This window comes from Molothrus aeneus, chromosome 12 (assembly GCF_037042795.1).
Source record: "Molothrus aeneus isolate 106 chromosome 12, BPBGC_Maene_1.0, whole genome shotgun sequence".
NCBI lineage: Eukaryota > Metazoa > Chordata > Aves > Passeriformes > Icteridae > Molothrus > Molothrus aeneus.
This window is the reverse complement of record NC_089657.1, coordinates 1,309,969-1,379,106: the sequence shown is the minus strand read 5'-3', so window position 1 is coordinate 1,379,106 and position 69,138 is coordinate 1,309,969. Positions and strand designations below refer to the sequence as shown.

General features: G+C 50.6%; 2 protein-coding genes across 2 annotated transcripts; both read left to right on the top strand.

Annotated features, from left to right (window-relative positions):
* The first annotated feature begins 17,163 nt into the window (after nucleotides 1–17,163).
* Nucleotides 17,164–34,464, top strand: ARL8B (ADP ribosylation factor like GTPase 8B). The gene is made up of 7 exons (XM_066557829.1): nucleotides 17,164–17,345; nucleotides 26,114–26,194; nucleotides 26,775–26,848; nucleotides 27,273–27,366; nucleotides 27,971–28,038; nucleotides 28,269–28,339; nucleotides 29,717–34,464. The coding sequence occupies exons 1-7, from the start codon at nucleotides 17,223–17,225 to the stop codon at nucleotides 29,764–29,766; spliced, it is 561 nt and encodes a 186-aa protein (XP_066413926.1). The 5' UTR covers nucleotides 17,164–17,222; the 3' UTR covers nucleotides 29,767–34,464.
* Nucleotides 34,465–36,388: 1,924 nt separating this feature from the next.
* Nucleotides 36,389–50,527, top strand: EDEM1 (ER degradation enhancing alpha-mannosidase like protein 1). Its single transcript, XM_066558280.1, has 12 exons — nucleotides 36,389–36,768; nucleotides 37,562–37,634; nucleotides 39,083–39,186; nucleotides 39,964–40,135; nucleotides 41,204–41,387; nucleotides 41,843–42,017; nucleotides 43,717–43,837; nucleotides 44,187–44,357; nucleotides 44,944–45,017; nucleotides 45,707–45,803; nucleotides 46,745–46,927; nucleotides 47,820–50,527. Exons 1-12 carry the CDS (start codon nucleotides 36,389–36,391, stop codon nucleotides 47,907–47,909), a joined length of 1,824 nt encoding a protein of 607 aa, XP_066414377.1. The 3' UTR covers nucleotides 47,910–50,527.
* Nucleotides 50,528–69,138: the final 18,611 nt, after the last annotated feature.

The following is a 69,138-nucleotide window of genomic DNA, read 5'->3' as shown; positions in this document are numbered from 1 at the left end:
TTTTTCTTACTGGTTTTGAGAACTGGCGAGCAGAACCCCTGTCTGGATCCTCATGTCGCCCTCCCATTGCACCAGCTGTTGAGATGCACTATGCTTGATTGCAGATTGTGTTCTAACGTTTATTTTGTTGTTGGTTTTTTGGGTTTTTTTGGTATACATTGTTGCCTTTATTTGTAAAATCCTGTTATAAATATATATATTATATAAATATATTAAAAGTTAAAATGTTTCAGATGTCTATTATTTGTATAACTACTTGAGCATAAAGAAGTGAGAAATATGAATGTATTCTTGTTTCTGGGTTGTCTTTTTTTTTTTGAAGAGAAGAATATTCCGTTTTTCTCTCGGGAGAGGTACAGTGTTTATATTTTGGAGCCGCCTTCAAGGTGGGATATTGTACATATTTTTATCTTGAGTAAATGTTAAGTAGCTGTTTAAAAATGCTTAATAAAATAATTCTTTTCCTGTGGAAGATAAGGGTTTGCCTCCTTTGCTTTGAAATGTTTGAGCAGGGTCATTCCACATGGTCTGGTCCTGCAGGGGATGGCACAGGGGGGAGCAGGAGTTTGGGGTGCAGGGGGGATGAGGGATTTCAGGGTGCAGGGAGGAGTGGGGATTTCGGGGTGCAGGGGGGAGCAGGGCTCTCCTTGCTCTCCCCCAGCTCCTCTGCTGTCAGTGCCTGCAGGAGCTCAGGGTCCCATTACCCGTGTCACCAGGGATATTTATTTATTTTAACTCCCTTGGCACCTTCAGGGATTTTTTTCCTTCCGGACTCGAGGGAGGTGCCAGCAGAGCCTGGCTGGCTTTCCTGCTCTCTCCTGATGTCACGTTGTGCTCCCTGTGTCTGGCATTTGGCTCCTGGGCTCTGTGGGGAGGAGGCAGCCCCTCACCCCAGAGGATGGAGTGTCTCCCCAGGCTTTGCCCAGTTCCTGGAGGATAATGGACTTGCTGCAAACTGCTTTTACTTCAGCACCCTCAGCTGTGTCTGAGGTGCCCAAGCACCGCCAGGGATGGTGCCCAGCAGGTCCCTGGGGCTGAGGGCTGCGAGGGTCAGGTCCTGCCTGTGCTGGAGTGATCCCTGCCACCCCCACCTGTCCCAGGTGTCCCTGATTTGGGAATTCAGCTGGCACTGTGGGTGGTGGAGCCGCCTGCTGCCTCTACTCTCATGAGCCAGAGCGCAGGGTCCTCATCCCACCACGGCTCCCTCCCAGCAGTGATGCTGGCTTCTGGTCTCCAGAGGAAATGACAAAAGCCCCAAACCTCCCCCAAAGGCAAAAGAGAGGTGAACCAAAGGGATGGGTGGGAGGACTCTGTTTCCCAGTGGTGCTGCCTGTGTGTGGATGGGGCACGGGCAGTTCTGAGGGGGGATTTGGGATTTTCACTGTGCAGATGAATCACAAAATGTGGGGAGTGGTTTAAGTGTCCAACTGGGCCAGCTCTGCTCAGGTCTGGGCTGAGCATCTCCAGGACCCCACAGGGAGGGGCTGATGCTTCTGTTAGACTGTAGTTAGAACTAAAGAAACCTTAGCTTAAGTAATGCTAGAAAAAGGCGCTGCTTGGTTTAATGTATTTGGGGTCTACACATGTCTCAGCGTTCATTTGCTTTAATTAGGGCTAAATATTGATCTTACTGAGGCTGACTGTGACAACCCCATTTGGGGACAGCATTTGGTGCTCAGTGCAGAGGTGTCTCCAGCCTCAGGACCCCCTGGATTTCTGCCTCCTTTCCATGGCTCTCACTCCCCTTTGGTCCTCATATTCTGCCCCCCTTGTCCTGTGGTGGGACAACTTGCAGGATTTCCAGATCCTCAGTCTCAGAGGAAAAAAAAATGCAGGAAAAGTGGAAGAGAGAACATTTACTCAGGAAGCAAAAGATTATTATGGGCTGGGAATTTTCTCTGCCGCCCTGGCCTGGTGCCAGCAGGACAGTGAGTTCTGTGGGGCAGGGGCTGCACCCGTGGTGGCACCGGCTGGGGACCCAGCAGCCAGAGCTGCATCCCCGGGCTCTCCATCCCAGCCCGGGAGGATGGATGGATGGATGGATGGATGGATGGATGGATGGATGGATGGATGGATGGATGGATGGATGGATGGATGGATGGATGGAGGGGCGACCCCCGGCACGGCGCCAGCCCGGGACAGCCCGTGCCGCCCGCCCCGCCGGGGTGTGCTGAGTTCCCGGGCTTGTTTTCATGGTCTCACCCAGCTCTGACCTGCCTCAAATGTTGACACAATGTCACGTTTCCGACTGCAGTCTTTCATGTGCAGCCGGAGGCTAAATACGGCTGCTGGTTCCTGGAAAAAGACGTGCCTGGCACCCTTTCAGCAGAAACCCGATCCCCATGCAGGCTTGGCACAACAGCTGAATAACACAGCAATAACTCTTTCAGCAGCATTTCAACCCATAAATAGGGCTTCCCGAGCGACTCCTTGAAGTCAGACGAGGAGGATACAATGATTTTGGGCAAAAAATTAAAAATAAATGAAGTTAGTGTGCGTGAAGAGCAGGTGGGAGGGGGCAGCGGGGTCAGGCAGATCAGAGGGTGCCGTGGAGGTGCTGAGTGAGGTTTGCTGAGTGAGAGCGCAGGATTGCCTCAAAAGGAAAGAAATGCTCCTGAATTTTTTAATGTCTCGGTCCTGTTTCATACCAGCCCCGTGGAGGCACAGGGAGAGCCTTCCTGAGAGCCAGGGCCTTTCCTAACCCCGGTGAGGACACACAGACACATAATTTTAGCTTTTCACCACCTGTTTGGAAAGCTCCCGTAGCCGGGCGCAGTGGGACTGGACGGTTTTTACAGGCATGTACCCCGGGAGCTGCTTATTTGCATTATGCATGGACCAGGGCCTAAAATAATCTGCAGTGACGCACTTTTTTTTTTTTTGCTGTGATTTTCACCCCCCCCCCCCCATCCTTTTCCAGGACTCCGTTTTTCTGAACGTGCCGTGACTTTTGAGGACCACGCGTGGCTGCCCTGCCCCGGGGCTGCCGGGCCCTGATTCAGCCTTCGGGCTGAGCCGGGGGGAGCTGCCCCGGGCCTGACACACACAGGGAGAGAAGAGAAGAGAAGAGAAGAGAGAAGTGCCCTTGTGCTCCGCCTCGGCTTTCATCTGCAGAGCGTGTAGCTGCAAGTGCGGCGTGTTTACAAATGCAGGCATTGCAAGATCCCTTGAACTGTGTCCTAGTACAAAAGAGGCTTTGAAACGAGAAACACGTTGTCATGGCATGTTCCAGGCCAGCAGCACCAGACTGAACCAGATAATTGCTGTTTCTGCTTCAGCGTGGAAAAAGCAGCAGGTCTTGAGCAAGTCCTTTTTTTCCCCTTAGACATTTCGTGTGATGCTCGGGATGGGAGGAGAGGGCTGGGAATGCCCGGGCAGCGGGGGCAGAGGCGGGATGAGCTCCCCAGGGCTGCCGGCAGAATGACTCTGCTGGGCTCAGCCCTTGTAACCGTAGCCCGCGGGGCTGGTGACACCGACCCTGGCTATGTGACACGGGCTGTCCGTGTTTTGTAACCCTGGCGTGCTGCCGGGGCCGGGAGAGGTGGCTCCCGCTGCTCCCTCGTGTTCCAGACCTTTCCCACTGCCCTTCTGCGGGCAGTTCGTGGCACTCGAGAACGCTGCCGGTGCCAGGGAGAGCTGCTAATTGCAGTGGGTGCTGCTGGCCCTGGGCAAGGCACCTCTGGGAGCGCTGGGCACGGCTCAGGGGTGCCTGTGCCCTGGTGCCCTCACTCCTGGCTGTAAGAAATGGAGGGGAATATTTCTACCTATTTTGGAATAATTTATTTCTTAGACGTGTCCTTCTCCCAGGTGTGTTTCTGCCCCAGGCGCATCACCCAGTGGAGGCAGTTATTGCCATCCCAGCCAGGGCCTTTGGAAATGGCCAAACAGGAAAGCTCTGCACGGGAAGGGTTTTTCACCACATGTGCCTTGTTAAAACTGCAAATGGAGCAGGCTGGGTAATACCACACAGCTGATGGAAACAGGAATGCCTGGAAATAAAAGGCAGCTCCCCCAGCCCCTCTTGTTGTCCTTGGGCTGCTGGGAGCTGTCTGGGCTCTGTCCTGGGCTGGTTGTCCCTGGCATCCAATCCTTGCATCCACACAGAGGCAGGCCTGGCTAAGCAGGTGGGTGTTTGCCCTGGGGTGGACCCTCAGCCCTGCCCATGTCCGTGGGTAGCACTCTGTGGGGTGACAGTGCTGATGGGACAGGGCTGGCTTGCCATTACAGCCCTGGCCTTGCCCCCAGTGCTGCTCTTTCCTCCTCTCTGACCTCTGCTCTTTATTCCAGTACCCAGGAGGGGCTCCCACGTTGTTGTTTTCTGAGCACCAGCTCAGCCCAAGGATGATGGCCGTGGTCTGTGGCTGCCAGAGCTGTTGCACCAGAGGAATAATTAGTTTCTCTCTGGAGCACAGCTTTATCCTTCCTTCAGCCCCTGGTGCTGCTGAAGTGCAGCAGCTCTCCCTCCTCTCCATGCTGTGGCGGAGAGAGAAAAGGCCAAGCTCTACCCTGCTTTGAAAGGACTGATGAATATGCAAACTCTCAGGGCTGAAATATTGCTTATCCACGTCACGGGGTGTGCACGGAGCTCTGCTTGTGCTGTTGCTGAGGATGTGGACACCACCAGAGTGCAGCTGAGCAGCTTAGGGAAGATTTAACTCCTATTTCTATTCTCGACACCGAATCATTAGTAAGGTTATGGCCATGTTGGGGGCCTTTCCCAGTGCCCTCCTCCTGCTGTGGCAGGGCCTGGGGACCTGCTGCTGGGTTTGGCTGCAGCTATTGATCAGGGTAAAGCTCCAGCCCCAATGGGAGCAGTCACTGATGATTATCTTGTGGTATTAGTGCATGTATTGTGAAATTGGTGTGATCTGAGATGAAATGTGACCTATGGGCATAGGCAACATGTTCTAATGTATTCAGAAATGCCAGGGCTGACGAGCTGTTGCTGCTGGTACCACACTGATTAAACCCCAGCTCGCTCTGCTCCCATTGAAATCAGTGGGAGGTCTGTCACTGCCTTCCGTGAGTGCTGGACTGCATCCAGGCTGCACTTCATGGGATGCATTATTCCACAGGATTAGAGAGGCACAGGCAGTGGGATTCCTCTCTCTCACTGATCTCTGTGCTCAGATGTTTGCCTTGGAGCTGGCTGGGACATTGAGCACCCGGCCTGGCTTTGGTGTCAGCCCAAGGAGGAGATGAGTGGTGTTTGCTCCAGGTCTGCCAGGGCTGGGCTGCTGCTCTGGGAAAGGTGAGGGGCTGGGCAGCCCCCTGTGATCCAGAACTCCTGCTGGTGTGGGGATGAAGGAGGCAGGGTTCTCATTGCCTGTGCCAAGTGTTTGACCCAGCAGTCCTGGTTCAGGAATGAAAAGCCCAGTCCCACCAGAAGGGCCCTGGCTCTGCACACTGGTCAGAACGTGGCTGGGGAGGGGTTTTCTCAAGTTCTTCATTTCAGACAAACGCTTGACCTCAAAGAGGTGCCAGTTGCTCCGGGGCTGGATTCCCCCGTGGCATGGGAGGTGCTGGGGCACCTCTCACAGCCCATTCCAGCCCTGCCACACTGGCCCTGGGCTGAGCCTTGGGTGGAGGATGACTCAGGGCCCCGAGGAGGGAGGGGGTGGCACTGACCCCCCCAGTGCTGCTGGGGAACTGAAGCAATCTGTTTATCATGGAAAAACTGCTCTTTGCAGCAATTCAAATGGAAACTTCCCAGAATGAGTGTTGCAGAGCTTTCCCCTTGAATCACCAGGCCTCCCAAGGGCCGCTTTCTAAGACGATGCCCTCGGGAGAGCTGTCACCGTCCCTGCTCCCTGCCGTGCGAGCGTGGAGCTCCCTCAAACAGCACAGCCGCTCTCGATCCCTCCTCGGGCCCCTTCCATGGGAGCAGTGCCCTTCCCCAGGCGGGACACGCGTGGGACCCCCGGCCCGCGGGTGTGCCCGGAGCTGCTGCTCAGCTGGTGCTGGGGGGCTCTGCGGTGGTGCCACCCCCAGCCCGGTGGAGGCTCCCAGGGCAGCACCCGCTGCCATCCTGCTGGGCCATTTGCCCGTTTCCCTGCCCTCTGGCTGCCCATCACCTTTTCCGTGGCTGAAATGAGTGTCCAAATGTCACGGGGAATTCAGGCGCTGCCGGGTGAATAAGGAGTGAGTGAGTGAGTGAGTGAGTGAGTGAGTGAGTGAGTGATGCCTGACTCGGTCCCCTCCCGAGGCTGCCTCCCCCCCTGTGCCAGCCCGGTGCTGGGGGGCACGGTGCCCGTGTGGTGCCCCCCGTGCTGCGCCCGCAGCTCGGGCTGCCCGGGGATGCTGCGGGCACGGCACAGCCACAGCTGTGTGTGAGCCCTGAGCTGGCAGCCTGGCAGATCCGGCCGAGATAGCCCCGGGATGTGTCGCAAGGGCTGGGAGGGCACCGAGGCAGGCAAGGGGCAGGGAGGGACGGCAGGTTCGGGCACCCTGGTGATCCCACTGCCACCCGCGGGGCGAAGCTGCTGATTTTTATACATTTATTCCTGTCGGCCCCGTGGTGCTTGTCCCCATAGTAACAGAGCAGGCTGGCACTGCAGCGCTCGGTGACATCCCTGTCCCCAGGGAGAAGCCAAGGACCTGCGTGGTCCATGTCCCCAACTCCTCGGCGACGTGCAGGAGCCGGGGACAGCTTTCCTGAGCCTGTCAGGCTTTCACCGGTCCCTGCAGCCCCGGGAAAGCAAAGAACTGTTGGCAAGAAGGGCAGAAAGGGCAGGTGTGGGACGGGGCAGGACCGTGCTGGGCTGGGGGCCGGCTTGGTGGCGGGTCCCCGTGCCCCGGGGCCGGCTTGGTGGCGGGTCCCCGTCCCCAGGGCCGGTTTGGTGGCGGGTCCCCGTCCCCAGGGCCGGTTTGGTGGCGGGTCCCCGTCCCCAGGGCCGGTTTGGTGGCGGGTCCCCGTGCCCCGGGGCCGGTTTGGTGGCGGGTCCCTGTCCCCCGGGGCTGGCAGCAGCGGCCGGGATGTGCCGCACGTGTGAGAAGCACGGCCCGGCTGGGGCAGGAACCACAGAGGGGTTTTCCGGGCTCCAGCGAGCACCTGGGCACTTGAGGTCAGGAGGCATCTGCAGCGCCAGCTTTTTGAACCCAGCAGCGAGGCAAAGGTGTTTTGAAGGAGACCGGCAAGACAGAGATCTCTGCTCAGATGCTGGAGCCGCTCGGAGGATGAGTCAAAGGATTCCTGAAACAATTAGAGCTGCGAGGTGCAGCAGCAACAGCACATCCACCGTCAGCAGCCCTGCCAGGCGCCCTCGGCCAGCTGTTCGTGCTTTCCCTTTAATAAGGCACATTAGGCAATTTCCCATTTAAAAATGTTTATGGGAATATATAAATATTCGCTTATACAGAGCTCGCCTGGCCCTTTGTGCGCAGAGCGGTGGCGAGAGTGACTGGAATTGTTATAAACCCATCCAGACAGCTTGAGATGGAGCCTTCAGCATGGGGAGAGGATGTCTCAGAGCCCCCTGGGCACTGAGTCCTGCAGTGCCAGCATGGGACACCCTGCTCCGTGGCACACAGTGTCCCCCTGGGCGGGACAGACCGCCCCAGGCTGTGTCACGTCCCCTGTGCCCAGCCACAGGCAGCGTGGGCAGGGTTTTCCCTCTGTGATTTCCCGATGGCCACAGGAAGAGCTCGCACAGACCCGATCTGGATTTAATCAAAGGAATTTTTTTTTTTTCATTTGCTGTCTTATGTGCTGACCACCAAACCACATCCTTCGAGCCTGAGCCCAGCACAGTGAAACAAAAACTAGGCCAGGGCTTTTTGCTATGGTTTTTTTTTCTTTTTCTTTTTCTTTTTTTTTTTTCCCCTTAATGCATCAGTTGGGTGCAAAGCTGGCACACACCTCTCCTGCAGCCCCTCTGCTCCCACACAGCCCCTTCCCAGGGCAGCCTGGCATTTCCACCCCCCCCTGAGCCAGGCACTTGCAGCTCCATGTGAAACCTGGGAACTATCCCGATGATGTGAACTGAGCACAGTGGCAGTGGGAAGCAAATACAGAGGAATAATGAGTAATGACGTGCTGGCAGACCACGTTGGGACCTAATAAGGCACAAGGTGGGGACTGTCCTTGGCTCTCTTGGTTGGTGTAGCTTGCCTTTGGGGTCGGAGCGAGCCAGAGGGGCCCCTGGTGCTGGTGGGAGCAGTGGCTGTGGTGTGAGTGTCCCTGGCAGCATCCCACAGCATCCAGGGGCGAGGTGCCTGCGCAGGGAAGTTCTCACGTTCACAGAACAGAGAGCAGCTTTATTGTTGTATTTTGCAAACCAAAACCAGCCGGGAGTTTCTGAAGCGTCTGCCATCCCCGCAGAGAGCTGTTTAGTCATGCCTGGTGTGTGTGCATGTGAGACAGCGAGGGGAGGGAGGCTCGAGGACTTTGCAAAGATTAAAGATTTATGCTGACCCTTGAATCTGATCCAAGGCTACTAATCTGCCCTGATCCTATCATCTGCTCAGGGTGGATCTATTTCACTTTCCTTTATGGTACTCCTGACTCATTCCACTCCCACTCCAGGCCAGTCCAGTGGGAATGGGAAGCGCTACCACATATTTGTTTGGGTTTGCATTTAAAGCTCTGGACCTGTAGTGGGTGCAGCTCATAAAGGAAACCAGTGTGGATAAGATATGGGTGAGCTGAATGCTTGGAAACCACTCCCAAACGCAAGCTGAAGTGGTTTGAAATCAAGGTGGAGTGATGTACTGAAGGCACAATACTTGGCAGCTACGCCCAGCGTGTGAGAAAGGCATTTAAATCCAAGGTGGTGAGGTAGGCAGGGCACCCCGTGTGCTTCCAACAGGACAGCCCGTGCCTTGCAGGGTGTGCAGGGCCAGGGAGCTGGTGCCCACCCCTGCCTGCCCCCTGCCCTCTCTGCCTCCGTGCTGGGCCTGCAGCAAGCTGTGCCAGGGTTCTGCTCTGCCCTGGCACAGCTCCACCTGGGAAAGGCCTGCTCGTGCCCCATCACCCTGCACTGAAATGGCTGCTGGGGCTTTGGTGTAAGGAGCAAGGTGTGGAGGAGAATACAGACCCGATTGTTTGGAGGGCAGAATAAATCTCCTCTTCCTTCACAATAAAAAATAGCGTGGCAGAAAGAGAAATAGGAGCTTTCCACCCCTCAGCTCTTCTCTGCTGTAGCCACACGTGTCTGGAGGGAGGCTGGGGATGCCACAGCAGCCTGGCCTGCGTGCCAGCCGGGCTGGGGTGGGTGACAGCAGCGGGCAGCCCCGGCAGACGGGCAAACAGCATCAGTCATAGGGCCTGGCCGCGGCTGGACCGGCCAGCAGGTGGAGTGTGGTGTATCCTATTTCAGATCCCCTGGGACATCCTGTTCTCCTGATAACTGATGATATGTAAATATAGCAAATGCAAAGCCAGGCACTTTCCTAGGGAGCCCGGCCCAGGCTGCTTATAGAACAGGGCTGAGCCCCAGCGGCGCTCGGGAACGCCCCTCTGCAACTGCCACATGGGCATCAGGCTTTATTTTTAGTTTAAAACCAAGTTCCTGTTTGTAAGGCCAGAAGGGTTACAGGAAGAAAAATTATGAAGTGGGATCATTTACTGCTATTTTCTTTTCACGTGTCCTTCCTTCCTTCCTCCCTCCTGAGAAATGGGATGTAGCACATCGCTATTCCAGGCTGTGATGTTCGCCGGTTCCTGCTCGCTCCGAAGAGGCCCGTTTAGCCTTGTGTGACAAAAGGCTCCGTCCTCCCCGCCCCGCCAATTACCCCCGGTTTCTGCTGCTGCACGGAGCTCTTATCTCATGGTGCTGACTCGCACCTCCTTTCTCTCTGGGCAGAGTTTGGGCCGGTCCTGGCGGGCAGGTGACAGACAGGGCATGGGGATCCCTCCTGGCTCATCAATCCCTTCCTCCCCGCGCCGCTGAGCAGCCCCAGCAGCCACGGGACTGAGGGAAACAATGGGAAGTATTTGGTCAGGTCAGCCAAAGGAGCCTCTTTAATGAGCAGAGCCGAGCACTAATTAGTCTGTGAGCAGCCCCCTGGCCCATGGCTGTCCCCTGCAGGCAGGGTCACCGTGCGAGGGGAGCCGCAGGGATGAGCTTGGCAGGTGCCCACGTGTGTTTCTCCTTCCCTGCCCTGTTAGGGAAAGGTAATCCCGAGCTGACAGGAGGGAGACTGCGAGCTGCTGACGGGAATTCCCAGCTGAGAGGTTTTGAGAGCGGTGGGAGCTTCGGCGTATGGATTAGGTTGCTTATATACACTGCAGTGCGAAGGAAAGGGGCGGTTTTGCTAATTCCCTTGCACTTTGGTTTAATAAAGCAGGATTTGTCTGGTGGGAAAGCATAACAGTGGGATTTGAGCTGTGTGAGTCTCATGACTGGTGCTCGCCTGGCTGGGTGGGAAGCAGGGAAGCATCGATTGCATTCTGTCTCTCCTGTGTTCTGGTGTTTTTAAACACGATTTGAGTGCCCACAGCTTCGGATGAGAGCTTTATTTGGGATGGGGTTTATTTAAAAAAGCCATATGCAGATACTTGCACTAAATTCTGTTTTCCAGGAGTGTGGTGCCCTTGGGAGAACCAGGACTGCTCAGTTTGTCAATGCCTTGTGACAAAGATTCACCTAAAGTGAGGAAGGGTAAAGAGGGGGTGGCCAGGACACAGGGGGAGAAGGGGCAAGTTAATATCTGGTACAGCCTCTGTAAGCAAACAAGATCCTTCTGCTTCTGGTTTTAATGGGAAAGGCCTCAATGGAAATTTAAAATCTGGATCTGCATCAAATCCTCAAAGTTCAGGCAGTTTAGAGCGAGGACTTCAGTCCATTCCATTGCTCATCAGAGCTGTCTGCAAAATTCACATCCCGATATTTTTTTCCAATCGTAAATTCTGCCAAAGATGCGTGCTTGGATGCGAGATATTTTTCTTCTTTTTCATCCCTTTTGCTAATTTAATTCCCAGATCTAAATCAAGTTTTCCATGTCAGACTTCCAGGAGCTGGGATGCCCTGTTAGCAGCGGGGGAGCTGTGCTGTGCCCTGTGTGGTGTGCTGGGGCCTGGAGAGCTTCACCTGCCTGCAGGTGACCAAGGGAAGGGAGGCCTCGGGGTCAGGCTGCTGCATTGCCAGAGCCCAAGTTTTGGAATGTGCTAGGGAGCAAAGGATTACAGTGCTCCTGCCCTTCTCCCTGTTATTATTAAGAGGATAAAACCCAAGCCATTTCTGGGATATGCACAAATATGCTCCCCATGAGGGCCCTGAGCAACCAGGCAGATTTTCTGAGCAGCCTTGAAGCAGCAAGGCACAGCAGCCACATGCTGGGCTCTCCCTTATTCTTATTCTTTTCTGTTTTCTTGGGTGTACAATAAGAGCTAATCAAAGTGATGCTCTCCAGCAGGCTTTTGTGTATGGCATTACAGCAAAATCCTAAATTCCCCTTCCTGCTCATGCATACAAAGCAGGAAGAACGAGGATGGCTGCAGTCTATTTTCAGATGATTTAGCCAAGGAGAAAATAACTGGATGGCTGGGAGAGGAGCATTTGATAGGAAATAACCTTGAAGCACAGCTCTGACATGATGGTGTGGGGTGCTCAGCTCCTGCAATGGCCCTGCTCCATGAAATGCCAGCAGGGAAGGTGACTTCCAGAGATGACAAAGGACAATATAGACAAGCAGAGCACCCAAAATCCAATGCAAGGGAGACTGCAGAGTGGGCTGGGTGCTCCCTTCTGCTCCTGGTTTCAGCACTGACACACATGAAGGTCCCCTGCTCAGCTCAGGACTCTCACCAGGTGCTGAGGCAGCAGGTCATTGTTTGGCTGGAGTAAATGAGTGCAGCTCAGCTGGCTGGGCTCGTGGGAGCCTCTTTGTACCTGTAGATTGTTCCTTCTTCCCTCACTAAAAGCAAAGGCACCAGCTGGGATTTGCCCCTCACAGCATCTGACACAGGTTGGATGCTCCTTCAGCACAAGGTGAGAGTGTGGTGACACCTGTGACACCTCTGGGGACAGCTCCCCTGAGATGTTCCTGCCAGCCGGGCTGGGGCTCACACGGGATTGGCTTTGCTGCTCCTGCTGTCCATCCCTTGGGAACTGCTGATAACATCCCTCACTTTGGATTTATCCCGAAAAATAGAGAGGAAGATTTGCTGGACCCTGTGGTGCCCATGTGCCAGGAGAGGGCTGGGTGTGGGTGCTGGCACTGCCAGGCCAGGGGCTGTGCTGAGCAGGGAGCCCAGCCAGGGGAGGGTGAGGCTGAGGATGAAGGTGAGGACACAGCTAAACCCTTCAGGGAAGGAGCATGGCTTTGCTGAGGCTGCATCCCCCTCTGCTGGAAAATCCAAGCAAAGGCAGCAGAGCCGCTGGCCAAGGAGAAAACCTGAGAAGAAAGGGGGAAATTAATGCGCAAGGAACACAAGTGGGGCCCGATGGGACATCGCAGCCTCCAGTCTGGGCTCTGCTGGGGTTCATCCCGTGCCTCTCACAGTGAGAGGGCTCCTTCTGGGGACAAGCTGTGCAGAAACTGGGACGCATCACCTTTGTGCCAGGCACAATCCCATTTCCCAGGGTGGGAAGGGATAAGTGAGGCAGGGGCAGCACCCAGAGCCGTGGCTCAGGCTGGTCCTGGTGGTGTGGCAGAGTCTCACAGCAGGCAGAGAATCCTGACTGGAATAAACGGGATGGCACAGGCAGGCTCAGTGCCATGCTGCTGGGTTCAGAGCTGCTCCATAGCCTGGGTGGTGCCCAGGGTGTGCCCAGGGGCCATGGCTGATGGGCATGAGCTGCACAACACCTGGTGGGACTGCAATACACAGGGCAGCCCGGACTGTGGGCACTGGGGCTTGTGGGGAGAGGGGCTGCAGCACTGTTTGGATATTGCCTGGCAGCTGGGAGGGAGCTCTACCCCAAAGCAGAGGCTGCAGAAATGCCTCCCTTGGCCTGGCACCATGCACATGGTCCCTGGTGGGCAGCTCTTGGCTCAGTCTAACCAAGGAGTCCCTGCTGTGGCCTTCCCAAGGTGCTGCTCCCCCTGAATCTGCTCATACAGGTGTCTGTGCAGAGCTGGAGCCCAGGGCTCTGTGCCCACCTTTCAGGGCCTCACTTGGAGGCTGTTTGTGCTTAGGCTGGAAGAATAGGTTTGTTTCCTTGTAGGTTTAAAATCTAAATCACAGAAAGGGTGAAATGTGGTGACTGGGCTGGCCAAGGCCCTGACTGTGCACTAAATCTGCAAGCGTGGGCCTGGCTTTTGTGCAGGGGGCTCTGCAAGTGCCAAGGTCACTGCTAATAAATCTGACTGGAGGACCAGGAGAATTTTATTTAACTTACTGCTAACAGCAGGCTCCTTTTTAACTATCTTTTTTTTTTTTTTTCCCTCTGCTTCCTTCTGCTGATTCATGCTCCTGCTCCTTCAGCACTGGGAGATGCCAGCATTCCTAAAGGTCATCACTTGCATGCAGCAGCTCCTGCTGGGGAATGTTTGCCAGCACCTACGAAACCGAAATGCTGAAGTGAGTGCCATCATTTATATTTTCCCTGGCAGTGACAGACACTTGCACAGCTTGCCAGCCACCAAGCTGCCACGTTTCCAGCCTTGGGGACTGCTGCAAGGTGAAGGAGGTGTGTGGAGAGCGGTGCCTCCCGATGAAGCTGACAGCAGGGCACCTTGGGATGAGGATGCTCACCTGGGCTCACCTGCAGGCAGTCCTAGAGACACCTCGGTGTCCGAGCGTGCACCCCCTGAGTTACACCCCGGCCCTCCTGCAGGGCTGCGATCCCGTGGCTCTGGGAAATGAGATCCTGCTGCTCACGTCAGGCCTCGCGCAGGAGTCACGCTGCTGCCCTGGCTGCCCGGGGAAGCAGGGCTGGGCTGCCCTCCCTGCCACCTCCCTCCCCTCTCCTCCCCACCTGGTGCTTTCCTGGGCTGCAGAAAGAGGCAGGATTTTATGGCATGCTGGCAGCGTGCAAACACCTCTGAGGAAATAAGTTATGGTTTAATTTTCATGGTGCGTCTCACTCTTCGTGGCAAAGGAATGCTTCTGGTTTAGCTCAAGCAGTAACAGCACAACTGACACGTTTATTTTTTCAGGGAAGAAGTGAGGAAGACACAGAGAAATCCTACCTTTGCTTCCTCAGGTTATTTAATGACTGTTTATGCTGTGGCAGTACCAAAAATGCTGTATAAAATGACAGGAGGACACTTACAGGCTGTGGCAGGTGGAGGAACCAGCTATTTAATGTCCATCTCTTCAGAGGTGACCACTAATCTTACCCTTTCCTTTAAGAGCCTGTAACATAAGAAGACACATATCTTGTATCTGCTATCATCTGCCTCCGTTTCTTTTGATATTATTTTCAGTGAGCCTTGAAAGAGCAGAGCTGGAGAGAGCCCCCAGCTGCCTGCTGGCACTGCACAGTGAGGCTCCCATTTGTCCTCAGAGCCCTCAGATTCCCCAGATCCAAAAGCTTCTCCCTCCCTCCAAAAGGGAGGATCCTGACCTAGGAGGCACCCACAGTCTCTAAGACATTTTATAACAGTTTTATATTATTACACTTCACATAATTTATATTATTAAATTAAAATATTATCTATTTTATAATAAATTATATTATCTATATTATTCATAGAGTATAAATTTATATTAATTTTAACTTTATTAATTCATAAATTAGTATATGAACTATATCATTATCAATTTATTAATTACTATATTAATAGTTCATATTTAAATAATATATGATTTATATTATTATAGAACAGTAGATAATTCATATATAAATATATATGTATAAATATATAATCATATAATATATTATATATAATTATTATATAATTATATATTATTTATTATACTTAATATATAATTATTATATATTAAATATTTATGTAATATTTAATATATTTTATATATACAATATAAATATGTAAATTATTAAAAATTGCATAATTTTATATTATAACGTTTTATAACCCAGCTGGATCCCTGAGAGAAAATCAGCACCCAAAGGAGCAGAGGGCACTACCAGGGCATGTGTTTGCCTCCTTAGAGCATGGACTGACTGTGAGGGAGCAGGAGAGCAGAAGCTCAGAGCAATATTGTCACTGTGTTTTGGCTGCAGCTCCTCGCTGGGCAGCAGGGGAGGTGCCACACAGCAGGATCTGTAACTCATCAAATCAATTAGCTCCTTTGTCTGTGGGAGGAGGCGTCAGCCAGAGACAAATTAAAGGAACGGGCAGTGAGATATTCTGCTCTGAGAGGAGCTGTCCTATTTTCTCATACTAATGACAGGCTCCGAAATCTGTGCACAACTTAGCTCGTTATTAGAACTAATTGGTGGCAGTCATTCCATCCTCTCTGATAGGGCTAACCATGGCGATGAAATTTTCTGAGTTAATGAACCAGAGAATGCATTAAGAACTTTCAGAGTGCAGTTCATATCTCAGCTAAATTGGAAGGAGTATGTTAGTTGGCTTTTTTTTATGGATACAAAGGAAAGCCGTGTTTTGGGGTGGAAAAGCACAGGCACAAATGCCTCCCCTGCCGCTGGGGAGCTGGGAATTCCTCATTTCAGTGTGGCAGAGCTCTGACATTTGAGGCAGTGCCTTCCCCAGCCCTGTGAGCCCGAGGAGGGATGGAAATGGGATTTATTCTCTGCGTGCAGCACTCGCTGCTCCTCCTGTGCAAGGCCCTGTGAGCAGACACCAGTTAGTACCATCCTGTAGGTTCCTTGTGATTTTTTTTCTGCTACCTCTCCATTTGTTTCTGCCTGGCCTCACAGTGCACAAGCCACTGTGTAACTCCCCAGGGAGCTGGAGCCACAACATTTGTGAATTTGGGCTTACTTTGACTGCGAATTGAAATAACCCCAGTTACAGTGACAAGAACCCTGGTGAATCACCCAAAAAGTCCATGCAATGCATGCTACTCCTTCAGCTCCACTCGGAAGTGCTTCCTGGCTGGAAACTAAAGTGACCTCAACTAAGTTATAAATGCACCTAATGGAGTGGTTTGGTCAGTGTTACCTATTTATCTGCTACTTATAGTTTATTTGGCTCAAGCAGAAAATCAGTTTAACAAAGTCCATGCAAAAAACTTCTGGAGAACATGTGGTTTATGTGAGGTTAACAGGGAATAATGAGGTGAAGTGGCTTGTCCCTTTGGTTTTGGAAGTTCTGTGGGCACAAAAAGGTTTTGTATTTCACTTGGTTAAAACATACTTGGGCTAACTGGGAATATTGCAGTTGAAGATTTTTTAATCCTAATTCCTCTGCAAACTGGGATTGGATTTGTGGGTGGCCATGAGGGGCCCTCACAGCACCGCAGGGATGGCACATGAGGGGTGAGGGTTGACACAGGACAAGAGGACACAGACAGAATCTGTGCTAGGGGACGCTCAGGTTAGACATCAAGAGGAATTTCTTCATGGAAAGGGTGGTCAGGTGTTGGAAGGGGCTGCCCAGGGTGGTGGTGGAGTCCTCATCCCTGGAGGTGTCCGAGGAATGAGTGGATGTGGTGACAAGGTGGTGTTGGACTTGATGACTGTGGGGGTCTTCCCCAACCTAATGGAGCCTTTGATGCAGAGGGCAGGGCAGAGCCTGCTCCATGGTGGGGTCAGGGGTGTCACCACTGCCTGCCCCACTCCATGGCGGGCTCGGGGTGACACAGGCCTCCTCACCACACCCAACATGGCTGCTCAGGTGTGACACACCTCTCTTCACCACACCCAACATGGCGGCTCAGGTGTGACACACCTCTCTTCACCACACCCAACATGGCGGCTCAGGTGTGACACACCCTCCTCACCACACCCAACATGGCTGCTCAGGTGTGACACACCTCTCTTCACCACACCCAACATGGCGGCTCAGGTGTGACACACCTCTCTTCACCACACCCAACATGGCAGCTCAGGTGTGACACACCCTCCTCACCACACCCAATATGGCGGCCCCGTCCCGCCCCGCCCTCTCCCGCCTCGGGTCCTCCGGCCGCCAGGGGGCGCTGCGGGGCGGGGCGGGGCCGGCGGGGCCGGGTGACCGCGGCGTCACGTGAGGGCGGCGGGGGGAGCCGGGCCCGGACGAGCGCGGCTGTCCCGGAGCGGCCGAGAGCAGCGCCCGGCACGGCCCAGCGCGGCTCGGCACGGCACAGCCCGGCCCGCAGCGTCCCGGCCCGCAGCGTCCCGGCCCGCCGGAGCCATCGCCCGGCCCGACCCGCAGCGTCCCCGGCCCGGCCCGCAGCGCCCCCGGCCCGCCCGCCCGCCGCCACGATGCTGGCGCTGCTGTCCCGGCTGCTCGACTGGTTCCGCTCGCTCTTCTGGAAGGAGGAGATGGAGCTGACCCTGGTGGGGCTGCAGTACTCGGGCAAGACCACCTTCGTCAACGTCATCGCGGTGAGCGGGGCGGGCGGGGGCCGGGCCGGGCCGGGCCGGGCCGGGCCGGGCCGCGGAGATGGAGCCGGGCCGGGCCGGGCCGCGGGGATGGAGCCGGGCCGGGCCGCGGGGAGCAGCGTGTGAGCCCTCGCTGGGGGGGATGGCTGAGCCTCGGGGGCTGCCGGGCCTCCGTAAACCCTTGGGGACCCGCGGGGCCACCGATCCCGCCGCAGGCTCGGCCCGCAGCTGGCTCGGAAGGCGCCTTTCAGTCAGGGTGTCGGTGTGGCGGGGCTCTGTTAGCAGATGTGGAGATAACATTGTGTGTCTTCAGCTGCCGCCTCCCTTTGACTGCTTTTCGGTAGTCCTAAATCATTTAAGTGTTAGCACCTACTCACGGTTCTCCTCTCAAATATTTGCTTATCGATTGTTGGAACCCATATCAAATAATCTCATTTCTCCTAAGGTGTAACTTAGCTAAGAAGTACAGCTCACAAACTCATCAGCAGCCCATCAGCACTGGGGCCTGCTGATCTGGTGATGTGCCTGGAGCAGGTAAAGGAAGGGTGTGGGAATACTCCTACACGAAGCTTTTCCATTGTTGAGCGAGATAAAGAGTGGCTTTGCCTAAATGGCGTGTTCAGCTTCATCAGTGCCCTGCTCTGCTGATTTCTGGGATGAAAAACATTCCAGGAGACAAGCTGGACTTTGGCAGCTCCTAAAATCGACAGCTAGGGTGTCTTTTGGTTTTTTAGGGAGTGTGAGTGACCTGAGTCCAGTGCACCTAGAATGAGAAAGCTGATGTCTCCAGCTTTAGAGTGAGCACACCTTCAGCTTGTCTCTTGGTTTTTGAGGCTGTGTCCTTAGCACCATGGAATACTTGTAAGAATGTATTTATTTAAGTGCTAGTTGAATGAGTTAGTGGCTGGGAAAAGGACTTTCCTTCTCTTGCAGTTATGCATCATCCTTGCACACTGACAAACATCCTGGCAAACCATAACCAAGCCCTCGTGTAGCTCAGGTGTGAGCACTCAGCGGGCTCCTGATGATCATGGAAAATGGGTTACTTCATGAAAGGTAACTTCTCTGACTAGTTGTCAGCTAAAAGTTGCTGGAGTAACCCAGGAATGCCAGGAGCCTTTTCTTTCACACTTTGCCAATATATCTGGGCTTGGATTTGTAGAAATGGATCTCTGAGAGGGTTGTACAGCCTCAGTCTGTGGCTGCTGAGCTGGTACTACTTGGAGTGTTTCTGCAGCTGGGGGCTCTGGGGAGGCTTTTCATCCTCTGGAGTCCTCCTGGTGATGGCACTTGACAAAAAAATGCTTTGCTTCTGTATAGTAGCAGCAGCACGAGTTTGGGGAGTAACCTGTGAAACTCAGTGCAGGTGTGTGCAGCAGTCAGAGCTGCAGTAGCTGCACATCAGTTGAGTCCATCTAAGTTGTCTCCAGTGGGAGAAGTTTCCCTAAGTAAAGCTGGAGTCTGTTTCCAACCTCCTGTGCGGGGGTTGAATCTTGCAAGGTTTCAACCACATGTTAGGATCACACCCAGGCATTTATCTGAGTGAGTGCCATTCAGGGAGCCTTGCAAAACCCCGGGCAAGGAGGAAGCTGCTGGGCGTGCTGACACAGCCTCCTTAGCTGGTTTAGTTTGGAAGCATCAGGTCACATTTATGAAGTTTTTAATTAGGAAATTTGGTGAGTCTTTACACAAAAAAGCAGAGGGAAAGGATTTGCCCAGGTCTGTATTATTGGTTTAAACAAAATAATGGCATAAGTTTCAGTTTCCAGTGCAAAATCACTTTTTAGAACAGTGCAGTTGCAGAGCTGTTTTCTTATTTGCTTCCTTGACTGACTTCAGTTCAGAGTCTGCATCTGGGGATGAGTGCAGGAAAAGAACAACTGCTCTCTGCAGGCCAGTTAATGGTTTGGGTGGATGAGGCTGTTGGGATTCCTCAAAACTGAAATGAAAGGAATGACACAGCAAGATGTCCTGTAGGACAGCTCTAAAGGCTGGAGTGCACACCAGGAGCTTGGTGTGGCTCAGAAGGTTGTGTGCTGCCCAACAAAGGGCTGCTGCCAGTCTGACAACAGCGAGTTTAATCTAATATAAATGTCTAATGTAATCTCTGCCCATCCAAGCAGGAACTAGAGGGAAAACTCAACCAGTTACACAGGGAAGCTGGTACAAGGCCTGACTGCTGCTGAAGTGGACAGGCCAGGAGAGGCAGACAGTCCAGGACTAGAATAATCCTTTTCTAGATTGGTGGTGGGTTTTGATCACATTTATTCCTCCAATGTAAACTAACACTTGATTTGTTATCAGGCTAAACAAAGGCCTGGAGAGAGGACAAGAGGGAATGGATTTGAACTGAGAGATGGAGAGGTTAGATTAGATATTAGGGATAAATCCTTCCCTGTCAGGGTGGGCAGGCCCTGGCACAGGTGTCCAGAGCAGCTGTGGCTGCCCCTGGATCCCTGGAAGCATCCAAGGGCAGCTTGGACAGGGCTTGGAGCAGCCTGGGATAGTGGAAAGTGTTCCTGCTATGGCAGGGGTGGCATTGGATGGGCTTGAATGTCCCTTCTAACCCCAACCAACCCTCCTGCGTTCAGTTTGATGAGGAGGTTTAAAACCCAATGTTAGCAGTGAAATCTCGTTAGAGCTGGATTCAGCTAATGCAGCTTCTGCTTTTCTAAGGCTCTGCATTAGTCACTGTCTCTAATTAGATATTAAGCATAAGTTTTCCATGTGTGTGAGTAAACTTGCTCACAAGGGAGGATATCATTTCTTCCTGGTCCTAATTTCAATAATGTGGATGGCCTGTGGCCCTTCTTCAGAGAAACTGCACGTCATCCCGGGATCGCATGTGGAATTGTCGGCTCCCGAGCCGAGCCCTGGAAATGCCCATTATTTACAGCCTCTGCAGGATCTGGTGGTGTTTGCAGCTCCTGGCCATTCCCTCCTTCCCTCAGCCTGGCAGCTGGAGCTGAGAGCCACGGCTGTGCTGCTGAGGGGAGCACAAGGGGCTGCTGGGGCCGTGTGAGGCCACTGAAACACGACTCAAGTAAGCTGAGCCTGCCCACAGCCCTGCAGGCCTGCAGCCGGGGGACAACGGGGCACCCCTGCAGCCGGGGGACAACGGGGCACCCCTGCAGCTGGGGACAACGGGGCACCCACCCCTGCAGCCGGGGGACAGCGGGGCACCCACCCCTGCAGCCGGGGGACAGCGGGGCACCCACCCCTGCAGCCGGGGGACAATGGGGCACCCCTGCAGCTGGGGGACAACGGGGCACCCACCCCTGCAGCCGGGGAACAACGGGGCACCCACCCCTGCAGCCGGGGGACAGCGGGGCACCCACCCCTGCAGCCGGGGGACAATGGGGCACCCCTGCAGCCGGGGACAATGGGGCACCCACCCCTGCAGCTGGGGGACAGCGGGGCACCCACCCCTGCAGCCGGGGGACAGCAGGGCACCCCTGCAGCCTATTGCATGGAAGAGTGGCATGCACTGGTGTTTCTGTAGAAGTATTTCCTGACGCCTGGTAGGCTGATCCTTGCTCCAGGTGTTTGGCACTGAAGCTCATTAGCCTGATAGTCAGTGAGCAGAGATCTGGAGGAGTGGGAGAAGTTGGACTTTTCTGATGCAGTTATCAGGCTCAAAGAGCTAAACTCAACCTGTTTGTGGTGACAGGGTAAATAAGGTCCCTCTTTAGGATTTGTGTCAGAGCCTGAATTAGTGTGGTTGGTTTTTTAACTTTGGAATATCTGGCAAGTGTTGGAATGAGACTGTGGTTTCTAGAGAGAGGCAATTCCTGAAGTGCCTCTCAAGGAAAGATTCGTTTGGCCAGCTGGGAGCTGCAACTTCCTTCTGTTCTCATGACTGTTAGAAGTAACTTTGACTTGAAGTCACACCAGAGAAGTGCAAAAAAATATTGCTCCAAAGAGCTCCTCTGCTGTTTTAATGCCTTTTGAACCACCCAGGTAGGCCATAAATCCCGTGTGTTGTCACTTCATACACACCATGGCTAAGGGAGAAGGCTGATAATATTTGAAGTGTTTCTTAATGGCAGAAGTCTCTTGAAATGCATTGCATCACTTCATTAGCTAATAAAGCTCCTAGGAGGTGACTCAGACCCTTTCTTTGAGGTCCTGCTGGCTGTACCCTAGATGGGCTAAAACAGGTGACTGAAATCAGAATCTCCTTTTTCCATCTTGGTACTGAGTTCCTGTAGAGCACTTTGTAAGCAATGGCAGAGCTTTAAGTGGTAACATCTGGATAAGGACATTTTTCTTGACTATCAGAAACATGAAATGTCCTGAGCTCTTACTTGACTGCCTTCTAGACAGATATATGCCTTCTTTATGGTAGGTATTTGCTAAGCAGTCCATGTCCTGTTAAATATTCAATTAAACTCAGGGCCGGGGAAATAAAAATGCCTTTTCTTGTCATATACCACTGTTTCGGTTTTAGAATCATTCCTGGAAGTGCTGTTGGGAAGCCTTTCAGGGATTGAAGTTTCTAGTCTGGAGTTCAGGCTTCTGATCATGATCACAAGTGGCTGGAAAGCTGAAGCATTTCCTAAAGAAGGAAGCTGGACTGTAGAAAGTTGATTTGTCCATTTATGAGGCACTGCTTGGTTGAGGCTATGAGTGTTGCAGAGGAGGCTTAGTGTAGGGGTAGCTTGATATAATGCTAAAATTGCACTGCTTTTTAAATAATTTTTTTAAGAAGACATTTTGGAGACATGCAGCATTTTTTCTTAGTGCGAAAAGAAAGAAATTTTTAGGAATGAGCAGCAGGGTTTAGTGTAATATTCTGGTTCAGGTGGATTGGGAGTGTCCTGGCTGGATTCCATACTCCAGTGGTGTTGTCTCCTACTTGGTAAAGCTTGTTTGTGATCTCATCTAGCTGGATGTAAAGTATTGTGATTAAAGATAAAACAATCTTTCCTGTGTGATAGCAAAGTTCCTATGAAGAAATTGGTCCCATAATTCACAGTAGTGAATCATGTCAGCTTTATGAGATGCAAACTAAAGGCTGCCCTGACCTTCTCTGATGATACAAACAATGTCCTTGTGCAGGCTGTGGAATCAGAATCAAGCTGCTTAGGGGGCTGACAGCCCCCAGAGCTGTCCAAGGCCAGGCTGGACAGGGCTTGGAGCAATCTGGGGTAGTGGAAGGTGCCCCTGCCCATGGCAGGGGCTGGAACTGGATGGGCTTTGAGGTTCCTCCCAAGTGAAACCACTCTATTATTCCATAACTGCCTGGAATTTGAGTTTCTGGCTGTAGCTTATGGTTTTGGAGAGGCAGATGAAGAAACCCAAATGTGTTTTGTTTGGTTTATGGTTTGACTCAAGACAACTGGAAATGGTAGGTTTAATAAGGTTGTTGTAATATTAATTAAATTATAAAAGAGACTAAACTTGCATCCTTTATACACTTCTGGAATGTCAGGGGATGACAAGTTGTCACTTGTCCAAAGTTTTCCTCTGGGAAATGAGCTGTACCTGTAGCTGGCTTGTTCAGAAATGCTGCAGTCTGTGATTTAGTGCTGCCACGGATACAAGGTGAGCTGAACCCAAACTGATGCATGGAATAAAGTCCCTTAGTTCAGTCTGGATGCACTTTTGCTGCTCTGAATAATAAGTACTCATCCGGGCAAGTGGGTTCATGCTGCACTAAAATCTCATGTTTGGGTTCTCCAGGAGCTTTGAGGGGAGCATCTCTCCAACCAGGAGGCTGAAGAATTAGTTCTGGGGGCTCTTTGTGCGTGTGGCCTCTGAAATCGGCTCTGTTTAGTCTCCCTGGCCCTTATCTCCCACAGGCTTGGAATTAACTTTGTTTGGTGACCTTCGGTTTGTGCTGGTGCTGCGTGGTCTGTGAGACCTCGGGGCTGAGGCTTCCAGCAGAATCCCTGCTGGGACAGCTCCTGCCCTTCCAGGAGCCTGCAGGGAGCTCAGGGTCTGCCTGCTGGGGTGGGCTCCAGGGCTGAAATCAAGGCTGCTGTCCTTGAGGAGTGTTGGAGCAGCACTGCTGTGTGTGACAACAGCCAAAGGCTTTCCCATCGGGAATTGAAAATATTGCTGTGCATATCAAACTTGTTTTAAAGCTGGTGCTTTAGAAGGAGAAAGCATCTTCTTGTGAGCACACAGGCATAGCACCGAGTACTTTGCTCTGGGAGGAGAGGCTGATTCAAACCAAGTGACTGCTAGTAAAAGTATGTTCCTTTTGTGCTGCTCTTCGAGTGGTTTTTGCATATGAATGCTCTGAGTTGAAGCTGAATTCCTGGCTTTTTTCCTCTGAGGAGGTAGTAAACAAAAGCCCTCTAAATTCTGAGTGTAGAGAACAGTTTCTGGGCCAAGGCAGTTGAATGTGGTAGCAGAATCCATCAAAGGAGATCACTGTCTGCTGCTAAAATCCTTTACAATAGTTTTAACCAATTTTTGACCTGTCTTAGAAGAGAAGGGGACTTCCAATAGCTTTCTTTGGGTCCAGTGAGCAGAGGAACACCCACACTCATGTCAGGGGAACGTCTTTCAAATGAAGACCTGAGCTGACCCATGTGTTCATCAGCTCTGGATCATCCCTCTGCAAAGCAGAGAACAGCTGAAACTCAACTGAGCGACTGCAGGTTTAAGGGTTTGAGGTTTTAAGCAAGTCAAAACAAGTTAGGGGATGTGCAGCGTGGGTAGTGAGCACTTGGGAAGGAATCAGATGCAGCAGCTTTCCTGAAGATTCTGTAAAAGTTTCCCTGTGGTGGGTCACAGTAATTTCAACATTACATTAAAGATGTGGCAAATGAAGTGCTGCTCCAATCTGCAGGAATCTGGGTCCTGAAAGAGCAGTGGGAGAACATGAAATGGGTACTGCAATTAGTGGGATGACTGGCACAGGGAGTGCTGCAAGGGAGGGCTGTAAACCCTCACAGGGATGGGCAGGGAGGGTTTGGGCAGCCTAGAGCTTGATGAGGATCACGATAAGGTGGTTTATGGGTGGGAATCAGGCCAACAAGGCAGATATCCCGGTGGATATCTGCCAGATATCTTCTAGACCACCCAGCCCAGGATGAAGAGGCATCAAAATCCTCCTTAAGCTGCCTGGAGAAGTCTCACTGTGGCTAGGCCTTGTTCTCATAGGGCACCTCAGCTTCCCACATGTCTGCTGGAAATAAACCCAGCAGGGAGGTGATGAGTCCAGGAGGTTCCTGGAATGTGTTCCTATTGATAAGAACAGCTCTCGAGAGAAGGATCTGGAAGGATCTGAGTGGGAATAGTTGGCAGCATCTGGGGTAAGGCTCAGCAGCACAGAGATGGAGGCTCAGGGAGTGCTTGGGAGACGCTGGGATAGGAGCTGTGGGTGTGGGGTGTGACTGTGGAGGTAGGAATGTGGAGGCAGGAATGCTGTGGTGCTTGAGCAACTGGCAAGTGACCCTTCAGAGGCAAGATGGGTTTGAGGAGCTGAACTGAGCTGCCCCAGGCGTGGCAGCACAGCTGACATGGGCTCTGAGCTGTGCTGGTCACTCTGGGCAGCTCAGGCCCTGGCATTTCAGGCAGGAATGGGCATTTCCTGGACTGGCATTCCCATTGGGCACCCACGCTGCCAGAAGGGGTAGAGTGGCTTCTGAAGCAGTGCTGCAGGGTCTGACCCAGGCTCCTCGTGCAGCCCTGCTCCTGCTGCCCACACTGTTCCTGATACAAGCCAGGAGCTGCTGCCCTTCGTGGCCAGCTTATGCTCAGGCTCAGCTGCTCCGTGCAGCTTGAGGGCAGTCAGGCCCTAACTCTGGGTGGTGTGCCTGCTTCAGAGATCCCAAAAGGCTTTGAACCCCAGGGAACTTCTCTGGCCAGTGGCAGGGGCGAGATGCAGACTTTGCTGCTGTGATACCAAACCCTAATTGAACAACTGAATGCTTTGGGATCAACCCTAATTTTTCCAAATGTGCTTGACTGTCTGGTTCTATTACACATAATGGATGTAGTGAGCTTCATAATGGCCACTGTGGCTGATTCACCTTCTGCCAAACAGCCAAGGGAGAAATCTGTAGTAGCGTTAGAAACTCTTGTTATGGCTGCAGGAGATAGCTGGGAACTTGGCTCTCAAGCTGCTGCAGATGGAAGTGTTACAGACAGTCAAACATCTGCCACTGGAGAAGCTCTCCAGTGCAGTGCTGTTTGCAGCAGTTCTGTCCCAGCTGGGAGTGATGTTGGAAACAAGCTCAGATCCTCTGGAGCTGCATTTGCCACTGCTGCACATGTTGGACACTGGCCTGGCAGGAAGCTGACCCAGCCTGTCCTTCCACTTTGCAGCCTTTCACACTCCTCAGGGAGTCACCCCATACCTGTGGGTTGGAGGCTTCCTCCACAGGAGTGATTTATTGCTGCAAAGGCTGGCCAGAGAGCAGCTTGCATCAGAGGGAGCCCTTCTGGAAATTTCTAGCTCCCAGGTAAGTGGGAGATCCCGACGGGCAGGCCTTGGCTCCAGCAGAAGGAGGTGAATGGCTCCTTCTCCCCTTGCCCTGGCTGTCCATCTTTTAAGCTGTGCAAAGCTCTTTCCCAGGTGACTTTGCTCCCCTGGCTGCCTCAAGGCTTGAGAAACGATTTCAGTGCTTGTAAGAAACGAGTTGTCTGACTTCACACAAGCTCCAGTACACATGGATTTAACATCCACGACTTCTTGGCCGTAAAACCTTCAGTTGGAAGGTGAATGGTTAGAAAAAGCTTGTGATATTTTACTATGTAACCAGTTGTGTCAGATAAGCACTAAATTTAACTTTCCCTTTTTTTCCTTTTTCCAGTCAGGTCAATTCAGTGAAGATATGATTCCTACTGTGGGCTTCAACATGAGGAAAGTTACAAAGGGTAATGTTACAATAAAGGTATGTTGCCATTGTTGACTGTTTCCTTTAGGTTCTGGTTTGAAATTTACGTGTTTGCTCTGTTTTGCTTCCAGCCTTGAGACAAATATAGAACACTGAAGAGGCTCAGCTAAATCTGTCGAGTAGCTTAAGAAGACATTTATGTTTATTTATGGAGTTTCTGAAATGAGAATCTGTGTGTGATTCCCAGGTTCATGGACTAGTTAAAGCACTGTTGTGATAATGCTGTCTGGCTTAGATCTGAGTGTTTGAGGCCCAGAGATGCTGCTTTCCTGCTCATCAGTTTGCTTAGGGGAAGGGTTTTTAAGTGAATACATTGTGTTTTCTTGTGTAGCTCAGTATGTAACCCTCATACACAGGATGTTCTTACATCTGGTGCAAGGTGCTCCAGTTTGCACCTCCTGCTGCTGGGCCCTAAGCTCTGAGCGGCTGTGCAAGGGATTATTCCTGTTTAAACATGGGAGGGGTCAAGCAGCTGCCTAAGGAGAAAGGAAAAACTGTAGTGATTTCTTGTCTTGTCTTTGCTTGACATGTTTAAACACAGTGAATGGCTAAATTGTCTTTCTCCCCTTGCCTTAAGATTTGGGATATAGGAGGGCAGCCCCGATTCCGGAGCATGTGGGAGCGATATTGCAGAGGAGTTAATGCTATTGTGTAAGTGTCCTTCCTTCAACTCTGCTTCCTTCACACGGCCTTCTCTTCTCTGGGAGCCTCCCTAACACTGCATGCCTCACTCTGTAGTTCTCCTTGTGGTTCTGAACCTGCACTGCAACCACACTGACCTTGTTCACCCTTCAGTTCAGGGCTCAGGATGGGTTATTTTATCAGTGTCTGATCTGGAGTACTAACTCCTCCCTGTCTGAACTGGGTGGCAGTGCTAACTCAAAGCATCTTCCTTCTGCTCTGGTCTTAGAGAACTTTTTTTAAAGAACTAAATTCTTTGCTCAGAAGTCCTGGCTTTTTTGAAAGCCTTGTTGAATGTGCCCAAACCTGGCAGTGTAAAAGGGAAAAAAAAAAAAAGAGTGATGTTTCTGTAGGAGCTCAGTGTCACTGACCTAACCTGAAATTCTCTTTAAAGCTACATGGTAGATGCTGCAGATCGTGACAAAATAGAAGCCTCTCGGAATGAGCTGCACAATCTTCTAGATAAGCCCCAGTTACAAGGAATCCCTGTAAGTAACATCACCTTAAACACCATTAAATGTCTCTGAGGAATGTGCATCACTTGAGCAACTCTGAAATCTGCCTTGAACTCTGAATTATAAGGCCCAACTTTACTGGTCAGTATAAGCATGGCCAGTGCCTGCCCCTAGTGCCTTAAACCAAGTTTTGACCTTCAGTGGTCTTATTTCACTCAGTGCTCACAAAACATAATAAATACAATTGAAGCAGTAGTTTAGAGGATTCCACAGTATGAGTTTGTGCCATTGACTAAAGGTTAACCACAGTGTAGTACAGAAGTGTAGAGTAAGTTTGGGGAATCTCAATGAGTATGCTGCAAATATTCTCAGATTTATCAGCTGATGTATTCTCTTGCTTGCTCTTTGCACAGAACAGTTGATTTGTACCCCCTCTTTCCCTGTGACTATGTCACTCTTCTTTCTTGATTTGGTTTAACTGTGATATCTCATTCCATTACATTTAATAGGCAGATGCAGACTGCTCATGAGACTCCCCTAAAGTTTGTTGATTTTCTGGTTTTGGTTGGGGTTTTTGTCTGTTTGTTTGGGTTTTTTTTTAAGCAAAGCCACAACCATTTCCTTCTCTGGATTTCAGGTTCTAGTACTTGGAAATAAGAGAGACCTTCCTAATGCTTTGGATGAGAAACAGCTAATTGAAAAGATGTAAGTCTAACCCTTGCTAAGAAACATTTCTCTTACTCAATAAATTCATGTACATAGGGTTGTTATTAGATCAGGAAGCTCACATTTATGAGTGGAAAACCCAACAACAGCAGGTAACTGAATACTGTACAGAACAAGTTGTGTGGGGAAGGGGAGGAGCAGCAGCTCAGATTGTCAGTAAGATCCCTTGTGTCAGTGAAATGTGTGCTGACATGTTCTCTCTTTCCTAGGAATCTTGCTGCTATTCAGGACAGAGAAATCTGCTGCTACTCAATTTCTTGCAAAGAGAAAGATAATATAGGTAACTATTAACCCAAACCACTGAGAATTATGAAGTGCTGTCAGAGGATGGACTGGGGAGATTTAAAGTTCTTAAACACAAATTTCTTGTCTTCAGGAAACCAGGAACAAATCAAAGACCAGTGTGTGAGTGCATGGATTAAATTCAGTATAACTCCTGATGGCAGTGAGGAGGCCTGACTGGTGTTAAAGTTTTAGGGGTTGTAGTTACCAAAAATGCCAGTCCCTGTGAAATCTGCTCCTTTCTTCAGTCAGTTTGCAGGAAAGAGCTGACTAGTCCATTGGCTTGGCCTGAATGATTTTTTACTTCTGTCAGGTGCTCTCACCTCTGCCTCACTTGGTCAGGATGCCAAGTACTTGCAGCAAGTTTTGTCTCAAGTTTATTTCCCAAGATTATTTCCCTTGAAATAATCACCTTCCCTTGCTGTGTTATCAGAGCAGTTTGTGTTGTGGCATCTGCCAGTCCCCTGCAGCCGGAGAGTGCCTTTTTCTGGCACAGACATCATATGCTTCAGAACTACTGGAGTTCAAAGCAGAAGCCATGCCCTGTAATCTCTGGTATTTGCCATAAGCTTTGTGAGTAAACTGAGTAATCTCAGCTGAGTGAAAACAGAATTAACAACACTTTCCACCCTTTTCCTGATGCCTTCTATGGCTGCCATGGGATTAACCCTGGTGCATTGCCTGGGTAACAGGAGTTTGCTGATGAGGAAGCTTCAGGGTGATGCCCCCAGGAGAAGCTCTAAAGGATACCAGGATGGCTTTATAGGGGAAGAAGCTTCTTTCTAGGAAAATGGAATAGTCTGTGGAGCAGTTGTGGCTTCCAAGAAGCCTCTGTCACCTTAGCATCAGTTAAATGTTCAGACATGCTGGATGGAAGCAGAGACTCCCTTGTGTGGAGATCCACACAAGACTTTAAACAAGGGAAAGGCAGGGCCTTTGCCTTCCTTAGGAGAGCCTCTTCCAGGCAGGGAGGAGCACGATGCCTTGTACCACAGGGCTAAACCAGCTTGGTTCTCATCTGAGCAGGAGCTGCAGGCTGGCTGAATAGAGCAGTGCTGATCTAAAATTAATTATTGGAGCCACAGTGAAGTGTCCCATGAAGGAATATTTTATTCCTAGAAATGGACTGAACTGAGGAAGCAGGATGTGTGGGGCAGTGCCTGCCATTGTTACCTAAAGGATGCTGAACAGTTACAGGATCAAAGCATGGACAGCAAACATCCAGAAAATCATTGTGTTCATCTGCCCTGGGCCACCCTCTAGAGAAGGGCTGGGATATTCCTGTCCCATTTTTGGGACACTGGAATACCAAAGCCTTGCCACTTATACCAATACAGACACTTGAATGTGGAACTTCTCTTCTCTCTCCCTGTAGATATCACGCTTCAGTGGCTTATTCAGCATTCAAAATCTAGAAGAAGCTGAAGTCTTCCTGGAATCTCCAGTACCAGTTGGCCATAATCTCAATTGTCCACTTCCCTCCATAATGAGATACTACCCCAAAATCCTGTATCAAGAATCTGCCTTTTCACGGTTCATTTCTCATGTGCACTGCTGAAGACTTGTATTCCTATTCTGTCACAAAACAACTAGAGTTGTCATGATAAAGTCAGCACAAATATTTATTTTACAACCATCTGTGGTGGGAGGGTTGTGGGGGGGGCTTTTTAAAGAAATATCTCTACCATGTTAACTACGATGGTACACTCTGTTCTGGTTTTTCAGGGCCAGGTTTTTATATGATTTTCAGCAAGTGTTTTATTTCTAGTGTTTAGTGGCTTGAAGATGCTGATGCTTGACAGCATTAAGATTCTGTAAGATGCCACATACAGTAGTTAGAAAACATTTAAGCGTGAATTGTGGGATACTGATTGATCTCACAGATGCATGTGATGTGTGTATGTAAGCAGAGAAATGGAAACTTTGCAGAGGGGAGCACAAGGCATAGATCAGCATCGTTAATCTGCAGCTGAGATCCTGTCACTTGAAAAGGAAAACTCTCGTGATGAATTAGGAAAGTCATCTGTTTAAAATCATTCTGTTGCTTCTGTTTAACATTTATGTGGGGGATGGGAATGGACTGTTCTGTCAAACTTTCAAAAATTGGAGTATTCCAGCATGAAAACAAATCACTAGGAACATCAGGCTGTGTTCAAATACATTTTTCTATCTCCAGATACTCGTGGTCTCTCTCTGAAACCAGAACATGCATTCTGAGCAGCTGCATGACACCCAAATTACTGATGCTCTTGTATCGAGGCAGTTGTTGACCTTTAGCACAATCTGTGTGTAATTGTCAGTGTCTCTCCTGCTCCTGGAATGGCTGGGCACAGTTTCACCTGGTGCTATGGAATACCTGGGCTATTGTGACAACTCTAGACCCACCTGCTTTCTCGATGTAACCACGTGCAAAGCCTGTCACATGCAATGAAATGTTTTGCTGTGTCAAAGCACAAGAGAGCCAATGAATTGATCCTGTCTCTTGACTAGCTCCTGCAGCTTAGGGAAGTGTGTATAAACTCAAGACTGTAACGTTTCTGTAGCTTTACTTTCTCAGTGACTTCAGCATATTTAAAGGGACAGCCTTGTTGAGACTGGTTTGTTCATCCAGCAGTGTCAGTGTAGCTCCTGGTGTGTGCAGATCCATGTGCAGCTGCTTGTGTTGCCTCACACTGTGTGTGACTCCTCACCTCACGTGGTTTGCATCCCTGGGAGCCCCGGGCTGGGAGCAGCCTCGTCCCCTCCGTTCTGAGAGCCAGTGTTAATGCAGCCTGCCATGGCCTTACTGTCCTGTCCCAGCTCTGGCACCGCTGCACAGACACTACACGCTGCCTGCCTTCAGTCTGAAGTTACATTTTACCTTTCTGGCCCCTTTCAGTTCTCTGAAGCATGGTTTCAATTAATCCATACTCTGGTGCTGTAGACGAGAGGGTGTATTAACTTGCTGCTGTAGTCCCGAGTTCAGCAGAACTGCTACAGTTACTTTTATTTAGCAAACTTGCTTGTGCCTATCATGAGGAAACTAAACTAGAATGTGTGAATCTTTGTGGGGGACCAGGTCACTGTTTAGTTAACTGGCCTATAGCTAAACTTGATGTGTTTGGTGTTTATCTACTTCACTGCTTTCAGCATTTATGGCATCCAAACACTACCAATTGTTAACCTGTGCATTACTCTCTGCATGTGAACAACTTATACAATTACTGAACTTTGTAAATACGTGATTTTTTTTATTTAGGTGGATGCATATGTTGGTTTACTGCTCTTCAGCTTTATTCAATAAACTTATGTTTTGAGGGTTGTATTGACACTTAACTGCCTGACTTGAGTTGGTGTGGCTGAAATCATGGAAAAACACAATGGGATGTTTGTCTCCTCTGCCAAAGATTCCAGTGGGGGAAGAAAGGATTGGTAAATACCTGAGCTGATTTATATTCTGTGGTTCAACTATTCCAGTGAAATGCTCACAAAAATACCTTTGAGGCCTGGGGCTTGCTCACCTTACCTGAGCAAGCTCGGATAGTCAGTCTGAGCAGATTGCAGGGCTTTTTTATGTGTGTGAAAAGCACTGGTCAGCTGCAGGGTCTGAAGCAGGGGCAGCCTTCTGGAGCTCAGTTTTCAGGACAGAAAGAAATGCGTCTGCAAGCTTGGTTCTTGTGTTGAGCCTAGAGTAAAACCTTTGTTTTTTACACAAGTGTCAGATCTTGCAGTGCCTGATCATTCACTGCCAATTAAAGCAGAAGGATTCTTATCTCAGTGGAAAGTGAGGCTTTTGTTGACTGAGGTCTTGAACAAAATCTTTGCTGTGATTTTAATCTGAAGTTTCACTGACTGTTCTTCCCGAAGGTTTTTGTTGTATTAATTTCTCTTAGGACACTGATTAATTAATAGGAGTGTCTGTCAGCATCTTCCAATTAATGGTAAGAAATTGGATGTCTTATTTCAGGCTTGTCTCCCTGTAAGCTTTCAGACTTCCTGAGCTGTGTCAGGTTAGTTTTTAGTCCTGAGTGCAGGTCTTAGAGCATCCTTCATGTGTAACTCAGCTGGTGGGAAGGACTAGTGACCTGTTAAAGATCCTGTGCATATGTCTGGGAGCTTCCTGCATGCAAAACAAGCTCCCTGCAGTTCATAATCAATAAGGTCTCCAGACACAAATGTGAAAACAGTGTTAGTGCACTAAGCCTTGTCAGCCTGGCTGGTGTGATAGCAGCACCAGTCATTCAGTAAATCAGCTGTGGTATGAACTACCCCACAGCTCTTTGCTTGATGTGGTATCTCAGTACCACTTTCTGTTTCTAGGAGTAAATAGCAGGGAGAGACACAGGAACCCCCATATGTGTGTGCTCTGAAAGGTACATTTGCAATACTCCCCAAATGCCCCAGCTGGGTTTCACAGCTGTTGTGGCACTGCTGTGGCAGGAAGGAGCCCTCAGAGTGGCTGCACTTGTTCTGTTTCTGGCCTTGAGTAACTTGCCAGGTACCTTTTCTTTGAAAAGGGGGGGAATTGTTTCCTTCTCAACACCTTCTCAGCCTGGGACTGAAAACAGTACTCATCTGGCACTTTATGTCCAAGATGAAATCTTTTCTGGCCTAATAAAGGTGTGGAGCCCAGCACAGGCATTGGCAGTGGTGTTTGCTGAACTTGGGTGCTGCAGCTGTGTTCTAGAAATGTAATCTTACCAGGATTACTTGTCTCAGGCTCTGTAGGGAGCATGGACCCTAAAAAGAGGCTGATTAAATTTCCCATTCTCTTCACAAAAGTTGCTTTTGAGGATGCATTTTAGTTTCATAAATTATTGCATTTGACATCAATTTAGTCATACTTATGTCACATACTCCTGAAACTCCCCTGATGCAGGCCTTGACTGTTGGCATGTTAAGAAAAGCAGCTCTTGCGAAAAGGCAGACACTGTGTGGTGGTGAATAGCTGGGAGCTGGACAGCAGTCCTGCCTCTGTGACCTGGTGGGGTGTGGGCACTCTGCTGTCCTGGGGTTTAATCAGCTCTCAGGGTTTAAATCAACCCTTGATGGTGGCTCTGTTCAGTGCAAGTGCTCCTGAAGCAGCAGAGATGAGATGAGCAGTGGTTGTGCTTGCCCCCACAGCTCTGCAGCAGAGTTTCCTTGGAGTGTCCCTGTCCTCCAGCTTCAGTGTGGGTGGTGGTTCCTTAGAGTGCAGTTACAGAGCAGGGGAGCTCCCATCACCCAGGGGCAGCTGCACAGAGCAGCTCCGTCCCACCACCTGGCAACAGGAAAGATGCACAAATGGGGAGCTGTTCCATCATCTGTGGAACCAAGAATCCAGTTCCTCAATGATTTATGTTTTCCCTTTGCATCTTGATGGAAACAGGTTGGAAAGATTTTGGGTGCTGACATATCAAACTGCATAATCTCCACTTTCTGGTAGAAGTAAAGGCCAAAGAAAATGCCTTAAACAGTCTGTCTGTTGAATCTAGGAGTGCTGTGCAGGGATCTGTAATAACCTGAGGCATGGCTTAGCAGGATTATCAAGCTTTGAAGTCCCTGAGGTTTCCCTTGTCGTTTGTGGCTGTGCAGTGGCACGTCCTGGTTTGCTTTGTGCAGGAACTGTGCTCCCCCCGCATGCCCACATGCTCCCCTGCCTTGCTCCTGCACTGACCTGACAGCGTGGATCCCCAAAAGGGCTGCAGAACAGGACATTGTGCTGTGTTTCTAAGGTGACATGGACAGTGAATCATGTCAAAGGAGAAATAATGTGAGTGAGTGCCTGAGCTTCAGGGCTTTAGTTCCCAAAATGTGAGTGCAGAACTTGTCTCACCAGAGCATGACCCTTGAGAGAGGGCTCTGCTGCTTGAGGGCTGCAGCTGCTGATGTTCAGCATGTCTTGGTGAAACAGGGGCTTTCTCCATGTGTCACTCCAATGGCAAACACAGAATGGCACTCACAGGGGCTTTTGCACATACTCTGTAAAAGGAGAAGTGAAATACTTGATGTTTTTATTTCCCTCCCAGTGGAAGGTGGGTAAGTAGACCTTTGTGCCAGGATTAGTGCCTTTTAATTATGACATGACAGGTTTTATTCTGTTAAAGGCAACATGTATCATTGTGATAATTTTGAAGTGCTTCAATAAAGTGTTGTTGAAAACCACTTTTTTGCATATTCATCTGTAGTAGGGTAGCTGATTTATTATTGTTAGAAATATCTAAGAACCCTCATTACCTAATTTAACTACATAACTTCATTTGGAGAATGATTGTAAACCTTGTGCTCAGTGGGGGCAACTTTGAAAGGCCAGGCTGTGAAATTCTCATTCCTGATTGTTTTTTTTCTGGTACTGGAAGCATTGTTTGGTCTCATTTGTGTTTCCCTCTGAAAAGACCCATTGGGTTGAACCATATTATTCAACAAACAGAGCAAATTTGTCAGTAGAGGAAGAAAAAATTGTGGTGTGTGAAATTTAAAGCTGAACTTGGTTTTCTCAAGAGTCTCAAGAGTAAGTAAACTGTTAAGGTGCTTTTGTGTAATTGTGTTAATTTGGAGTGTGGATACTTCAGTCTTTGCAGCAAGAAGGAATTTTCCTCTTGTTAGAATCAATAATGAAGTCCCTTCTTGGTTTGGGTAACATTGAAAAGATCCACGAATTCTGTAGACTGAGGAAGTGAACTGAAAGATTGTCCAGGCTAGAGGATTTTATCCAAAGTCAGCATCCAGAAGTCTGGATGGACCACTGAGTTGTGACACTTGGTTTGGATTTATTCATTCTAGTGTTCCTGTTGCAATAATTGGAAAACAAAGACCTGACTTCTGAACTACTCTCCAATACAGGCTGAAGACAGATCATTATTGTCTGCTTGTCTGTCTGTGCATAATAGTCCTTTATTTTTTTCCTTGTGCAGGCATTTTTCACGTTCTGTTCCATTTCCTTGTAACAAACCCCAGGCACTTTGGTAAAAGGATGCAGCACCAGCGTGGAAGGACAGCTCAGCTCGGTGACAAGTCACCAGTTCACAGCCAGTGACTCGGATGCTGCTGAGGTTGCTGGGGTAGCTCGGAGGTGGGTTTCCTCTTTACCTCCCCTGGCTGTGGTTTCTTTCTGTTCTTTTGCTTATCTTCAAGAGGTTTGGTTTTACCAGTACTGCCGGAGTGTGTTCACTCACATCCACATCCACACCTGGCATCTGTCAGGTCTTTTTCTGCAGCTCTGTCCCTGAGCCAGTGTCCGGGGCCACCAGTGCTGCGGTCACGCCTGGTGTGAGCTCTGCTCGCCGTGTATCATCCAGTCACTGCTGGCACTGCGGGATGGAAATCCCTGTGTCCGTCTCCTCCAGGATCCTGGCCCGGGAGCGTGGCTTGGCTTCCTCCCACCGCAGTTCCCGGGAACGCGGCTCTTGCCCCTCCGGCTCCTTCCCTGCCGCGCTCTGTGCTTCAGGGCAGGCCCGAGGGGCTCCGAGCCGGCTGCAGGAGCCGCGGTCACGGAATGCCGGAATCACTGAGGCTGGCACAGCCCTCCCAGCCTAGGCAATGCCAGCTGTGCCCATCCCCACCTTGTCCCCAGCCCTGAGCTCTGAGTGCCACCTCTAGGAATTCCTGGGGCACCTGCAGGGATGGGCACTGCACAGCTCCCTGGGCAGTGCCAATTCCTGAGCACCTTTCCGTGGAGAAATTCCTGCTGCTGCCCAGCCGCTGTCACCGGCACCCCGGGGCCTTTCCGGGAGCGCTGTGGCGCAGCAGTGCCCGCAGGGCAGGGCAGGGCAGGGCCCGGCGCCGAGCAGGGCTCATGGCCCAGGCCTGTCCGGGGAGGCCGCGCCGCTGCCGGCCCCGCCCTGACCCTGCGCCGGCCGTGCCACGACAGCCCCGCACTGCCCCGCCCCTTTAACGCCGCCGGGCGGTGCCTCTGACTGACACACCGCGCGCCCAATGGTCGCAGGTCGGTTCCGCCTCCGCCCCGGCTCCACCAATAGCAGCGCAGAGTGGGCGGGCGTTGCGCCGCTCCCAACCCTTGTTTCCCTTCCGCTCTTAAAGGGGCCGCGGCGCGGCGCGGGCGGCGCCGCTGCGCTATGCGCGGGCGGCCATGCGATGGCGGTCGGTGGTGCTGGGGCTGCTGCTGCTGCGGCTCGGGCTGCAGGCGCTGCTGGCGCTGCTGCCCGCGCTGGCCCGCGGGCTCTGCCTGCACCCGCGCCTGCCCTGCCCCGGCCCGCGGCCGCCAGCCCTGCCCGGCCCGCCCGCGGGCGCTGCGGGCCGCGGGGCCCGGCTGTGGGGCGCGGCGGCGGGCGGCGATGAGTACGAGCGGCGCTACAGCGGCGCCTTCCCGCCGCAGCTGCGGGCGCGGCTGCGGGACGCGGCCCGGGGCATGTTCGTGTTCGGCTACGACAGCTACATGGAGCACGCCTTCCCCCGCGACGAGCTCGACCCGCTGCACTGCCGCGGCCGCGGGCCCGACCGCCGCGACCCGTGAGTGCGGCCGGGAGTGGGGAACGGCTGCTGAGGGGACGGGTTAATGAACGGCTGCTGAAGGGACGGGTTAATGAACGGCTGCTGGGGGGACGGGTTAATGAACGGCTGCAGGAGGCCGGGTTAGTCAATGTGTGCTGGGGAACGGCTGCTGGGGCCCTGCGGGGTGGGCATCGCTCCGTGTGTGCCTCCCTGGGGCCAGGCTGGGCCCAGCCACGGGACAGTTGGTAATGGCTATAAGCTAAAATACTAAATGGCTGTAAGCAAGGTCCATCTCTGTATGAATCGTGGAATGGTTTGGGTGGAAGGAACCTCTTAAAGCCCACCCAGTGCCACCCCTGCCATGGCAGGGACACCTCCCACTGTTCCAGGGTGTCCCAAGCCCTGTCTAACCTAGCCCTGGACACTGCCAGGGATCCAGGGACAGCCACAGCTGCTCTGGGCACCTGTGCTAGGGCCTGCCCACCCTCCCAGGGAACAATTTCCTGTTAATATCTGGTATAAACGTATTCCCCTTAAGCTGGAAGCCGTTTCCTCTTGTCCTGTCACTCCAGTCCCTCTCTGTATTTCTTGTAGTCTCCTTTCAGGTACTGAAATGAACTTTCCATAGTGGGGCAGAGCTGTGGGACAGCTGCCCAAGGAGTCGTGTCTCCCCCTTTGGAGACATTCCAAACCTACCTGGATAGTTCCTGTGTCACCTGCTCCAGGTGACCCTGCCTGCACAGGGGCTTGGACTGGATGATCTGCACGGATCTCTTCCGACCTTAACAATTCTGTGATTCTGCTCTTCCAGCTCCAACCTGAACATCAATGATGTGCTGGGGAACTACTCCCTGACGCTGATCGATGCGCTGGACACGCTGGCGGTGAGTCCTCGCTGTGGGGACACTGCCCTGGCCACTCCAGGGACTGCCCTGGCCACCCTGGGACACTGCCCTGGCTGGGGCAGCTCCCCAAGGTGGTGCCAGCAGCTGGATCATGAGCTAGCAGCTGGATCATGAGCTAACAGCTGGATCATAAACCAGCAATGTCACGTGGGGGTAACAGTATGAGAGTAGTTGGAGATGGCAGCAGAGATTTCCAGAAGAGACGGAGGAAATTTTGGAGCTCCTCCCCAAGTTTCAGACGAGATCTCTTTGGGATATGCCCAGGGCGGGCGGATTTGAGCTGGAACTGCTGTGAGTTGCTGAGAGGTCCATCAGGAGGAGGGTTCATTGTGTGCACAATGGCTGGAAGAGCTCTGGTGTTTCACTTGGCAGAGAGGGCCTGACTGACACACAGGTCTGTGTGAAGTGGTAAAAGGAAGGAGGGGAAAACCTGTAAAGCTGCTTCTCACCTGCATTTCTGATAAAACTGGAAGATAATGTGAGGAGCAGCTCATTTCTGTGTTAGTGCCAGGGTATGGGGTCCTGAGGAAGAGCTGGGCACTTTCAGAGAGCCCAGCAGGTTTCACTGTTCTCATCTGTGCAGCCAGGGCAGGTTTTGTGCCTTCTGGAGTGTCAGGGCTCACTGATGTGCAGGAACCACGGGCACGTGTATGTCCTCTGGCTCTTTGGGATATAAAACCCTTCCCATTCCACCCTGGGCTGCAGCATTTGTTAGGACCTGCTTGAGCAGAACTGAAAGCAGAAGTGAGGGAAATGTTGGGTTTTACTGGGAGAGAAGTTTGGGATCTGTGCTACGTGCCTGGTAACGGTGCCTTCCTGTCTTCCGTCAACAGTGGGGCCGTGCTTAACTTCTTTTCTCAAATGTAAAGGTTCTGGTTGCTAAATCTTGTATGTTTCAGAAGCTGCTGCATGGGGCAAGCCTGTTCTGCTCCTCATTGCTCAGACCAACATATGATGTTTCCCCACTGGGTCTGGGTAATGGGGACAGCTGGCACCTGGTGCTTTGGTTAGAAATGTAGGTATGTCCCAGCCTTTTCATGAGCTCAGGCAAGCAGGAACCTGTGTTTTCCTTCCACATTCCTGCTCCCCAAAGCTCAGACTGAACTTATATCTGTCTCTGGATGCAGTGGAAATCACGTCCTGGGTTAGACCTGTGGGAAGCAGGCACAGGGGAACTCCTGAGTGTGCAGTGCTGGGTTGGGAACCTGAAAGGTTGGACTGGCCTTTGGTCAAATAAACATTCAATCAAGCATCATTGTTCTGCAAGCTATGTTATGTTTTAAACTGAGCTTAACTCTTGAACTGATAGTTCAGGCAGTTTGAATACTCAGTGTGCTAAATCTGATTGCTGGGCTAAAATGTGAACTCTTCCCCAGCCCTCTTCTGAAACAACAATTGTACAAACTAGCTTTGTTTTTCTGTAACAGGTAATGGGAAACTCCTCAGAATTCCAGAAGGCAGTGAAGTTGGTGATTGACACAGTTTCATTTGACAAAGACTCAACAGTCCAAGTTTTTGAGGCAACAATCAGGTATGTGGTGCTGAGTTTCTGTCTTTAAAGGTTAAAGACTTGGTGTGTGTAATTCACAGTGAAATCATTGATTAGGAGGTCTTTGGCAGGCTTTATTCCCTAAATGGTTCCTCAAGTAAGCTGTTGCTTAATCTCCTATGAAAATATTCCATCCTTTCATATAGGAAACAATTTTAATCAGTCCCGTGTGACCTGGAGCAGTGAGGCAGTGGTTGGCTCTGTGCTTGCAGACTCTGCTTGCAGCAGAGACTCAGATCTGTGGTCTGATCAGCAAACAGCCCTGGGACAGCTTTTCCCTGCTCTGTTTTTGGTTCATGGACTTCTGCTCATTTTCACTTTCATTTTAGAAGAAAAAGACTCTTCTTTGTTGGAAATGGGTTTAGATACTGTCTGATTTTAAAGGCTTTTGTTTTCTGAGTGCCTCCAGCAGTGTTTATTCCTGCTTCACTTGACTAGGCTTTCTTTTTTGTGAGTACTAAGTTTATGTAACACCCTTCCTGCCATTTGCAGGGACAAGGAGGTCTTCACTCCTAAACAGATTTGTTACAAGAACTCCTGGGTTAGGTAAATGTTGCAGAACCAGGTTTTGGAACTGTGGCTGACAGCAGCATGACTTCTGCATGTGTTCACTACTGCTGGGGGAGAACCAGGTCATTTTGTGTAGTGCCTGTAAGGAGCACAAAGTAATAATTCTGTCAGACATGACAGCAGTAAGGTGTTTAGGTGAAGAATGAGCTTCAGAACAGACTGAAAACCTGAGTTTTCCTTTCCCCACAGGGTTTTGGGAAGCCTGCTGTCTGCCCACATCATCATTACAGACACCAAGCAGCCCTTTGGTGACATGACCATTAAGGATTATGACAATGAGCTGCTGCACTTGGCTCATGACCTGGCAGTGAGGCTGCTGCCAGCCTTTGAGAACACCAAAACTGGCATTCCCTATCCTCGGGTGAGTGACACAGCAGCGCTGGGGGAATCGGCTCAAAGCAGAGTTTCACCTGTCCTGCAACTTAAATTTTGTGCCCTTTTCTGTGCACTTGGGGTATTGAGCCTGCTCTAAGTTATTCTGAAGTGACACAGGGAAAACTGCCCTGAGTTGTGGTGATGTGGATAGTACAAGTTGCTCCTTCTGTCTAGTAAATGTTTTCCCTGGGCTGATTTTCACTGTGTTTATTGTTCCCTATGGGTCAGGAGTCATTTGTTCCTTGCTGGTTGGTGGAGCATTCCCTGCCCTGTGTCACACAGCAGCAAACAATACTGTCAGTAACAAGGAGTACTGTGAAGGGAAAGAGGAAAGTGACTCTATTGGTGACTTGCTACTAAAACAATTATATTAGCATAAAACTCTTCAGAAGTATTTACCATACTGAGCTTGGAATTTGTAATTTTCCTGAGGACTGCTCAGTGGGTTCTCAATACTCTGGGATTCTTGGATGCTGCAGCCTCTTGTTTTAAGCAGATGCAGTTGGCAAGGAGGAGGATGTCCCTACTACTGGAACAATCCTAAACTGCAAAACTATAATTAGCACTTGCCTGGCTGCTCTTAATTTCTGGAGACAGCAGCACTGCTTTTCCCCCTGTAGAAATGGGAATTTCCTCTTCTGTTCAGGGCCTGGTAAAGCAGCTGAGGGAGCTGTAACTTCCCTTCAGCACTGTGTCCCATGGGGAAGAGGAGGAGCATCCACTGAGGAAGCTCTTGGTTTCACCAGCACAAACTGAGGTGCAGCAAAGAAGGAAAAGCCTGAATGTTTAGTAGAAGGCATGAAAAAGTGAAGTTTGCAAGGGTTAGCAAGTATAAGAGAAAAATGAGGCTTGCCCACTTTAGGCATGGTGTTGGAAAGCTGGAAGAAGAATGTCAGGAATTCTACAGGAAAGCTTTCCAAGAGTGCTGGTTTTGTGTCTCTGTGCACGTTCCATGCTGCACATTGTGCACCAACTACAAGAAAGGCTTGTCCTAAAGGTGAGGGTGCAGCTGTGGGCACAGCTGTGAGTGCAGCCTGCCTGTCCCTGTCCACAGGTGAACCTGAAGAAGGGGGTTCCTCCAGACAGCCACAACGAGACCTGCACAGCAGGAGCTGGGTCCTTGCTGGTGGAGTTTGGGATCCTCAGCAGGCTGCTTGGAGATTCCACCTTTGAATGGGTGGCCAGGAGAGCTGTGAAGGCCCTGTGGAGCCTCAGGAGCAATCACACTGGACTGCTAGGTAAAGTCTGGCTGCTGCTTTGTCCTCATGTGTCCTCACCTTTGTCCTTCTGCTCCCCCTGTAGCTGTTCAGTCACGTTCTCCTTGTGTACCCAGGGCTTGTGTTGAACTAATGGCACATTGGGGTTTTCCAAGAAAAATGGAGTCTCTGAAAGATTCCTTAGGGCACAGATTTTCAACTCAAATTTTTCACAAAACTGGGGAATGGAACTGAAGGCCCTGATTTGTGTCCCCATTAATATAATTCAGATTGGCAGATGACTCAAAGTACTTAAAATAACTGCATGTGTGTGGGTCCTCAGATGAATCCACCACTGTAACACTTCATCTGATGTTAATCTTTGATTCTTCCTCCTTGGGAATTTCTGAACCTGTGATATTCCCAGGTCTTGACTGGATTGTGTCTCTCTGATATGCTCAGCAACCTCAGACTAAACTTGTTGTTTGTTCTGAAAGGAAATGTTGTGAATATCCAGACTGGTCACTGGGTTGGAAAGCAGAGTGGACTGGGAGCAGGGTCAGATTCGTTCTATGAGTACCTGCTGAAGTCTTACATCCTCTTTGGGGAAAAGGAAGACCTGGACATGTTCAACTCTGCTTATCAGAACATTCAGAACCACTTGAGGAGAGGGTATGTGATTCATGTCAGCATCAATTCCTTGAGCAGTGAATCCTCCAGCAGGATCTGAAACATCTGTTTGTAGTGCTTTGTGTCAGGCTCTAGAAAATCTGTTCCCCTTTTTACTGGAAGAAGCAAAATCTCCTTTCCATGGTAGTCTCCTCATTCCTTGCACCTGATGGGGTGCAGAGAAGCCAAACTGCTTCCTGTCCCATTTATAAACATAAAGGCTGAGAAAAGTCTGGCACTGCAAAAGAAATGTATTAAATTGGCTGCTTTGTTCTTCTGAAAGCCTCATCTTGCCTAGCATGACTTTTGGTAGAAATTCTGCTGGCAGAGCTCTAAGACATGATCCCTGTATGAATTAACATCCCTATATGAATTACCTCCTCTAGAGCATGACAATGTTTGGCTTCCTGTCACAAGGAGCCCAGCAGAGCAGAGCAGTGCCTGCCTGAGCTGTGGCAGTGTGCTGTGTGCTGCCCAGGCAGAGGCACTGCCCTGCATTGCTCCTGCATTGTCCTGGCATTGTCCTGGCATTGTCCCGGCATTGTCCCGGCATTGTCCCTGCATTGTCCCTGCATTGTCCCTGCATTGCTCCTGCATTGTCCCGGCATTGTCCCGGCATTGTCCCGGCATTGTCCCGGCATTGTCCCTGCATTGCTCCTGCATTGTCCTGGCATTGTCCCGGCATTGTCCCGGCATTGTCCCTGCATTGTCCCTGCATTGCTCCTGCATTGTTCCCTGCATTGCTCCCTGCATTGCTCCCTGCATTGCTCCTGCATTGTCCTGGCATTGTCCCGGCATTGTCCCGGCATTGTCCCTGCATTGTCCCTGCATTGTCCCTGCATTGCTCCTGCATTGTCCTGGCATTGTCCCGGCATTGTCCCGGCATTGTCCCGGCATTGTCCCGGCATTGTCCCTGCATTGTCCCTGCATTGTCCCTGCATTGCTCCTGCATTGCTCCTGCATTGTCCCTGCATTGTCCCTGCATTGTTCCCTGCATTGCTCCCTGCATTGCTCCTGCATTGTCCTGGCATTGTCCCGGCATTGTCCCTGCATCGCTCCCTGCATCGCTCCCTGCATCGCTCCCTGCATCGCTCCCTGCATCGCTCCCTGCATCGTTCCCTGCATCGTTCCCTGCATTGTCCCTGCATTGTCCCTGCATTGTTCCCTGCATCGTTCCCTGCATCGTTCCCTGCATCGTTCCCTGCATCGTTCCCTGCATTGTCCCTGCATCGTTCCTGCATCGTTCCTGCATCGTTCCTGCATCGTTCCTGCATCGTTCCTGCATCGTTCCTGCATCGTTCCCTGCATTGCTCCTGCATTGTTCCTGCATCGCTCCTGCATCGCTCCTGCATAGTTCCCTGCATCGGTCCCTGCATCGTTCCCTGCATTGTTCCTGCATCATTCCCTGCGTTGTTCCTGCATTGCTCCTGCATTGTTCCCTGCATTGTCCCTGCATTGTTCCCTGCATTGTTCCCTGCATGGTTCCTGCATGGTTCCTGCATTGTTCCTGCATTGTCCCTGCATTGCTCCTGCATTGTCCCTGCATTGCTCCTGCATTGCTCCTACATTGTCCCTGCATTGTCCCTGCATTGTCCCTGCATTGCTCCTGCATTGCTCCTGCATTGCTCCTACATTGTCCCTGCATTGTCCCTGCATTGTTCCCTGCATTGCTCCTGCATTGTTCCTGCATTGTTCCCTGCAGCAGGGAGGCCTGCAATGAAGGAGAAGGGGACCCTCCCCTCTACGTCAACGTCAACATGTACACGGGCCAGCTGATGAACACCTGGATTGACTCTCTTCAGGCCTTCTTCCCTGGCCTGCAGGTGAGCTTTCCTGATCCTGGGCTGGGCGTGAGTCTGAGTCCTGAGCTGAGCTCCCACCTGAGCTTTGCAGAGTTCAGTTCAGCCCTGCAGTAACACAGCCATGTGGGGAGGCCTGGCCTGCTCTCTGCTAGACCTGAGACTTTCAGCTGCCCTCTTTCAGCCTCAGCATTTGTATTCTGTGCTGTGAGGCTCTGCTAGAGCTTCTACTGCAAAGAATGAATACATTAGTACTTTTGGGGGGTTGTTTTCTGAGTGTTTTACGGGAGAAAAGTTGTTTTAGGTGCCACATTCTCATCTTTGCTGGCCTGCAGCACTAAATGTGTGTATCTCTGGCTGCTCTGGTGCCCAGGTGCTGATAGGAGATGTGGAAGATGCCATTTGCCTCCATGCCTTCTATTATGCCATCTGGAAACGCTATGGGGCTCTCCCAGAGAGGTACAACTGGCAGCTGCAGGCCCCAGATGTTCCCTTCTACCCACTGAGGCCAGAGCTGGTGGAGTCCACCTATCTTCTGTATCAGGTATCTGCCTTCCCTGAGCTGCACATCATGGCTGGGCCAAAAAGCTTTTGTTCAGAAAGTCACTTTATCCCCCTGACCTCTGGCCAGCTGAATTTTGGCAGCCCTGGAGCTGCCTCTTGTCCTGTGGAGTCTCTGGGCAGGCACTGCAGTGTTGTGCAATGTTGTTGCTCTGCTGTTTGCTTCAAAAACAGCCTTTTTTACAAGGCAGGCAAAAACAACACTAAACAACCTTTTCTAAAAGCTGCTGGCAGATTTTTATAAGGCAGAGACCTGTGACTGCTCAACCAAAATTGTTGAAGTAAATATAAGAGCTCTCCTTGCAATACTGCCCAGGCACAGATACAATAAACTAAAATAACTGTCTGCCTCCAAGGAAGGGATCAGAGAGTTTGGATTTACTGCAGGTTTTCTAGGATTTGCTCTAAAGCAAATGTGAGAAGTTTGCACTGGCTAATCCAAGTCATGCTCCCATAAAGATAAGTTTGCTGTGATACACAAGACTCTGGTACCAATAGGCCTTTGTTGTGTTATTTTTACAGGATTTCAAAATTGCTGACTCTAACTCTTGTCTGTCTTCCTTATTTAGGCCACAAAGAACCCGTTTTACCTTCATGTGGGAATGGATATTCTGCAGAGTTTGGAAAAATATACAAAAGCAAAGTCAGTCTTCAATGTTCTTTTCTTCTCTCAGTGCTATATATCTACATTTTATTATACAAATATTGTATAGAATCCAGTCTGCCACATGTAGGTAAACCAGAAAACCCAGCCCTCCTTGAAAGCCACAAGTGATGATTTATTTCTTGAGCACTTCTTTCTTTCCCATCTGAAAATGAAATTACAGTCCAGTGGCAACTTTATACCTTTGGAATTTTATCACTGCCTTTCCAAATGCATTGTTGATGATCAGCTGCTAAAAACTGCTGAAAGCAGTAGTTGGGATTCTTCCTAGGGATCCTGCAAGATTATTTCTCACCTCCTGGTGTTTAGCTTAACTGAGGGATGGCCCCTAAGGCAGATGCTGTTGGATATCAGCTTCCAGTTCAAGACAGCAGCAGTGAATCCTTTAATACTGAGGAGCTAAACTTCTTGCAAGGCTCAGGGGGAAGACAGTGAATTTTTATTCCTTATTATTAATTGACTCATTTTCTAGACAAAGGTGTGATGAGTGGCCAGGTCAGACATTGCAGGTGAGTGGGGTTCAGGTGATCACAGAGCAATAAGCAGTGAGTGTTGCACAACACAGTTGATCCATTTGAGCTTCCCCCTGGCAGCTGGAATGCTCTGAAGTGAGGGGATAACAGAGCAGGAGAGCTGGAGCTGAACCCAAACCCTGTCCAATGTTGCAGGTGTGGCTATGCCACGTTGCACCACGTGGTGGAGAAGACCAAGGAGGATCGAATGGAGAGCTTTTTCCTCAGTGAAACCTGTAAATATTTGTACCTGGTACGTGTGTGCTCCTCACTGCCAAGGCACTGCACAAAAATGGCACAGGAGGGGGCAGGAGGTTACTAATTGTTAATTGTTAATTGGGTTGGGGGAGGGTATCATTAATGACAACCTGCTGGGCTCTGGGGTTTGTGCATGGGGGTGATTGATTGAGGCTGAGCTCTGGGGTTTGTGTATGGGGGTGACTGAGGCTGGGCTCTGGGGTTTGTGCATGGGGGTGATTCAGGCTGGGCTCTGGGGTTTGTGTATGGGGGTGATTCAGGCTGAGCTCCTCTTCTTTGACCTCACTCACTCTCTGAGCTGGGGCAGCTGCCCAGGTGTGGTTCCTGCACCTGGAGAGCTGCAGATCTCTGGGAAGAGGCTGGAAAGGAGAGGGAGCAGGGCTGGAGGGAGCTGCTGCTCTGCTCTCAGCTAAGTGCTGCTTGCAGCCCTCCTGCCTGGGGCAGCCTCTGCTTTCTGCCTGCTGGGCTTTGGCACTCACAGGAGAAAGCATTTGGGCTGGCATTGCCTAAGCCCCTGTTCTCAATCTCCTTTAGTGCAGAAAACCAAATAAATCTGTGACTGAGTAGATGCCAGCCTAGAAATGCCTCACAGAGCAGCTTAAAAAAATAAGGGCACTTTTAGTTGTGTGAGAAGTTTTTCTTCTGCTCTCCTCTTCTAACTGCTCAGATCAATCCCTTGCATTAAGACTATTTATTTCCATTTGCTCCAGCATTATTTAGCACTAAAAGGTATTTTTGTGTGATCCTTCAAAGCGTGAGTACCTGTTCCAAACTGCTTGTTACTGGGAGGTGAAGGATGGGGCACACCTGCAATGCCTGTCTCTGCCATTTCTCCCTCAGCTGGTTGATGAAGAGAACCCAGTGCATAAATCTGGGAAGAAGTTCATGTTCACTACTGATGTAGTACAGTGCCTGTGTCTCCCATCTCTCCTTCAGCTGTTTGATGAAGAGAACCCAGTGCACAGGTCTGGGAATAAGTTCATGTTCACTACTGAGGGCCACGTGGTGTCCGTGGACGAGCGGTTCCGGAGCTCGCTGTGGGAGGACATCCTGCCTGCAGGGGAGGACAGCCTCAAGGCCAAAGCCTCCGAGCTCAAGGCAGCCAACTTCAGCTCCAACGTAAGCAACACCCAGGCTGCTCCTGCCTGGGCCTGGGGAGGGCAGCCAGGACACACAGAGCCTCAGGCAGGGCTGCTGTAGAGAGCTCCCTTTAGAAATGTCAAACGCCCAGGGAGCTCCCCTGAAAAGCACTTGCAGCAGCAGCATAAATGGCATCATGTGTGGGATGCTGGTGAAGGTGAAACCTGTCCCCTTTGAAGTGCTTTGCAGCAATTGTTTTGTTCTTTGTTAATTTACTTCCAATTATTTTTCCTTTCCCCTTTTCTTTGCCCTTAAAACTCTCCAGTGTTGCTGTCAGGGCCAAAGGGAGAAGCAGAGGGTCATCCAAACCCAGCTTTGTCTTTGTCAGTGTGGTTTTGGGGGATGGAAAGGGGACCTTTCTCAGCAAGGCCTCAACTGGCCCCAGAGGTGTGGCTCCAGTGCCCACCACCAACCAAAACAGATCTGTTTTAATCACAGAATGCTGGAGTTGAAAGGACCTTAAAGATCACCTCATTCCAGCCCCATGGGCAGGGACACCTGCCACTAGAGCAGTTAAGGACAATTTAAAAAATATCTCCTGGTAGGTTCTGGTGTGGCTCCTTCCCTCCTCCCCACAGAGCTCCAGGAAAAGAGCATTATTTTAAACGTTCACAGTTGTCATAGTGAAGGAAATCTCAGTTGCACAACAAGCTGTGCTGTGTGTTTGGAAGCTGCAGCCTGCACTGAGGAAACACTTGCTGCTCATTTATGGGATTTGTGCTGCAAGTCTGCAAAGAACGAGGGAAAGTTGGAGGAAAAAGTGTTATTGGGTACAGTTTTCTGTACTGGGAGGATCTGAGAGGATTGCAGAGGGGATGGCTTGCTTGGGTTTGGATCTGAGTCTTTGAAAAGATGTAAATTTTCTCAACAGTGTAACAGAGTCCCTGATGAGAGGAGGTACCTGCTGCCCCTGAAGAGCAACTACATGAGACAGATCGACAGAATGGTGGGACTGATCTGAGGGACTCTGCAGGGGAACCTGGGAGGAGCTTGGCATCCTCTGCAGACATTCCTCCCCTTCAGCTGCTCCCTGCACAGGCTGGCTCCCCCAGGTGTCCCCCAGGTGTCCCCCAGGTGTCCCTGGGCCTGTGGTCAGCCCTGGACAGCCAGGAGATGGAGCTCAGTCCCCCGAGCTGGGGTAACCTCCCGTGCCAGCTGAACAAACAGCTCTCGTTTCAAGACTTCCTATGAGAAATGTTGTTGCAAATGAAGGCTGAATTTATTTTAAAAGAAAAAGAAGGCAAATTGGCCTGTGCCACTTAGCTACCTCCTTGTAGCTGTGTTACAAATGTCCCTCTAGAGCAGGGTCTGCTATTTAATTTGAAATGATCTCGGGGCTTGGGGAAGGAGTGGGGAAGTGCAATTTTTTACACCAAGTTGAATTATTGAATTTTTCTGACTAGCAATACACAACCTAAAGGTCTACTCAGGTAGGAACCCACTGGGTTTGCTGAAACAAAACTGCTCTGTGTACTCTTGGAAAGATCCCTGCTGGTGGTGTAAGAGCTGCTGGTAGAGTGGGACATCCCTCCCAGACACAGCTGATAGAAGCTGCAGGGCTGTGGGAGCCTGTGGCTGCAGAAACCAGTGATCAAACCAATCCAGGTGCCTTTTTGGAAGGGAAGGGGGGCAGGGAAGGGGGAATTGCAAAGCCACTCAGGCAGAAGTTCCCAAAGTTTCCTCGTTTGCCAAGTTTTCAGTGCCTTTTCAGGAGAGATGCTGCTAAGAACTGGTGTCACAGTACATGAAGAACAAACTATTTCACATTCCTGACAGGATTCATGTGTTAGTGCCTTAAGTTCTCTTCACTACCAGGGAAAACTGAGCTTCCTTGGGAAGATAGAAAAGTATTTCTGATGAGCTGGTTGCAAAATACAGTGGAACCTAAAGTCACTTAAAAAGAGATGTTTGGAGTTTTTGTGAAGATACTGGAAAAATATCTGTGAACTTTCAGGAAGAAGGCAGTTAAGGGCTTGAGGGATGACAACAAACTGAGGCCAAAACAACTATTTTAATATACCAAGTTGGGTTTTTTTTTTCTGGTGGTTGTTTATATACTTCTAAGTTTTGACTACAGTTGAAGTAGTAGAATGTTATTTTTGGGTTAATGACTTAAATTGAGGCATAAATTGAGGGCAACTTGATCTGCTGTATTTTCACCTTCTTACAACAACATTGGTTTTCATAAACCACGTGTTGCAACTCAAAACATTTCTAATAAATATGAAGTTTGTGCTGGAGAGGTTATTGTTGGAATCTTTTAATGTGCAGATGCATCTCAGGGACTTTGTTGTAGAATCTTCTATTCCATGATAGTTGAATCTTATATTCAGGCAAAAAAAAAAATCATCAAGTCTTCTTAGTGTTATTATGTGTGTTTGAGGGGGTGAAGGGTTGGAGGGGGGAGAGGGAAATAGGTTAAAATTTCTAAAACATTGCAATAGAATGGGTTGCCTTGGTGTTTGAGGCAGCTGGTGATTCCAGCTCCTGTCGAACTGGCTTTGCCAAAGGTGTTTCTGGAGTGTCTGAGTTGTCTGTTTGAAGGGAAAACAGGAGTTGGAGGTGGTGTGATGCAGAGAGGTGCTGGCAGGGGTTCAGGCAGTGCTGCCAGGGCAGGAGCATGGCAGGGGCACTGCTGCCCACGCAGAGCTCTGGGCTCTCAGCTGCTGCTCCTGGCCAGCCCTGCAGTGAGCAGAGGTGAGGGAGCCCAGCCCAGCATCCCACAGTGGCTGGGTCAGCTCACAGGGTGGGCAGCATGTGGGGATGGCCAGGACACCAGGAAGGACAGGACAGACACACCCTAAGGGTCCTGGTGGCTTCTCCTGCTCCAGGTTTGTCCCTGACTCCCAGGTGAGCTCCCTGAGTGTGACTCTGGCCACTCTGCTGTGATTGTGCTCTCTGAACTCCTGAACCCAGGGCAGGGTCCCAGCACTGTGCACAGAATCCATCCCAGAGCTTTCCAGAGAGAATTCCAGGACTGTGAGGAAGTTGCACAACTGCTTTGCCATCGTGTTTTCCTTGTGATTGCCAGGGGTAGTGAAAGGTGGCTGAGAATGAGAGCAGCCCGGACGGGAATTGCAGCCTTCCAGGCAAACATGGTCAGCTTCCCTTGGGAACTGGTGTGGGATTTCTGCTGCCAGGTGATGTGACAGTCATCTTTCCATAGGAATGCTCTTTATCCTCCCAGAAGCTGCTGGTAAAAGACTCTGTGTTCCTTCAGGAGCCAACTTTTCTTCCTCTTTGTTCTAAAACTGCTTGGATACGTTTTTACTCTGTAAGGACAGGGCACCTGTTGTGCACTAAAATGAGCTTTTGTACAAGTCAATGGCATCAGAATGGAGCTGATAACAGTGCTGGAATCATTTGCTGAAATAGACTCTTGTATTTCTTGGTATCATGTGCAATATCAAGTTTTCTGAACTGAAAGTGCCATGTATGCTTAATTGTTATTTATCCATGAAGTATTTAACTGAGGAAACTTGGAAGAGGACCAAATGTGCTTTCATGAAATGTCCTGAATTTTCAACTCTTGGCTTGCCTTTTGCAAATCTCCATTAAACAAATAGTGTGTTTGACTACTCTGATGTGTGTTTGTCCTGTAGGGGATCTCTCTGCACCTTCTGTACACCGGGACTTCATCTGGTTAGAGCTGGGACAATCCCATTTATCCTTCCTGCAGGAGAATAAACCCACCCCAAAACAACAGGGCTCTTTCTTCGCCCCCTGTTCCCCCTTCTCTCCATGAGGGTTTTGGGGCAGCTGAGAGCAGGGATTGATGTGGGGGACTCAAGTGTGGCAGTTCTGGTCTCATGAGCAGGTTCTGACCTCCCTGCTGGGATTCCCAGTCCTTTGTCCAATCAGTCCATGGAAAATCTGGAATTCTGCACCAGGAGCCTTGCTGGGCTCTCTCCAGCCCATGGAGAACCAGCCTGGGAAACAGCTCGTGCTGGGTTTGAGAACAGCAATGTGGAAATGAGCTGTCTGACCGTCACTTTGATTTATTGTCTCTCCTTTGCTGCCTTTCCCTCCTGGATTTGTTTTCTGTCTGATTGGCATTATCTCTGTGCTGTTTCCTGGTTTGCAGTGCTGGTGCAGGGGCTGTTGGGGCTGCCAGGACATTTGCTGGGTCTGGATCAAGCTCCACATTCCTGGGAAATATTTGTTGAACACTGGTGATTGGGATTTTGCAGTGGTTTTAAAGTTCCTCTGGGTTTTTGGATAATGAGATCTTTGCCTTGCTTTACTTTTGCTGCATTCAGATTTCTAAGAGTCAATTCCAAAGTGAGTGTAAAGGGGTTGAAATGCTGATTTTGGGGCAAGCACCCCAGCTCTGATGGTTTTATCCCTGTGGCTGCACATTTAGCAGTGGAGTCACTGTTTGCTGTCATTTCTTAGCTTGTCTTGCTGCCTCATCTGCTCCCAGAGGGTTGAGCAGCTCTGGGTGAGACCGAGTGCTTTTCTTGCAGCTTTTCCAGCCCACATTGAAGAAATTATCTCCAAAAAAGCCATTCTGCCATTGTTGCTTTCCTGGGAGACTGGAGTGGAGTAAGATCCCTTGTGATGCAGGATTTAAAATCCCAGAATGTGATGGGAAACTGCCTTGTTTCGGGTGAAATGCGCGGGAGCGGGCGGGTCTCAGAGCAGGCCCGAGGCGCGTGAGGCTGTAGCTCCGGCTGGCTCCAGCAGAGCCCTCCCTTGTGCCGCGGCTCGGGCCTCCGGCTGAGCACTGAAACCCCGCTGGCCCCGGCGCTGGGAAAGGCAGGAAATGCGGGGTTAGCACTGCCCACAGCATCTCCGAGAGGGAAAGGGACACGGCGCTTCTCACTCCTGGAGATGGTCACCTTCATCCGGGCCTGGAACTGCTTTTTGGGAGGGAGTTTGTGCCCCTGATCGCCTCCTGTGTGCTTTATCCACCCGAAAGCACCAATAAATGTTCCCTGGAGCTGCTGTGTGCCCCTTCAGCCTTGTTTGTGCCCACACTGATGAGAGGCCACTGCTTTGGAACCATTTAACTGAAAAGCACCTTTTTTTTCCCCAAAGGTTTTTGTTGCCTGGCATTTTGCAGGGCTGTGGAGGAGGAGAGCTCGGGAGCAGCCCCAGCCCAGCCTTGGTGATCAGGGCTGGATTTACTGGGGCCAGGGAGGAGTTCCAGTCTCCATGGGGAGCAACTGGTGAGACTGGGAGTGCCCCAGTGCCCCCTGCCCTGGGGACAGTGGAGACCATGGGAGAACTCCCTGGAATTGGGATATTGTGGGGGAACTCCCTGGAATTGAGATATTGTGGGGAGAACTCCCTGAATCTGGGATATTGTGGGGAGAACTCCCTGGAATTGAGATATTGTGGGGAAAACTCCCTGAATCTGGGATATTGTGGGGAAAACTCCCTGAATCTGGGATATTGTGGGAAGAACTCCCTGGAATTGGGATATTGTGGGGGAACTCCCTGGAACTGGGATATTGTGGGGGAACTCCCTGGGTCTGGGATATTGTGGGGAGAACTCCCTGGAATTGGGATATTGTGGGGGAACTCCCTGGAACTGGGATATTGTGGGGGAACTCCCTGGAACTGGGATATTGTGGGGAAAACTCCCTGGAATTGGGATATTGTGGGGAAAACTCCCTGGAATTGGGATATTGTGGGGAAAACTCCCTGAATCTGGGATATTGTGGGAAGAACTCCCTGGAATTGGGATATTGTGGGGAAAACTCCCTGGAATCGGGATATTGTGGGGGAACTCCCTGGGTCTGGGATATTGTGGGGAAAACTCCCTGGAATTGGGATATTGTGGGGAAAACTCCCTGAATCTGGGATATTGTGGGGAGAACTCCCTGGAATTGAGATATTGTGGGGAAAACTCCCTGGAATTGGGATATTGTGGGGGAACTCCCTGGAACTGGGATATTGTGGGGGAACTCCCTGGGTCTGGGATATTGTGGGAAGAACTCCCTGGAATTGGGATATTGTGGGGAAAACTCCCTGAATCTGGGATATTGTGGGGAGAACTCCCTGGAATTGAGATATTGTGGGGAAAACTCCCTGGAATTGGGATATTGTGGGGAAAACTCCCTGGAATTGGGATATTGTGGGGGAACTCCCTGGGTCTGGGATATTGTGGGGGGGACTCCCTGGATCTGGGATATTGTGGGGAGAACTCCCTTAATCTGGGATATTGTGGGGAGAACTCCCTGGATCTGGGATATTGTGGGGAAAACTCCCTGGAATTGGGTTATTGTGGGGGGAACTCCCTGGAATTGGGATATTGTGGGGAGAACTCCCTTGATCTGGGATATTGTGGGGGAACTCCCTGGATCTGGGATATTGTGGGGAGAACTCCCTGGAATTGAGATATTGTGGGGAAAACTCCCTGGAATTGGGATATTGTGGGGGAACTCCCTGGATCTGGGATATTGTGGGGAGAACTCCCTGGATCTGGGATATTGTGGGGAGAACTCCCTGGAATTGAGATATTGTGGGGAAAACTCCCTGGAATTGGGATATTGTGGGGGAACTCCCTGGAACTGGGATATTGTGGGGGAACTCCCTGGGTCTGGGATATTGTGGGAAGAACTCCCTGGAATTGGGATATTGTGGGGGGAACTCCCTGAATCTGGGATATTGTGGGGGAACTCCCTGAATCTGGGATATTGTGGGGGAACTCCCTGGGTCTGGGATATTGTGGGGAGAACTCCCTGGAATTGGGATATTGTGGGGGAACTCCCTGGAACTGGGATATTGTGGGGGAACTCCCTGAATCTGGGATATTGTGGGGAGAACTCCCTGGAATTGGGATATTGTGGGGGAACTCCCTGAATCTGGGATATTGTGGGGGAACTCCCTGGAATTGGGATATTGTGGGGGAACTCCCTGGGTCTGGGATATTGTGGGGGAACTCCCTGGGTCTGGGGTATTGTGGGGGGAACTCCCTGGAATTGGGATATTGTGGGGGGAACTCCCTGAATGTGGGATATTGTGGGGGGAACTCCCTGAATCTGGGATATTGTGGGGAGAACTCCCTGAATGTGGGATATTGTGGGGAGAACTCCCTTGATCTGGGATATTGTGGGAGAACTCCCTGGGTCTGGGATATTGTGGGGGAACTCCCTAAATCTGGGATATTGTGGGGGGAACTCCCTGGAATTGAGATATTGTGGATTTGGGATATTATGGAATTGGGATATTGTAGATCTCCCTGGATTTGGGAGATCATGGGTACAACTCTCTTGGTTTTGGATATTGTGGGTAGCACTCCCTGGAATTTAGAGATTGTGGAGAACACTCCTGGAAATCTGGAGTTCATGGGGAGATCTCCCCGGAATTTGGAGATCATGGGAAACATTCCGTGGAATCTGGAGGGATTCCCTTGGGGAGAATTCCCTTGGCATTGGAAGATCACAGGGAGAGCTCCCTTGGATTTTCCACACTCGAGGCAGGTGCTCTAAAATACAAAACACCCAGACAAATTAAGTGAAGGGGAAAAAAAATAATATTTCAGTTTATTAATACTTTTGAATAATTGAAATTACTCGCTGGGTAAGGCCCGGGGGCTTTCCAATAATGGCAATCTGCATACTGTTAATTATTTATAAAGTTCACAGGGGCTAAGTCATTGCTACCATGAATGGCTCTTGGAAAGCTCCCTGAATCACCATCCCCGTGCTGTGGCAGCAGTGGCAGCAGCGTGGCTCTGGCACAGAACTTCATGTGGAATCCAAACCTCTGGCCTGAAAAAACACTGCTTTTCCCCCTGCTGAGTTCCAGAGGAGATGGAGCTTTTACAGCAGCCTTCAGGAGGAAAAATTAACTCTAGAAGGAGTATTTAAATAAGCATTTTTAATAGATCAAATATCCCCGTGCTCGCAGACGCTGCTTAATGAAAAAACAAATTATGTGAGAGCTGCAGATTCTCTTTTTTTAATATTTATGTGCAAATGATTCCCTCTCCTTTCCTTTTGCTTCCCTGCCTGCAGCTGAGTGCACCATGGCAGAGCTGGGATCTGGGGGAGCTGGAGGAGAGCAGGCAGGATAATTATCCATCATTTGGTGGCAGAAAAATCAGATTCAACACAGCTGGGGTTGTTTGGGAATTTTTTTTCCTTTTTTTTCTTTTCCCCTTCCCTTTATTTTTCTCCTTTTTTCCTCTCTTCTTTTCTTCCCTTCCTTACCCTTCCTTTTTCCACCTTTTTTCCCTTTATTTTTTTCCCTCTTTTTATTCCTGGCTGGGAATGTGTGATGGGGAGAAGAGCAGGAGGTCTGATGTCACATCTGGGATTCCCTGGAGTTGAGGCTGTTTGTGTGAGCTCACAGAGATGTTGGGATCATCCCCTGTGGCTCAGTCCTGGTTTATCACTCCCTGCTCACCCTGGGGATGAGGAGATGGAGCACAGGGCAGAGCAAGGATGGGTCCCTAGAATGGGTTAGAAAGTACATTTAAAACCTCAGAAATGCCATTAAAAAAGTTTATTTTACATTTGTTTCTGCCCTTTGTCAGCTGGACTGGCCATGATCATCACAATCCCAAAGCCATGCTCAGCCCATCCTTCCCCTTTCTTTTCCAGCTTTCTCTCCAGATTTACCCTGGGATGATTTCTCCTCAGTGCAGAGGAATGCTTCAGCTCAGTGATTAATTAGTATTGCTATTAATGCAAGATGCAATTCCATTGGGCTAATCTATCTTATTGGTCAGGCTTTAATTAATTATGTAATAAAAGCAACCCTAAAAAAACCCCTTTGAATGCTGGTTAATGAAACCCATGGATCTACTTATTAAGAATTAAAACCTTTCTCTTTGATACTTCTCTGCTTTATTAAACTCTGCTCCATTGCTTTGTGTGGTTTGTCCCATCAATAACGAGGCTCTTTCTTCTGAATTGCTTGGTGTGAGCCAAGAAATCTCATATTATCTAATTAGGGCCAGCTCTGCCTGCATAATGAATACAGCAGCAGCAAAAGCCATTCGTTCTGGGCATTTTGTGGTGGTATTGTCATTAAAAAACTCTGGTCCCACACCCCCTACACCTGTTAAAATATAAAAACCAACTCTGTAGATGAACTGGCTGCACCCTGGGGCAGCTTCAGTGGGACACAGCCTGCCTGAACCCCAGAGGGGCTGGAGGAAAAGCCCCTGTCAGGGGTTTGTTCACTCTGGCTGCATCCACTCCTTCCTCCTGCCCAGAAGAGTTTGTGTTTTTTGGTTTTTGTTTTTTTTTTTTTTTTGGGGGGGGTGTTGTGGGGGTTTTGGGCTTTTTTTGGTGGTTTTGTTTTGGGTTTTTTTTTTGTTTTTTTATTTGGTTGTTGTTTGGTGGGGGATTTTTGGTTGGTTGGTTGGTTTTTGATTGTTTTGGGGTGGTTTTTTTTTGTTTTCTTTTTTCCTTCAGTTTATTTTCCTCCTTTCCTTTCCTTTCCTTTCCTTTCCTTTCCTTTCCTTTCCTTTCCTTTCCTTTCCTTTCCTTTCCTTTCCTTTCCTTTCCTTTCCTTTCCTTTCCTTTCCTTTCCTTTCCTTTCCTTTCCTTTCCTTTTTCCAGCTGGGAATGTGTGATAAGCAGAAGGAAGGAGGTCAGAGGGGTTTCTCTGGGACTCACTGGGATGGAAGTTCAGGGAATTCTCTGCAGGAGCAGCTCAGAGATTTATTTAGGAAGAATCCGGAGGTTCTCTTTCTGAATTTCACCCTCTGTGTCAAAACATTTCTGGCCACAGCATGGAAGGAGCTGTAATTCCCTGGTTTGTGGCTGTGTCCTGAGGGATTCCCTCCTGCTGTTCCCCTGCCTGGCTCCTGCAGCTTTTCCAGTCTGGAAATCCATGGTTTGTCTGCCCGTGGGGACAGATGGCAACAGGAAGGGCAGGAGAGCTTCTTTCAAGAAACAACAAATTCAGAGAAAGCCAAGGAGGCACAAAATGATTGTCAAGATGTAATTATTGCAGGGAATGAGAGGCAGGCAGGCTGCTTGAACCTGCCTGCTCGGGGTTGGATTAATGTGAAGCATTTAATCATTAGGGAGATGGAATTAGTTCACCCAGACTGATCTCTAAGCTGAACTGGAAAGTTGGACACAATAATAATAATTCCATAAACGTCCTCAGAATAATAATTCTCCTGGACAATCATGCTGGAGGACATCACCTTGTGGGGCTCTGGTTTCCAGGTGTGCTTCACCTGGGAGGAAAGATGGAAAACGGAGCTGCTGGTTTGAGAGGAAAGAGTGAGGATGTTTTGTCTCCCATGCTGAGGCTCAGGCCTGGGGGGAAAGGTTTCCTGGATATTCAATGTTTCTGCTTTATTTTTTTAAAGTGAAGGTTTGGTTGGGGAATATTTAAGGGAATTGTCTTTCTTCTCTCTGTTTTTCATTTCCAGGCAGGAACTGTGATTTTAGCAGCTCCTCTTCAGTTTCCAATCCCAAGTGTAGTCGGGTTCAACTGCCAGAATTTGTCTGAAGGATGGAAAAAATTGGGATAATAATTGAAGAAAATGTTTGGGAATTGTTACAATGAAATAATGAGAACCAGGGGAATGTAATTAACAAGTAATTATCAGAGGGGTTTTGCAGGGGGTCAGGACCTGCCCTTCCAGCTTCTCCTGGCTTTGAGGGACATTTCCTAAAGCCTTTTTTGGGGTGAAATGTTGGGAAAACTGCCCCTCATCACTGCTGCTTGTTCCCATCCATCTGATACAGGGAGATTTGGCTGGACTCTGCTTTTCCCCACCTAAAATTTGGGGCCATTGCTCTGAGCATGGCAGATTTCAGAGCCTGTTACTGGCTTGGGTGTTTGCAACGGTGGGGAGGAGGGGCTGGAAATGCTTTGGGAAGGTGGGGATTGGTCAAAGGCTGCACTGATGGTCTCGGGAGTGTTTTCCCAGCTCAGTGAAATGAGAAGGGAGGTGAGAAATGAAGAATCCGTCGGCCAAACTGGGAGCAGAGCCTCCCTGGCAAGGGCAGGGACTGGGACTCAGGGCTGGCCTCACCTGTGAGCTCTGTGGATCAGGAGGGGACCCCCAGTCTGAACTGGGAGCCCACCCAGTTTGCCAGTGATCCATTAGGAGCACTGCCTGTTGGTTGGCTGAATTATCAAAGTGGTTTTCAAACTCCTCTAATGTGCAGATGCTCTGATTGTCCTTGAAGTTTACTATAAGAAAAAACAAACAAAAAGGTCATTTATAACCTACAAATGAGTCCAAGTTTTAAAAAATGAGTGCAGGAGGATGCAGAGCAGAGCTGGGGAGCGGGGGCTGCTGGGATCCTCCAGGACAGAGCAGCTGTGCAGCTGCAGCTGGAAATGCACCCCAAGCGATGCTTGCCAGAGCTCCACCGCCTCGATGAGTGAGCTCAGGGAAGAAGGGAACGCTTGACAGCCCGGAGGAGCTGCCAGGCACCTGTGGCCGAGGAGGCAGCCCCGGAGTGCTCCAGGGGATGCTCTCGTGTGCAGCTTTCTGCTGCAAACAAAGCCAGCCTGTAGCTGGCTATTGCCAGATGACTCACAATAACGGCACTGCGAGCAGTAAACAGTTTTAATTTATACAGGTGACATTTAAAATGCAAATCAGACCTTAAGATAATTGCTGGAAAGAAGGGAGCCTCTGTTGGTTTAGGGAATATTTCCAGTTTCTATGGCAATTGTTTGTAATGCAGTGAGAGGGAGGAAGGAGCTGGTGCCTGCCAGGGCTTGGCTGGAGCTGCTCCTGCACTGGAGCTGGGGCCAGGGGAGCTTCTGGGGTAAAAAGTTCTCAAACCTGTTGGAAAAAGATCATTTTTCTTTCCTCTTGACATTGCAAATGCAGGTGGACCGAGGTGAGGTGGTGTCCCCATAAATGTGAGTGCCTAAATCTGCTGGGCAGGGTTAGCTGGGCTTTGGGAAGGAGCCCTGAGCAGTTTCTGCTGCTCAGTGGATTTTTGGGAGCTCTGCCCTTCTCCAAAGCAATCCTTTCCTCTTTGTGCTCGGTGCCAGAGCATCTCCTGGGGACCTCAGCGCCTCCATCTGGTTTAGAGCAGATTTGTGCTCTCTGTACAACCCCAATCTTGTTTTCTGCTCTGACCCCATCTTCCTCTCCTGGCGCTGGACTTGCAGCCGGAGGCTTTGGAGATTTTTTGATGGGAGTCACCTGAGTGCTTTTTTCCCCGATTAACCTCGCACAAACCCTTTAGGTGACCTGCTGTTAACCCCTTTGTGCTCAGCTTCCAGGGCTGCTGCTCCCTGCTGCTCCTGCACTCACCCAGCTGCCTGGGAGATGCAATCTCCTCCTTCCTGCGGCTGGGAATGTGGAACAGCAGCTCTGGGGGTGCTCCCGCCTTGCTCTGGAAATACAAGAGGTTCTTAATGCATTTTTCATTTTAATGTTACCTTTTAATTCTTTGGATCGCCTACCCTGGAACTGGAGCAACAGGCTGTTATGTCTGCTCTATCTTTAATTGGGCCTTCTTAGCAGGTTTAAAGAGGTTTCCGTACTCAGGTTAATAACCTGCACTTGCACTTCACTCAAATGTTTTTATTCAGTGATCAGTTGTTGGTGCAGGTTTGAGAACTCAGCAAATCCCTAAGTTATTTATAATAAATCCTGAAACCCCCTGATAGCTATTACAGACTCTTTAAAATTAATGCCACCCTCATTTGCTGCTGTTTGTAACAGCCCCAGTTCCTTAACCACTGATAAATAATGCATAAAAAGCAGTGTGAGGAGCAGATTGGTGTCTTTATGCACCTTGTCTGTGCTGGGGGCTGTGGGCAGAGCTGGGGCTGCCTGGGAGGAAGGCTCTGCTGCCAGGGAGGGGGTGCTTGGTGTCCCTGTCACCCACAGGGGATGGTGCAGAGCCTCCCTGGCAGCCTCAGCACTGGCACAGCTCGCAGGGGAAGGGTCTGAAACTTTTCAATGGAGTTTTTGACAACGAGGCAGGTGTGCCCAGAGCAGCTGAGGCTGCCCCTGGATGCCAAGCTCAGCCTGGGATGGGGAAGGTCCCTGGGGCAGCCTCTGGCCCTTCTCTCATGGCTGTGCCAGAGCTGCCCAAAGCTGGGATGAAACTGAATTGCAGGAGTGGGCACGGGGTGCATTGGTGCCTGGCTGTGTGGTGGCCCTGGCACAGGTGAGCACAGCCTGGGAGCTGCAGGTGAGCAGGGCTGTGACAAACTCAGCCCCAGCAGGGCTCTGACACCTCCTTTGTCCCTCCCATCTGAGCACACACATCTGAGCTGCACAAGTGATTTAATTCAGGCGTGGCAATTAAGGGCACAATTATCTCTCGTGTCTCGGGCTGATCTCTGGGTCATCTGAGCATTATCCCTTTTGATCTCATTATGAATTTAAAATATGTAATAAATTGGCTCTTGATTCAGTGGGAAAGGTCAGGCTTGCTTTCTGCAGGAGACAAGGGTGGATTTAATGGGAAGACCTCAAGGACAAGGGAAACATTTGCTCAGGACTGAGGGAACGAGCAGCAGCCCCCTCTGCAGACCCTTCCAGGGCTCAGTCCTGCCTCAGGGCATTCCCAGCAGGTGAAACCTGGCCCAGGTGCCAGCTGAGGGCTGGTGCCCCATCAGAAGCTCCTCTTTTGGGATCCAGTGTTGGGGAAGCCTGATTGGCTCCAAAAGGGGCACCTGAGGAGCCCCATCTCTGGATTCCCTCTGGGATTCCCTGCAGCCTGCTGGAGAAGGTGGGTGAGCAGGTGGGGAACAGCTCATTGTGTGGTCATGGCAAGGTCACAACAGCCCTGGCAGGTGCAGGAGATCCCCTGCACCCAGCTGAGCTTTGCTGACTCAGCCACGTTAAACCTGATTTATGTTGGTTTTGTTCGGTTCTTTTTTATGCATTTGTACCACTATGTCATAATCAAAGCATCCACTCAAAAACCCCTCAGTGTAAGCAATAAATAACTTTGTTCTCCTGTCTCAGATGTGTCATTGCAGCAGAACTGTGGGCCTCTGGCAGCACCCATGGCACCCTGGTTTGGAGTGACCCAGGTGGGACAGGCTTGGTTCTCTCTCACTGGGGGTGCAGAGCAAGGCTGGGGCTGCCCCTGGATCCCTGCGAGGGCCCCAGGCCAGGCTGGATGGGGCTGGGACCCTTCCATTGCTGGAAGGGGTCCCTGCAATGGGATCATCCTTGGGGTCCCTCCCAACCCAAAGCACCCCACAGCTGGTGGAATGTTCAGTCACTGGCCCCTCTGGGTCTGTTCTGGGCTGTGTGTGGAGTGTCAGCCTGTGGGAAATGGCAAAGGTAAGAAGATTTGCAGAGAGCTGTAAAAGCAGGCTTTACAAACAGGAGGAACAGAAAGCTCAGCGCTGCAGCTGCAAAGTCTAAAAGTAGAAAAAAAGTTACAATGGTATTGTAAGCAAGGATATAAAACAATAGCTTGAGTTTTAGGCTTGCTTAAAATAGACCTTAAGACTAGGAAAATTTGTTTAGTAAGAGTAGAAGGTTTTAAGCTAAATAATGGTGTATTGTGTGTTGTTACTGGAAAGAAGACAAGCCTTTTCCACCTGGATTTGCTGACACACAGGGTGGAAACCATCTCATCTCTGGTACCAATCCAATTTTTAATGCCTAACCCCAAGCTCCCCTTCATTGTCTATCCCCACGCAGCACCTGCCCTGGATTAATTAATACAACTTGTGCTGCAATGTGGCAGAGCAGCCTTGATGGGCACCTGTTTAGTGAAGAGCTGCAGTGTTTCACCACCATTAATGAGTGATGGGAGACTCCTGGTGCCCTTCTCACCCAGGTCCTGCTCAAATCACCGCCTGATCAGCCTTAATTACAGCCAGTTAATTGGCTGTTCCCTGCCTGGCAGGTGTTTAGGCAAACATTCCACAGATCAGGGATTGGTGAGGAGCCCCTGCAGCTGGGCAGGGGCAGGCAGGGCTGGTGAATGGTTCTGCAGGGCCCCACCAGCCCAATGCAGCAGTGGCCAGTGAGTCCTCATCCCCAGCTCTGTCGCGGTGCTGTGGGATTCCAGAAAAATACAAATAATAATAATAATAATTACAACAATAGTAATGATAATGATGGGGGAAAAAATCCCAGTGTGTAGAGGATGTGTCCTTCACCAGTCCTGTGGCACTGCTGGGTCTTTGGGGACTCCCACCAGTGCAGAAAGATCCTCCAGCTGTTCCTTGGTCCTGTCCAGCCAAGTCATCCCCTCACAGTTCTCCAGTGTGGGGTGGCTGTGCAGCACTCACACCTCTCCCAGGCTTTCATGGCCCTTTTGGCAGAGCAAAGGGCACTGTGGAAAATTCCAGATTCCCGCACTGGTTTGGGTTGGAAGGGACCTTAAATCCCACCCAGTGCCAGCCCTGCCATGGCAGGGACACCTCCCACTGTCCCAGGTGCTCCAGCCCCAGTGTCCAACCTGGCCTGGGCCACTGCCAGGGATCCAGGGGCAGCCCCAGCTGCTCTGGGCACCTGTGCCCCAAAAATCGATTTTTCACCCCATGACAAACTGATTGTTATTCTCCTTATCCTTTCATGGCTTGCAGATCTTCATCTAAGGCTGGTAATTTTTTCCCTGGGTCATAATCAAATCCCCAGCTGCCCTGGGCTCTGTGCCAGGGTCTCTGAGCCCCTGCAGGGGTCCTGGCACTCCAGGACAGCCACAGGGATGTCCTGAACTCCAGCAGCTCTGGTTTTGGCTGTGCTGGGAGAAGTGCTCAGCTCCCCATGGAGCCCAACCTCAGCAACGCCGAGGGAAAATCCATCCCTGCCACCAGCAGTGCTGGCCTGCCCTGGCAGCACCTTGCACAGGCAGCTCAGGTTTATCCCAGGCCAATAATTCACATTTACAGCCACTTCCCATTCAGTTTGCAAGCCCCAAGGGACCTCTATCCCGAATTAATTGGCACTAAGTGGCAGATGTGTTGCTGCAGGCCCAGGGCTTTGGCTCGGAGGGGATTTTCCCCAGAGCTCGGGTGCCAGGCAGGCACAGGGGTGGGAAGGTGAGGGAACAGTCACAACTGGCTGCTTTTCCTTTTTCCCCTGTTCTGGCAAGAAGTCCTCTACATGGTGTAACTGTTCCCAGGGGAGAGCGTGAATGCTGCAGCCAGATCAAGTCAGCATGAGCAGAATCACATTTTCTGGGGGGTTTTGGGAGCCTGTAGCTCATTATAATTATCCAGGGGACGCAGCCAAATTGTTTAAACACCCTGTGAGCGTCAGAAAATGAGCTGCAAACTCAAAAAATGAAGACATAAATAGTGATAACAGGCTATTCCAGACTTGTTTTCAGAAATGGATGCCTGGATTTTGGAAAGGAGTTTTATAAGGGCTTTATAAGCCTTACTTAAAAGTGATTTTTGAAAATCCTTTTGAATAGTTGCTGAGACTCATCCACTGATAATTACGTTTGTGAAAAACGAGGATCAGGAGGAATCTGCTGGAGAGTTCTGCTGTGCTCTGGGGAGGGCGTGGAGGGGATGCTGGAGCCTGGCTGGGAGCCCAGAGGTGCCCAGCAAGGTGAGAGCAGCACCAGAGGCGACGGGGCTGCAGCCTCTCCTCCCCTCCCTCGCATGAGGAGCACGGAGAGAGCGGAGCAGAAAGGTCACAGGCTTCGCCAAATCCTAATTATCCCTTGATTAAGCCCACAGCAGGGATGAAGTTTTCAAAAGTGCCGTTTCTGCAGGAATTCCAGGCGTTTGGCTCCGTGGTTCTGCAGTTCCATCCCCAGCCACGGGACCGGGCTCGGGGCTCTGAGATGTCTGAGAAACCAGATGGTGCCCAAAATCTGCTCCCGCCCCCAAAATCTGCTCTCCTTCCCCAAATCTGCCCCCATTCCCCAAGTCTGCTCCCATTCCTCCACTCCCAAAATCTGCTCCCGTTCCTGCCATTCCCAAAATCTGCTCCACTTCCCAAAATCTGCTCCCCTTCCTGCCATTCCCAAAATCTGCTCCCATTTCCTCCATTCCCCAAATCTGCTCCCATTCCCCCACTCCCAAAATCTGCCCCCATTCCCCAAATCTGCTCCCATTCCTGCCACTCCAAAAATCCGTTCCTATTCCTGCCATTCCCCAAATCTTCTCCCATTCCCGCTTCTCCCAAAATCTGCTCCCACTCCCAAAATCTGCTCCCATTCCTAAAATATGCTCCCATTCCTCCATTCCCCAAATCTGCTCCCCTTCCTGCCGTTCCCAAACCTGCTCCCACTCCCGCCCCTCCTGGAGCTGGGGGAAAGCTTTTTCACCTCCCTTTTCTTCCCTGCCCCGGGCAGGAAACCTGTTCAGCTCAGGCAGTGTCAATAATCCTGTTTGTTTAGTCTGGGATTTAAAACTCCTCATGATTTCTATTTCACCTTTTCCCCCCCCTTTTTCTTTTTTTCCCTAATCCTCCTTTCTTTAGCACTCAGGGATCTCCAGAGCCGTTCAGAATAAACTCCAACCTTTCTGCCCGAGGATGAAGCCCTGAACTCCTGGTCCCTTTCTGCAGGCACTTGAATTCCCTGGGAAGAAGCCCCTGTAAAAGGGATATTGGGTGGAGTTTGCTCTGTTCCAGATGCCTCAGCTGCCCCAAGAGCTCTGTGCTCACAGGACTTTGGGAGAGGGGAGATTTGCTGTGCTGGGGCAGCCCAGGCAGGGATGGAATTCCCTGAGCTCTCCCTGCTGGAGGTTTCTGCCTTGGTTGTGCTCATTCCCAGTGCCCAGGCAGGAGGCACTGGCACCCAGCCATCCTCTGCCATCCAGCCCTTCAGAGACCAGCTCCAGGCACACCAAACCCTCTCTCTCTGCATTGGAAAGAGCAGAAAGAGCACATGGGAGATAGGCATCTGATTCCCCAGGCTGACTCTGAGATAAAAGTGCATCCTCCAGTGCCCCCAGCCCTCTGCCTGGCTCTGGGAAGCAGCACCCCATAAAAATAATGGCATTTGCATGTATTTCTAGTAGGAATTGCCCAGAGTGGTGTTTTGGGCAGGCTCCAGGCGCTCTGTTCCCCTTCTCCACTGATTCTTGCTTTGTTAGGCACTGTAATTCCATGGGGTTCTTGAGGCAGGAATAGGATCCTGCCCAGGCTGGCAGCACCAGCTCCAGCACTAATGGCAGCAGTGCAGGGCTCTTAATGAGCTTGGGTTTATTTACAGCTGGGGAAGATGGAAACAAACTGAAAAACCTCCTGGCACTCTTCTCACCGAGTTAAATAAATAAATTGGCTGCACACTTAAATGCAATAAACATGTACAAATACAGCTAGCACATGGAATAAATACAAATTATCTCTGGCCACTGACTCCTCTGATGCCCAGGGAGTGCAGTCAGCTACTCAAGGAGCACCAGTGCAAATAATACAAGACTGGTAATTATTACAGCAAATAATTACAGGGGCAGTGAGAGGACGAGGGGGAATGGTCTCAAACCGACCAAGGGCAGGGTCAGGTGGGATATCAGGAGGAAAGTGGGCTGGATGAAAGAGCCAGCAGCAGTGCCAGCCCCTGGGCTGCCTGGAGAGGGAGGCACAGCCTCAGGAACAGCAGAGCTGCCGGGCAGAGCCCAGCCCGCTCCCAGACGGGGTCTGCGTGCCCAGCAGTGCCTGCCGGGGGCACTCACGGGGCTCTGTGCGTGCCCTCCCTCGCTCCCTGCCCAGGGCTCCACATCAACCACCCTCGCTGCTCCCGGCCATTTCCCCAGCCAGCTCAACCACTGCAGGAGCTGCAGGAACTGCAGGGATTGCCCCTTTTCTCCACCAGTTCTGGCCAGTTTGGCCATTCCAAGGTTGTTCTCCAGAGCTGTGGCAGCAGCAGAGCTGAGTAAGGAACATCCCCACCCCAGCTGTGCCTCTCCTGTCCACAGCTGCAGCCAGAGGGAACGGGATGGGATTTGTGGGCAGCAAGGTGAGGTTTGTGAGGGCAGCTTAATGACAAAAATAATCAGGGCTCCGTGTGTGGGCGTGTCCTGCTGGTCCTTTGATAATAAAAGGATAAAGCAGAGCTGTTACCTGGAGAAGGAGAAGGAGTGGAGCAGGGGTTTGAACAGTAAAGATGGCTTTTTAAAATTGAAAAAAAAAAAACCAAAAAAAACAAAAGAAAAGTTGAGATCAAAATATTTTTGCTCAGTAATTAGGAATTTCATTTTTCCTGTAGCTAATGGTGTTTGCAAGGCAGTGCCTTGCTGGGTAATTTTTAATTAGAGGCTAGGACATGGATTCAAGCTCCAAAACTATCTTCTGCTTATGCTCATCCATTTTCTCCACTCTTTCTGGAGATAATGAGTCCTGCCTCCCTTCCTCACTGTCAAATTTCAGTTCGACCTTTTTGCTTGTAAATAGATTAGAAAAAATTAATCCCAGGCTGTAATAAGGTCTTTCATTATGCTGTGGGGAAGGTTATTTATGCTTTTAAGGCTTGTTCCAACCTAATAGGTGTGAAAGGAAGAGCACTTAAGCTCTCCAGTGCTGACAAGGATGTTGGATCTGAGAAATGAAAGTCACAGTGGGTTCATCTCGCTGCTGGCTTTTAAGATGAATATCAGCACCACATGCATGAACTGGAAGATAAATCCTGAAAGAGAAAGGAAGTGCGTTTTCCACCACTCCAGATTGAATTCCAGCTGCACGTGGCTGAGGGAGAGTGGGGAGCTGGGAGAGGAGGTTCCTTCCAGCTGTGGGTGCCTGCATGCAGTGCTCCCAGCCTCTTGGGCCATTTCCCCCAAAACAGGTGAGAAGATCTCTGTAATCTCAATGGTCATGGTGACTGAGGGGAGAGTGCTGGTCCCTCTGCAGGAATGGGATGGGAACGGGCAGGAAAGCAGGAAAGGTCCCAAAGAGCTGCCCTGAGCTGGGTGAGATCTGCTTTTTATGGAGGGGGAAATGGGAAAAGGGAGCAGGAATCCTCTGGGGGATCCTGTGCACTGAGAGTGCAGCACCTGTCACTACAGGACACGAAACAACACCATGAGGACACACAGCTTTCTTAAGGTAAAAAGAGAATTTTAAATTTCTGACTCCAACGTTTATAGATTTCCAAAAGTGACAGTGGATTGGAGGGTGACAGTGCCACCTCTCCAATGACACCGGGCAAACCAACAGCCCATCAAATTTTTCTTCTTCCATAAAAGAATGCAAAACAATGAGGTATTTACATAAAGCGTGAGAGAAAGTCCCTTACAAGAATGTAACATCAGAAGGCTTAGAAAATCTTAAAAAATCAGGGTGACCCAGTACCATCCTCTGGCTCCACGTTCTGCAGCTCAGAACTGGCTGGGGAGCAGAACTGGCTGGGACTGTCAGTGGGACTGTCACTGGTCCTGTCAGTGGGGCTGTCAGTGGGACTGTCACTGGGCTGTCAGTGGGGCTGTCACTGGGGCTGTCCGTGGGACTGTCAGTGGGGCTGTCAGTGGGGCTGTCACTGGGACTGTCACTGGGGCTGTCAGTGGGACTGTCAGTGGGGCTGTCAGTGGGGCTGTCACTGGGACTGTCAGTGGGGCTGTCAGTGGGGCTGTCAGTGGGGCTGTCAGTGGGACTGTCAGTGGGGCTGTCACTGGGGCTGTCACTGGGGCTGTCAGTGGGGCTGTCACTGGGACTGTCAGTGGGACTGTCACTGGGGCTGTCACTGGGCTGTCACTGGGGCTGTCACTGGGCTGTCAGTGGGGCTGTCAGTGGGGCTGTCACTGGGGCTGTCAGTGGGACTGTCACTGGTCCTGTCAGTGGGGCTGTCACTGGGGCTGTCACTGGGGCTCTCACCTGGTCCTGTCACCTGGGACTGTCACCTGGGACTGTCACCTGGAGCTGTCACCTGGTCCTCTCACCTGGCCACAGCAGCTGACCCAGGGCCACAAACCCAAGTGCTGCCCCAGGGCAGGGGGAAGCTGGGAGGAGCAGAGGAATTCGTGACAGATGTGAACAAAGCCCGGCCTGGCTGAGCCTCGCTCCCTTTGCTCACTGCACCTTCCACCTGGGCTCTTTGTTTCCTCCTCAGCTGCTCTTTTGAAGAGGACATTTGTCCTACATTCATTCTCCCAAAAAGTGGAGGGAAAGGTGGCTCTGAGAGTGATCTCATCACGGGTGAACCCCAAATCCTCAGTGAAAGCCATCAGTGGGCACTCACTGTCCTTTTAACCCTTTCTGTTGGGATCTGTCTGGGGAAGCTCCACAATGCCTTTGGAAAGGTGAAACCTCTGCAGACCCGGGTTACTCGGGGTGTTTGAAATTCCTGTGAGACGGCGCCTCTGCTGCTGGGGATGAGCCTGCAGTGCTTTGCTGGGCATTAATAATGTCACTGAATGCCCAGGCAGAGGAAAAACAGGCACTGCTTTGTCTGGGGTGAGAAATGTATTTACATCTTAACTGAGTTGTTTAAGTGTTGCCTAAATTATAATGAGTAAATTGAGGGTGATTTATTAATATAATTGATGTCACCAACTGGAATTTATGGCTACTGGAGCAGTAACAAAAAGTAACTTATAACAACCAGATAACACTACATAATCTTTGAGATTGGAGAGGCTTTAACATCCCTTCCAACCCAAGCCATTCCATGGCTCTGAAGCCTTTAAATAATTTGCTGACAGCCTGTGGGCATCCCACCCTCAGGGTAACTGAGATATGGGGCCCTCCATGTTCAGGAATAAGCCCTGTCAAGTCAGAGCCCTGGGACAGGCTGGCTGCTGGCTCTGGCCCAGCTCACGCTGGATTTTGGCCCCAGCTGTGCCTGGGTTGTTGCTGCTTGACCAAGAAAATGGTCCCCAGTCAGACTTTTACCCCAGGGCAAAGCCTGAGGGGTGGCTGAGCCCAGACCTGAGCCCAGCTGGGCTGGACCCAAAGTCCAGCCTGTCCTCTGCTCCTGTTCTCCTTTCTCCTGGGCTCTATTTATACCCACATTGCCTGATTCATTACGAAATTTCTTCCCTGGCAGGGCAGGCATCTATCATTAAATCAAAATCTGTCTGGAAACAGAACAGAGACTCCAACTTCAAAGCCTGCCACTGCTTTCCGTGGAGCTCTCCTTGCTGCTTGCCTGGGAGGCTTATTTGAAATGATGCAGGGAGGAATGAGCTCCACACTCCTCATAATGATGCCCTGGAGTGGGTGAGCCCAGGAAATGCAGCAGGGACAGGGACAGAGGTGGCTCCATCCCTGCACCCCCGAGAGAAGCAAATCCCCCAGAGAGCCCAAGCCCCAGGGATGCTCCAGACCCTCTGGGAACACTTCCCACCCTCTCAGCCTGCAGACCACGCCAGGAGCCCCTGTTTTATTACCAAATTGTCTCTCTCTGACTGGAGGAGGCTGGGGGTAC

What these genes read in the sequence shown, in the direction of transcription:
- ARL8B (XM_066557829.1), top strand. Translation starts at nt 17,223, where the DNA reads ATGCTGGCGCTGCTGTCCCGGCTGCTCGACTGGTTCCGCTCGCTCTTC. An exon ending in AGAGGAGTTAATGCTATTGT is followed by an intron (nt 26,849 to 27,272) that starts GTAAGTGTCCTT and finishes TTCTCTTTAAAG; the next exon opens with CTACATGGTAGATGCTGCAG. An exon ending in CAAAGAGAAAGATAATATAG is followed by an intron (nt 28,340 to 29,716) that starts GTAACTATTAAC and finishes CTCTCCCTGTAG; the next exon opens with ATATCACGCTTCAGTGGCTT.
- EDEM1 (XM_066558280.1), top strand. Translation starts at nt 36,389, where the DNA reads ATGCGATGGCGGTCGGTGGTGCTGGGGCTGCTGCTGCTGCGGCTCGGG. An exon ending in CCTTCTTCCCTGGCCTGCAG is followed by an intron (nt 43,838 to 44,186) that starts GTGAGCTTTCCT and finishes TCTGGTGCCCAG; the next exon opens with GTGCTGATAGGAGATGTGGA. An exon ending in CAGCCAACTTCAGCTCCAAC is followed by an intron (nt 46,928 to 47,819) that starts GTAAGCAACACC and finishes TTTTCTCAACAG; the next exon opens with TGTAACAGAGTCCCTGATGA.